This window comes from Oncorhynchus keta, chromosome 24 (genome assembly GCF_023373465.1).
Source record: "Oncorhynchus keta strain PuntledgeMale-10-30-2019 chromosome 24, Oket_V2, whole genome shotgun sequence".
Lineage (NCBI taxonomy): Eukaryota > Metazoa > Chordata > Actinopteri > Salmoniformes > Salmonidae > Oncorhynchus > Oncorhynchus keta.
This window is the reverse complement of record NC_068444.1, coordinates 31,620,309-31,692,397: the sequence shown is the minus strand read 5'-3', so window position 1 is coordinate 31,692,397 and position 72,089 is coordinate 31,620,309. Positions and strand designations below refer to the sequence as shown.

Here is a 72,089-nt window from a genome sequence, read left to right as displayed (position 1 = left end):
TAGTGAGTGGCTGCTGCCTTCCAGGGTTTCTATGGCAGAATAGAGAGGTGAAATTGAAGAGGTGGAAAGTTCAACCAACAGCCTCTGGTTGTTTTCACAATCAAACACTGCTGACATGAAATTGGATTATTAAAAAATATATAAAAAAGCATATCCAAACACTCACATATCTGATCCCTTGGGCTCCCTGATTCCTTGGCTGGATACCTCTAAGAAAACCCTGTCTTACTCGCTCATCTTTCTCTCTTTTTCAACCTCTCTTCTGCCTGTCTCTCTCCCTCCCTCACTGTCACTCTCCACACAGTTGAAAACAGTCCAGACCCTCTTTACCCTCTTCATCACTCTCCTTCTCTTTCTCTACCCACTCCAACACACATTTGCAGTCCTTTCCTTGGGCCCCAGTACCTCTAAAACCATCCCGGACCCTCTGTACCCTCTCCTTCACTCACACACACACACACACACAGTACCTCTAAAACCATCCCAGGCCCTCTGTACCCTCTCTTTCACACACACACACACACACATACACACACACACACACACACACACACACACACACACACACACACACACACACACACACAGTACCTCTAAAACCATCCCAGACCCTCTGTACCCTCTCCTTCACACACACACACACACACACACACACACACACACACACACACAGTACATCTAAACCAGTCCAGACAGTGCGGAGACTACTGTTACTAGGGCATCTGGTTAGCTCTGGAAAACTACTCCACATTTATTTACCATTAGCCGTAATTGAAGGGTAAACCGAGCACTTTTCTCTGTTTATGTATCTTTGTCCTGACAAAGCTTGAAGCACTACCATTTCATTTGGCTAACTTTTACTGGGGGAGATAAATTAGATTTTTTTGTTGTCTAATGTTCCCATACATTGTTGCCTATAGAGTTGAAACAGAGACACTATGTTAACTAATGAGAAAGATAATGCATGATGTAAAAAATAACACACACACACACAAACACACTTGCACGCACACGCAGAAGAAGGAATACATCATTTCCTGATGACAGAGAAAGCTGGGAGGTGGTGTCCCTCTGAGCCCCCCCAGAACTCCGACCAGCTCCGACATCAGAAAACTACGGGATAATGAAGAAAGGGACAAACTTCCCTCGAAAACTGGGAAGTGCTCCTTAAGCAGGAGAAGTCGATGCTTTTAAAGGGAAATCCAAAATAACCTGCGTGTGAACGGTCAGCCATGAGGCAAAAGTTACGACTTCGAGATTCCAAATTACACTTCAATATGTCAAATTCAGACGGTGATAAAATGTGTGTGAAGAGAGCTGCAGTTTAACTCCAAAATGTGTTCCGTTGGAGCAGGCTGAAGGGCGGCCTGACGGGTCTGCTAAGGAAATCAGCACCAGTAATGGCCAGATCCCCTGGGCTGGATTGGAGCTTTCTTTGAAACCACTGGCAATACCACCAAATACACTCTCTCTCCCTCTCTCTCCTTTCCACTCACACTAAATAATTTGCCCTGGTGGGTCTTGTCTTTTCTACAACTTCTCCAGCCTGGTCCCAGATCAGTATGTGCTTTAGCCAACATATCTAACTGTTGTTATAATGACAGATCTGTACTTATCTGGGACTAGGCTACAACTTCTCCTCTGCAAGTCAGAACCAGAACAGCCGCAGTAGCCTAATACGTGTAAGGCTAAGTAAGTGCCAACTTGTCTGTCTGCTGCCTTCTTGACACAGATCTCTCTTGATGAACAGTTTTTTAATCTCATCTGGATCACCTGGATGAATAACTCAAAAAGTGATAGCTTATCCTATCATTCTGCCACCCTTCTTTTCAATGGAAGGGAGCATGTCTATCAGAGAGTTCTCCGAGCAGTTAACCACTCAATCACTGTACTGCCTGAGGCCACAGAGCTGTACAACGCCTGTTATTGGCTCTGAGAGAATCACAATAAAAACACACAACATCTCTATCTTCTCTCTACAGTAAAACAATGCGCTGGAATAAAAACTGACACCGAGAGAAAGTATCATTACAACAAGCTGGTACTGTCTGGCCCTTTCTCCCCCCCACTCTCTCCCTTTCTCCAGAGACGTATCATTATATAGTGAGTACTATTCGCTGGCGGTTGAAGTAATAACTACGTTCAGAATCCCTTATCATGCACAAATTTGCCCTTGCAGACACATCCCATCCATGCCATTTGTCACGTGGCGAAGCTCAATGGAAACCAGATCGACTAACAACACAATGAACGACTGTCAACGTCAGAAAAAGTTGTGTACACAACACATGGCAAAGAGAGAGAAACAGAGGGAAGATGGTCAGAGATGCAGACAGAGATAGAAAGAGAGGGAGAAAGGACAACAGACAGAGAATTGGGTGAAGGAAAGGGGGACTTAGAGAAAACAGACATTTAGTAAATGGAGACTTACAGCTCTGTATTTAGTGGCCACCTCATTCTTGTCCTTCCCGAGTTGTGTGTTCTGTTCCTCCAGCTCTTGGACCCTGGCTAGCAGACGGTCGCTCTGCTCTATAGCCCTCCTCAGCTCCTCTCTCTCCCTCATCCCTGCCTCCTGGGTCTGAGTCTGAGCTTGAGTACACTGCTGCAGCGACAGAGACCCAACCTGCAGCAATACACACACACACAGACAACGCTCCTTTAGCTGGCTGGCTGGCTCTCACTGCTGTCTGGAGTCTGGACTGCTCCCCCATCCTACACACACACACACACACACACACACACACAAACACACCTCTCTCACTCTCCAGATGGGGCCTTCTCCTGGCCCACTCTCTTTAAAACAATATAAAATGTCCTCCTGTGGGCTGCGGCTGCTGCTCCCCTGCTGAACCAAAGACCTCTGGACTCAGAAAGGAAAGCAAATACCTCAATACTGCTGCTGCTGTCGTCGCAGTGTCATCTAACAGCTCTGATATTGACAGGTGAGAAAGAGGAGAGAGCTGGGCTTATGGAAACGTACACAGAGCTATAGTGTGCGGAGAGAGATAACATCTGTTCATGTTATCATACTTTAACATGTACGTGGAGGAGAATCCATCAGAATAGAGCACAGTGATTCTTAAATCGTAGCTAGATCCGTCAGACATTTACACGAACACCTGATTCTGTTGTCTGTCAATGAATCAATTAATATCGTCCCAGAGGGAATTTTACTGTAATTCTCTGGAAACCCTTCCAGACCATTCCATATATTGTCCTATACAATATCTCCCGCTGATCCTGTCACTGTAGGAGTTTCATCCTCACGTACAGTACTGTGCATTCCAGGAAGTGAGCTGTACCTGGCACGCAAGGGTCAGAGGTTAGAGGTCAGACAGCTGGTGAGCTGCTTAGTGGAGACAGATGGAGATGACAGAATGGTAATGATATCTTTACATGTTTACCAAGTACCAGCCCTTTCTTTGTCCATGCGTCTCTCTCATCAGCACCATACAGCCTCTGACCGTAACACATCCCCTACACCAGTCCATGGGTTTTCTTTAGCTAAACAGTCCTCTATCAAAGGTTGAGCCCCCTGACAAGTTATCACAAACAGACAATAACACTCTCAGTGGAATGCAGCCTGCCATGAGAAAATTGGGCCTGCTTCTCTAAATCAAATGTGTTTTCTTTCAAATACTTTAGGTGCACTTGATTGAGCTTGGCAACTTGCCCAGAACAACAGAGCCAATGGAATTGTCCCAAAAGTGCACATCAGGCGACCTGGCACACCAGACAATTAAGCTAAATCAAGTTATTGAAAGAAAACAAATAGTATTTTGACCTGCAGGTCTGAGTCCCTGGAACGTTTCAAAGGGAATCGAGGTGAATCTGAGGGAACAACCAGAGGTTTAGGAACTAGCTCTCTCAGTCCAGTGTATAGTCAGCTCAAGTGCCCTCTCTGCTAGAGAGTCTTACAGCCAACCGAAGTACAGTGGCAGAGAAGGCGTAGTGCGGTCACCAGGTTCGCCATCTCATTCATCTGCACTGCTCAGGGAAGGGAAATGCCACTCTTGGAGGACGGTAAATGCATGCAGGCTTTTGTTCAAGTACAACGCTAATACATGTGATTTAAAGTCATCTGATATACTGTCAAACTAAAGGCTAGATGGGTTATTTGAATCAGGTGTGCTGGGTGCACACACTGCAGCCCACTGTTTAAAGTGCATATTGGCACAGTGGTCTAAGGCACTGCATTTCAGTGCAAGAGGCGTCACTACAGCCCCTGGTTTGAATCACATCCGGTTGTGATTGGGAGTCCAATAGGGCTGCGCACAACTGGCCGAGCATTGTCCGGGTTTGTCCGGTGTAGGCCGTCATTGTCAATAAGAATTTGTTCTTAACTGACTTGCCTAGTTAAATAAAAAATGTATTGTACTGGTGACTGAACCAGCCTAAAACTGTGTTTCAAAAAGTAGTGCACTAGGGAATAGGGTGCCACTTGGGATGTACATCATGCCTGATATTGTATTTGTGTGATAAACTAAGCCAGACGATCAATGCGTTCTCGTGCATACTTGATCTCTGGAACACAACTTCATATGAAGGTACAGAAACGTCCATATTTGAAGTATTCTACATGGCACTGAAGTGTACTTGGCATGTAACCTTGGCCTACATGCTGTCCAGAACAATGAGAAGTCTCGCAGCAATCATTTAGACTTTTACTGTGCACCAGGGCAAATCAATCTTCTCTTATTTTCTCTCTTTAGCTAACAAGAATCTACAAGCAATTCTGGCTCGAGTACAAAAGCGTAAATTTGTAGTTTCCTTGTGTGGAAAAACAGATGTGAACAAATTTTCCACAGCTCGATCTAAAGAAGTTTGAAAAGGAAAGCTGTGTAAAACACACACACACACACACACACACACACACACACACACACACACACACACACACACACACACACACACACACACACACACACACACACACACACACACACACACACACACACACACACACAGAGCAAAAGAAAACCTGTCGCAGCTTGAGCCAAGGTATCTGTGTCACTGGAAAAGAGCTGTCATTAGCCCAACTCTAACCCTAACCTCAACAAAGGGTTTACCTCTTCAAACTCATGTACAGTTAGTCAACTAACAATGACAGGGAAACATTAAGTGTCTGTGGGCATTTGCCTTGTTGTCCAAATATGATTTAAGATGTGTGTTTTTAACCAACATTGAGGATATACACACTGAGACACACCTGAACTTCCCTCGGCTACAGTCAGGTGAATAGACCGTATTTTACTTGTCAGGGCTGGATTTATCGTCGCACTTAACATCATTCTGCACATTAGCTCCATAGCCCTCAGTACTGCTAAGCACGGGGAAGATATTTAAAGTGATACATCAATGGTTCACCTTTCACATAATCACAGTGCTAAGCTATATAAGCATTGGGTATTGTCTGTGTGAATAAGGCAGCTAACCCTGATGAACCTCTGTCTTTGTTAATGTACATCCCCTCCTGCTTGATGAATGGGACTTATTGTGGAGCAGAGCGTTTGTGTTTTGACTTGAGCAGGGAGGATGTTTGTCCAATCAGAAAATGTCGAAACACATATACAGGAGCATGCATTCACACACATATGTACACATAGGCACGCAGGCACACACACCTGCATTTATGCGATTCGTGCACATTGTTATTTTTCAGTGAACTGATCTTTCCATTTTATCTAGATCTGTAAATAGGCCTAACAAAGAAAGAGAAAGGGAGAATCCTGAAGATACCTTTATTTTTCTCTCCCTCTCTGAACTTCACACTCGCTTTTTTCAAGGACAGAGTGGCAGATCCCCAAGTAAAGTCCCTCTTATTAACACCGTTTCTGCACTGTTAGTCATTTTATCAGTAACTTATTGTATCAATCAACAGTATGATAAAAGTGTTTGGCCAGTAACCGAAAGGTTGCTGGTTGAAATCCCAGAGCTGGCAAGGTGGGAAAATCTGCTGTTCTGCTCTTGAGCAAGGCAGTTGACTGCTCCCCGGACGTGGATTAAGGCAGCCCCCTTGCACCTCTCTGATTCAGGGAGGTTGGGTTAAATGCGGAAGACACATTTCGGTTGAATGCATTGTTGTCCAACTGTAGGAACAATTCTAGTACTGGGAAACCAATGATATCTCAACTCCAAGATACTGCAAAGCCCTTAAATGCCTGGAATGTACAGTACTTTCACTGCATTGACCTGAGGGTATCTGTACTGTACCACCCACTGGTTTCTCATCAGTCTGTGTAAAATAATACTAAGCCCTACAATCTTAATCTACACGGTTTCACTTCATAATAAGAAGGTTGTGATGATTTTAAGCAACAACTATTAACATAACTCTGGCCCACTACAACACATATAAAGCTAGGCTATTTCCTTAAACACGCACAGTACTACTCTAAACAATGCCAGGTGGTTGAACTGCAGCCCAGCCCAATCTGAAGCAGATTGGTCTGGCCTCTACCTGAACTCCAGTAGGTCCAGGTCATGGAGGTAAGCACACAGACTCTTTGATCACCCGACCACTACACATGCAGGCCTACATCTACAGGTGCTGCGTTTGATCTCTGGGTGCATGTACTGCTATTGGATTGCAATTAGATCAATGCCATGATTGTTTTCATATGATTCGATTTCATAAGCCAAGACCCGAGAGAGAATATCTTCAGTACAGCTGTTTTGGGATGCTGAGGAATTCCAACACAGAAACAGAGCGACAGCAGTCAAACTAGAGCTCCTGGTGATTTAATAATATGCCGCGTTCATGAAACACACCCATTATCATCTGGAAAATCAAAACACTGTAAAAGAACTCTACCTTTCAATTAGTTTATTTCATTACAAGGTGTCTGGTATGTGTACACTATACCATACCTGACCCATACACACTGTGCTGTAATGTCTTGACCCATAATAAACAATATTATCAAGCTGTGAAAATCACACTGCTTTTGATGACTTCAAAAGCTGTGTGTGTGTGTGTGTGTGTGTGTGTGTGTGTGTGTGTGTGTGTGTGTGTGTGTGAGAGATCCCACATGGTCTGCAATGGAGAGAGACAGGCTGATGTCACAGGCTCGTTGATCATACAGAGATATCATCCATCTCAGATCTGACTCACACACTGCTGTACCATCCAATCTGAAGTACCACTCACTCTCAGTATAACTAAACACGCAAGCCTGACGGAAATCTCTAGTATATTACATATTTCAGAGAACTTTGAGACCAATATTGATTTTCAACAATTCAACCAAACTATCCCCTGAAAATGCTTCCTGTTTCCTCAACACAAGACCCCATGTCTTCTGCCTGGCTGATTGACAGTCTGTTTTGCATTCCTTTGCTGCATTGGTGTGAGTCTCTCCAGACAGACAACATTATCACTGCCTGTCAAAGCCATAAACACTCTCTCAAAGTTAACTAACCACTAGGGAAGACTGTTACTCTTCCCTGCTGAAGAGGCAGCAAGTAAAACAACAAATTCCTCCTCTCATTCAGTCACTGATGTATAAGTTCACTCACTCCCTCCCCCTGCAGGAAGAGTAGAGACCAACACTAGACCCCCTAACTCAGGGGGTAGGCCTCCTGCGGAACAGAGGAGGGGCTGTAACCAATTTAACAAGCATGGAGAAAGAGAGAGAGAGAGACAGAAAGCACCAGACACAGAGAAGTGGATCCAAAGAGAAGGAGGAGAGGTGGTTCTTACGTGTGCCAGTGGCTTGCTGTGGATGGCGATGATGGGTTTGTACTGACGGAAGTCTGTCTGGATGACACACACTCTCTTCTCCATCCTCACATCTCTGTCTGGGAGCTACACCCCATCCTGTCTTCACCCACCGGCCTCTGGGGAGCAAGTGTGTGTGCTCGCCGGTGCTCTGGGGAGTGTGTGTGTGTGTGTGTGTGTGTGTATGTGTGCTCACTGCAGACCTGCTACCTGACCCTGAGAAGAACAGATCTGTCTGGAGAAAGGGAGGAAGGGGGAGGGAGAGAGAGAGGAGGGATCTGACGTGCAAAAAGAAAACAGAAACGAGCTTCAACATTCCCCCCAAACACCTCCCTCCCTCTCCTCCCCTTCTCCTCCCTCCACACCCTCTTTAAAGCTCCACCACCCACTGACAGGGGCACAACACACAGAGACCGTCTGCCCCCACCTCCCCTCCCCGGAGGAAAGCTCTATGTTAACCCCCGATACACTGCACCACTAAGGTAAAAATTCACAGAAAGGGGATTCAGTGAGCCTGAACCTGCTAAAAAGATAGAACATTCTTTATTTGTTTGCTTCTATCCAGTGTACCGTGTCAGTGTAATTAGTCAAAAGGTAATGACAGCAATGTTTTCTGTAACAGAGCTCACTACTTTGAGTACTCTGTAATTCTGAGCAAAGTACTCAGTGCAGCCAAACTGAAAATGCTGAGGCAGAATTCCCTTAATCCTCCGTGAAATCGAAATACCTGCGGATTTTCATTATAATCAAACCAAACACTGACAGAAAAACATGTTTTATTATAGCTTTACTGATCAAACACACAGGAAATATTGTACATGTATTAGAAAAGTACAAATTTGAGTAGCTACACTACTTATAAATAGTTGATTAACCCTTTAACTGTCACAGCAAGAAATAATTATCAGAACAATTCTTGTTCTGCAAAATATGTGTATTTAGCCTCAATATAAGATATAAATTAATAATGTTTGCTTGCAGCCGGTTGAGTTGCCCAATTAGAGTAAACAAATTTTGTATTGGAATTTGCAGACCTTTTTAACTCATCTAAAAAAGTATACATTAATTTACATTATGTCTGCTTCATTTACTTATAATGGAAGTTAGGCCTAGTTAAATGAGGACTGATATCAAATATTAATAAAATATGAACATTTGCGTCAAAATATGAATACCAGTAAAATTACATCTACAGAATATTGTGAAACATATTGAAGATAACAGGCAGACAGTAGATAATGATATGAATTTAAAGGATTTTTGTATTTGCACAGACAAAAAATTCCCATAACAATACTGTTCTGTTGTCCATTATCACTAACAATGACTTAATAGCATTCTAATGGGTACCTCAACTGCTTGGTAAAGCATATTTTTCAAGAGTTCTTAAATGTCTAAAACAACAACATAGTAGTAATTTAATCATTCTTAAATTATGTTTTTAGGGGTCAACAACATTTCACAACCTTGTCATTTCCCATTTTATACACAATTAGTAAAACAATGTGTGGTAAATTAGGTTTGGGTTTTGCTCACATTCACTTCCTGGTTTTTAACCATCATTGAATGGGTGTTACAGAATATATAGGAGTCTGATAATGAAAACCACATGATCATTTTACTAAATGGCATTGGTTGAGATGGTAAAATATGCCAAACAAAATGAATGTTTCATTTAATTTAAAATTGGTTGTCAAAATTAGTTGAGCTGCCTGTTGAAGGGTTAACGTTTATTACTTGAAAGCTACTCTTAAGCGTTACCAACATCCATCGGTATTTCCCCACATTCATCCGATCTGTCTGTAGTCATTAAATTCTCTCTATACAAACACTTCCTACAGTACCTGACATAACCTGTCCTTTCCAGGTTAAGCTCTTTAGAACTCACATCTGACAGGACTTTTCTCCTGCAGACAACATCCCAACATCTCTACAGGCAGGGAAAGAGATAGGGATGCCGTGCGTGACATTACATGTTTACTTCGTAGGTGGAAGAAATGACAGGGAGGATGATTGGTTTGTTTCATCTTGGGGCATGCAGAAGACAGGTCATTTCACTTTTTAATCACCATGACAGTCGAAGATATTAATTTCCCCAGCATTATCTGACAAAGAAGATCGCATGACAGTACATTTCAGAGTTTTCCACAGGCACCAGGTTGAAGCAGATGGAGTTGAAGAATTTGACCTCGGTGGGGAGTACCACTCTGAACGTCAAGTTCAGTTTACTGTACCATTTTACCTGGATGACTTTGTTAAAAAATCAAGGCTTTTTCTGCACAAGGTCAAACTGTACCAACATTCCTGTTATGAAAACCTCTGCGACACCATTCAATCAAGCCCACAGTTTGGTATTTGCTGTAAGCTGTAGCTGTTTTCCCATAAAGGTGAAAAAAAGGAGTAACACCAGTTTGTTTTTTACCTTTATTTAACTAGGCAAGTCAGTTAAGAAAACGTTCTTATTTACAATGACGGCCTACACCGGCCAAACCCGGACGACGCTGGGCCAATTGTGAGCCGCCCTATGGGACTCGCAATCACGGCTGGGTGTGATACAGCCTGGATTTGAACCAGGGTGTCTGTAGGGACGCCTCTAGTGCTGAGATGCAGTGCCTTAGGTAGACTGCTTCCACTCAGGTAGACTACTTCCAGTTGTCAGAATAAGAGTTGTGTATCCTGGCAGCCAACAGATGATAGTTTGATTGAATTCTAACGCATTAGCTTCCCAGCCTTTATACCAACCCTTTCTTTAATAAATGTACTAAATCCATCTCCCAGTCTCCTAAGTCTCCTCACCTTAGGCCTCTCAACCCTAGCCTCTGTGATAGAGCCAGTGAGATGCCAGTGGAATAATTGTTCCTCCTCCTCCTCCAAGGCTCTTGTACGGCTTATCATCAAGGTTGTGTTCTGGCTCGGGGCCACATCTCAGTGAATGGGGTTTTTGTTTGGCGTGAAACACATTAAATGATAACAGCATGGGCTGTGTGTGTGTATTATAGTCTCTTTTGGGACACTGTCATAGTGGGGGGGTTGGGGGTCAGGAGGAGGAATGATAAAAGAAATCTCACAGCTTCGGTAAAACTTGGGCAGCAGGTAGCCTAGTGGTTAGGGCATTGGACCAGTAACCGAAAGGTTGCTGGATCGAATCCTCAAGCTTGACAAGGTAAAAATCTGTCGTTCAGCCCCTGAACAAGGCAATTTAACCCACTGTTCCCTGGTAGGATGTCATTGTAAAAAAAAAGTTCTTTACTGACTTGCCTAGTTAAATGAAGGTAAAATAAAAAACACAAACGTGTAAAAACAATTATTTGTCTGCAAAAGAGGGGGGTGGATGTTTCACTCTGCATACATGTTCATGAGACAATTACAACTGATATGTGATATGCTTGTCAATACAGTTTGAGTAATCAAATCAGCTTCGAGTCCCAAAAACTGTTGAGGAATCACCTGCAGGTCTTCAGGAGAGACACAGCTAATAAAGAAAGTCTTGGATGGTTTGATCCATGGTCATAATGCACCACATTGATTATCCTCATAGGAAGATGCTATCAAACCACCTTATATGAAGCAGAGCCCTAATGACAGGCTTTTACCTGGTAATTGCTATAATCTTACTGCCTAGTATGTGGGTGTAATGATAGGGCCCAAAGCACGGTGCACTGTGTGATGCCATCTCTACTGCCCCAGTTAAAAGTTGCTCGTAGGCACAGATCTAGGATCAGCCTACCTTCCTTAGATCCAAACCTTTTTGGGAGTGAAAATCTAAAACGGACCTAGGATAAATTTCTAAGGGGAAACTTGGACCTGCTCTATCGTGCTCTAGCATGATCATAGCATCAGGTCTGCGGGTGCATGACACACATTTTTGGAATCTGATTAATTGTGGGTTGGTGCCGTGGTAACATCTTGCCTCATACTGTACTGTCACCCAGTACATCCTTCAAATAAATCATAACTCTGCAGAGAAGGGGCCCCCTCGTTTCAGTGTCATCATCCCATCTACGTATACCTTATGACATTTCACATATGTTGTGGTCTGAATCACAAGAGTATTGAGGGGATCCTCATTGCAGTTTATTAGACTAAGTGGTTGTGTTTAGGTGACAGATTTTAAGCCATGAATGAATGAAAAGCGAGGAGAAAAAAAGCACACCAAGATGCACTGAGAGGATTTGAAAGCAGGCTTACTAAAATACATGGTCATCACATGAGTACCAATCTGTAAGCACACATACTGCCCCAAAGCCTCACCACTGAACTGTATGATGAGTTATAGTATGTTGACATTGTGTCAGCTATGATTTGTGACTGACATTTTTTTCAGGATTCTACAGTACCAGCATAAAAACTGTTTCTAATTTACAGTATGTGCTAGCTGTGGTTAACCCTGAGGTCTGAAAGAGAATCATGCATCACGAAACATTTGTTATTTCATGTCTAGAAGATTAAATACCTTACTACTGGCTTCTCGTTAACGTCATAGTGCAAGCGGGAACTATCTCCATAAATCACGTAAGGGCAGTCTGGTGTTAAGGTGCCGGGATATACTACAGTATATACATGCTTTATTAATCCGTGGAGGAGCGCATAACAAGAGAAGACCCGAGATGGTGGGGACTGTAGTTCATGTATAAGATCATACTGTAGGATCTTATACAAGTCACGAGATCTAATCCTTTTTAAAAGGAAAGTAAAAGAGAGCCACTCCAGGTCCATGTGAGACACTCCAGAATATTGTGCCCCAACAATTAACGAAATATATGATAGCCTACTGTTCAATATTGCAAGTCTTTGCTAGGTAAAGCCCTGCCTTATCTCAGTCACCATAGCAGCACCCACCCGTAGCACACATTCCAGCAGGAATATTGCACTGGTCATCCCCAAAGTCAACACTTACTTTGGCCACCTTTCCTTCCAGTTCTCTACTGGCAATGACTCAAACAAATTGCAAAAAAAAATCTTATATCTCCCTCTCTAACTTTAAGCATCTGCTGTCTGAGCAGCTAACCGATCACTGTACCTGTACACAGCCAATCTTTAAATATCACACCCAACTACCTCATCCCCATATTATTACTTACCCTCTTGCACCCCAGTATCTCTACTTGCACATCCATCACTCCCGTATTAATGCTAAATTGTAACTATTTTCACCTCTATGGCCTATTTATTGCCTACCTCCCTACATTTGCACACACTGTACATAGATTTTGATATTTTCTTTTGTGTTATTGACTGTATGTTTGTTTGTGTAACTCTGTTGTTGTCTTTGTCGCACTGCTTTGCTTTATCTTGGCCAGGTCGCAGTTGTAAATGAGAACTTGTTCAACTTGCCTTTCAACTTGCCTACCCGGTTAAATAAAAGGTGAAATATTTATTTTTTATTTAAAAAAATTGTAATTTATCAGTATCAGTTGAGGAGAATTTAGAATGAAACAATAAGCATTTATGGCTTTTCTAAGCCCATTTTAGCTTGTTCCCACAGTGTGACAGTCTCTGAACCTTTTTGTTGTTGATGATTTGACATACTATACCATGTCTCAAACTCATTCCACACAAGGCTTAGTCTCTGCATGATTTTGCTCCTCCCTGTTTGTTTGTTTGTTTGTTTGTATTAACCTTTATTTAACTAGGCAAGTCAGTTAAGAGCAAATTCTTATTTTACAATGACGGCCTACCCTGGTCAAACACACACGCTGGGCCAATTGTGTGCCGCCCGGGATCGAACCAAGGTCTGTTGTGATGCCTCTAGCACTGAAATGCAGTGCCTTAGACCGCTGTGCCACTTGGGAGCCCTTGTACTTGTTTGATGAATTAAGGTCACTGATTAGCAAGTAAATCTCCTCACCTGGTTGTCTAAGTCTTAATTAAAAGAAAAAACTAAAAACCAGCAGACACTAGGCCCTCCAAGGAATGAGTTTGACACCCCTAAACTAGACATTTCAGTCAAGTCAAGCTGCTTACTGGGCTATGAGGCATTCAGATCCTGCACTCTAGTGGTCAATCTGTAGTCAGGTACATTCTAGATGTTCTCTATTGTAGATGCACTGTAGAGGCAAACAACTTGATTAAATTTGAGCTTATTCCATTTATTATTGTAACAAAGTTGTAGAGTGGATTGCACCAGCAAATGATGCACAATACTATTCAATAGTATAACCTCAACTCTGCACTTTAATACTATCATAACACATCGCATAAGTCCATCTATGAACTCAAACGTGAGATGTGCATACTACATAATATATATTAGGAAAGATCGTACTAATTACAAGGTACTGAAGGTGGCTGGCTATTCTCCTCGATATACAACAATGTTCTTGTCAGTCTCGTGAATCTTGACCTCGTAGAGAAGATTGGCTGGTAGCTGCTTGACCATGTTGTCCCAGATATATACAGCCACGTTTTCTGTTGTGCTGTACAGCAGACAAAAAAATTAAAAATAAAACTTTCAACCATGGAATCTCTGAATCACGTGCTCCGAACTGAAAATCCACCCGTTACTCATAAACATAAGGCTACGGTCCAGTAGAGGAGCACACACCTGACAACATTAGCAAAGTAGGGGACGTCCTTATCCAGGTTTTTATGGTCCAACGGAATCATGATGACTTCCTGTATCATAATTATACATGAGTTTGTAAATAACACAATAATTAATTAATGCACATTTTCCTTATTCTCTAAAATGTGCTATAAATGTGAAATGAATGAAGAAATTAATAGTCTAGCAGCCTACGCTATCAAAGCATAGCCTTCGCTTCAAATCAAAAAAGTAAAGTCCAGGATTGGATTGGAAGAAAGGGAGGGTCTCACCTCAATGTGTTGCTTCAGATCTGTAATGTTCATCACCATGCCTGTGTGACGATCGATCTGGAGATGGACAAAGAGAAGCTCTGTGACGGTCTGTGTGTCTCCAACATCCATTACCAAGGAGGCAGACTGCTTTCATATCATGAGAGTGTCTCGTGATTTACTGGTGTGTTTCTACCACTAGCAATTATGAGAATGTTTTGTAAGTCGTGTTTTTATGAATATGTTACGACGCAAAGTCTCAGGTGGGACTTACCTTTCCCCGTACCGTCACCTCTACTACAAAAATAAAAACACAACAGAGCCTTCGATAAACATTGGTTTAGACCCAGTTTGGAGTTATGGAACAGGACAGCTATGTAACCTATAGGCCAACTGTGAATCTGACAACAGAATTGGTCCTACGTGCATGGTTTGGATGAGACCTTGACCAATGACTGACCTTTATAGTTGTGTCCATGGCCATTGGGATTGTTGCACTTCCCAAATATCCTCTTGTTTACCTCATCACTCAACGTCGGGCTGGAGAGACAACACAATACATGAGGTTTCAATTCAACAAATATATAACAAAAACCTTTAACAATTTAAAGAAGTTGATGGCTTCGCTGTCTCTACAATAGAACTACAAATCCCATGATCTTCCGGGATTGACGCAACAGGTTATGCTTGATTCCAGTTTCGTTTCGTGGCGTTAACTCTCCCTTCTATCAAATATAACGTCTCACTAGAAACACAATCATACCAAATTGCTTTCCATCTTGCACTCCTCTCGCAGCCTCTGCAACAGTTTCTAGATGGCAACCCTGCATTAAGCTGCCTATTGCGTCGTCGTTTACAACAACAACAAAAAGATAGAAAAGGATTGCACTGGTACCTGTGCAATCGATGGCACGCGCTGAAACTCTGGACTCGTGTGATGTATCCAATGCGCTCTGCTACTTCGTTTCTTGAATCGGCTTGTGCCATTGCAATGACAGATGAACAGAAGTAAACAATGTAATTAATAGTCGTCGCAGATGCCGTTAAATAGGTTATGCTGGGCGTGTGGAGAATCGAGTCCACGCCCCCTAGACTTTTCAGGTCATTCAACGCTCAGCGACAATAGAGTACCACGGTATGAGTTATACTACCCATAAAACCTAGCAGTCAAACAGGGAAATGGTTCCAATAGGTTTTCCTTCATACATTCTTCCCATAGGCATTTTTTATAAAAAATATAAAAACATTTTTTTAAACAAACTAAGAGCTGTGTTTCGTGTAGGCTTACCCTGGCGTGACATGTTGATAACCGTGTAAATCTCTAGGCCAAGGAGACAATACAAGGATGTCAATATATTCGCCTGTATTTACCCGCAAAAAAATTCCAGCCATTACCGAGAGGCCATCTTCCTTAATTAAGCGGCCACCAACCTCCTGTGCACAATACCTGTTAGCAAAGGTGTCAGCTAGAGATGACGTGCAGGAGCTTGCAGGGATTTGTAGTCTTGCATGATGCCAATTAGCGTTTTCGAAATCGAGTGTAAATACAGCCGACTATATTGATCAAAGTCACCATATCCGAGAGAGATTTACATGGTTATCAAAACGTCAAGTCAGGGTAAGTCTACCCGAAACACAGCCCTTATTAAGTGTTTCTAAAAAATCCCTATGGGAACAATTAATGGTGTAAACCCCATTGGAACTACTCTGTTTGACGCTAGGTTTTATGAGTATTGTGGGGCTCTAAACCAACTAATATTTTGCATGCAGCACAAACCATGACATCACTTTGTATGGTAATGAGAGAACCTTCAAAATAAAAGCCCACCTTTCAAAACATTGAAGTGTGGATAACGCATAATACCCGAAGTCCCTCCGACTCACACGGAGGAAGACATTGTAATGAACTTGTCAAACACATGCTCATCTGCCTTAGGTAAGGGACTGTCATTTGTCCCAACGGCACAGGGCAATGACTGTAATACCGTTATAGACTTCCAAAGTTTTTCCGCAGCTTGAGATTGACTGAATTCTTTGGTAATGGGGTTTGCTCCCTATGCACCTGCCAATGTAAATACACTGAATGAGACAAGTAACCAGACAGGACAGAGTGTTAATGCTCTTCCCATTGATAACCAGAATGACAATGCACTTGACTCTCGCTCGGAGGACATGATACGGGGAAAATACACATTAAGAGAAAAAGCACATGTATACCTCCCAAAAGAAATACCTCTATTGTAAAATACTGTCACCTAGTTGAGAAAGATGCACATAATCTCCTGGCTAAGAAACAAGAACTCAAGGTATTCCGCAATCTGTCGAAAGCAGAGAAAGTATCCCTTATGGAACTCAAGAATGACTCCACTATCATTATAAAGCCTGCCAACGAAGGAAGTGCAATAGTGATGTAAAATGCTGCAGACTATGGAAAGAAAATTCTCAGAGATGATTCATTTTGCAAAGACTCCCTGGGGATCCTACTAATCAATTCAAGTCTCTGATCCATGATGAACTGTTTTAAGTTTTTGAATGAAGAGGAAATTACAAAGACAGAATATTGCATATATGAAAGTTGACTGCCCAACCACACCTGTCATTTACACTCTCCCCGAAATTAAAAAGACGCCAGCTATACCAGGCTGGCCTATTGTGAGTAGCAACTGATCTCTGACAGAACATTTCAACCTTTGTAGACCATTTTGTGAAGCCCTGGGTGAGCTCTCTCCCCACGTACACCAGAGACCCTTGGTTTTATCTCCTTAAACAACAACATTTTTTGTTGTTGTTGTACTTTTGATGTTACCATCCTATATTCTACCTCAATGAACATCCCTTAATGCTCTACCCAGTACCAATTGTATTGTGGACTGGCTGAACTGGTACTAACCTCCAAGAATTTTCTCATGACACAGGACTGAAGGTATGACACAGGACTGATGGTAACGCTCACCTTGTCTTCTCCGGACAAGCTTTTTTCCAAACAATCGGAAAGGGGATTCATCAGAGAAAATTACTTTACCCCAGTCCTCAGCAGTCCAATCCCTGTACCTTTTGCAGAATATCAGTCTGTCCCTGATGTTTTTCCTGGAGAGAAGTGGCTTCTTTGCTGACCTTTTGACACCAGGCCATCCTCCAAAAGTCTTCGCCTCACTGTGCGTGCAGATGCACTCACACCTGCCTGCTGCCATTCCTGAGCAAGCTCTGTACTGGTGGTGCCCTGATCCTGCAACTGAATCAACTGTAAGAGTCTGTCCTGGAGCTTGCCGGACTTTCTTGGGTGCCCTGAAGCCTTCTTCACAACAATTGAACAGCTCTCCTTGAAGTTCTTGATGATCCGATAAATGGTTGATTTAGGTGCAATCTTACTGGCAGCAATATCCTTGCCTATGAAGCCCTTTTTGTGTAAAGCAATGACGACGGCACATGTTTCCTTGCAGGTAACCATGGCTGACAGAGAACGAACAATGATTCCAAGAACCACCCCCTTTTTGAAGCATCCAGTCTGTTATTCAAACTCAATCAGCATGAGTGATCTCCAGCCTTGTCCTCGTCAACACTCACACCTGTGTTAACGAAAGAATCACTGACGTGATGTCAGTTGGTCCTTTTGTGGCAGGGCTGAAATGCAGTGGAAATGTTTTTGGGGGATTCAGTTCACTTGCATGACAAAGAGGGACTTTGCAATTAATTGCAATTCATCTCATCACTCTTCATCTTCTGCATTCTTTGGGAAGCACTTGCATTATAGAGTATACGTTTTCCACTGCTGCAGCTTTTCTGCCTTCTCCCTCTCTTTGCTTGAAATGTTCCTCTTTTTTAGGATACTACCAGCAAGGGACATCTCATGTGTGTTTTGTTGTAGTTTTGTCCTTTGTTTAATATTTCCTAATATTTTGTAGGGTCTTTTATTCTTCATGCTGGTTCTCCAACATAGTCGTTTCACTTTTTCTTTTCAGAGAGGATGGGACTCGTTCATCTACTTATTGCATCTTATGCTAGCATGTATGACACTCTTTTGGGGGGACATTATACAACTTTGAACCTGTAAAATTCCAAATAGAATTTGATTGTAAATACAACACACAAAATCCTATCAAATGCATTAAAAATATATATTTTTAAACTGTCTAACAATGTGTTCAGGCAGGCTATGTAAAATAATAATAATATAGATTCATAAATAAATGAGGACAAGTAGGCCTGTGGAAAATTAAAAAATGTTTTCAGGTTTTCCCTAAAGAAATCACACTTATAGAAAAACTACAAAATTGGATGTTCTAAATCCACAGTAATGCTTAAACTACACCAGTAGACCACTTTTGAGTAAAACGTTGTGTTGTTGTTGTTTTCTGTAATTCCTCTTTAATTCCACTTTACGCCTCTCAATGGACCGTTGTGTTTCGCTAAAATGTTTCTTTATGCTACTAGACATGTGATGAGAGTGTTTGCAAAACAAACAAACACCCACACGATTGATACAAACCAACATGATATCATTCTCCCAGGCATAGGCTTTCTTTGCATTCAACATTTAATTCGGACAGTTTTTTGGGAAAGACTTTAGAAATGCATTTTTTGTACAAAGCACACTCACTCACTGTCCCATCACTCATAAACTTTCACTCATAAACTAGACACGATCTCTGCTCAATGTAACAAATCAGCCGTAAGTCAAACAGAAAACTACAGCTGTCATTGTAATCTTACCTCAGGAATAAATTTAGTCTATTTATCTTGACCCCCCCCCCCCTTACAACATAGACGTACAAAAAAAATCAACCCTCTAGATCAACGTTAATTCCCGCACGTTGGCTGTTGTTTAATCGCGTGCGGTGTCACATGAGCTCTTCATCACTTGACTGACATTCATAAAATCCTTTCCTGAATCAGCTGATGTAGCGCAACAATGTCCCATCCTACTAAACAGCTAACATCAAATGTAAATCAAACAACTACAGTATTATGGATAATTATTGAAGAACTCTGACAGTATGGATTTTGGTTTTATTAATCATGTTAAAGTTACTCTTTAATTTTGCAACAGACATTATTTTGAATATGTGTTCCCATGAAAACTATTTTCACACCTTTCACACTAATATGAAACCTGGTCTCAGAGTATTTTATATGATTTCGACAGCAATATCCAGGAATTTCACAGGATCAAGTTCAATGTTTAATTCAAATGTTAAATGCTTAGTATATGATTTAAAGACAAATGTCACATGACAAAGTTGTGAAGCATTAAAAAGGGTTTAAACATTGGTTTTGATTCAACTCATGAATTACATTCAATGTATCTATGTTTCCCTTTTATATTGTAATGTATTCACGTGAAAACAAATGGCAAATTATTATTAATGACTCTGTAACAGCTCCAAACAGTTGCCCACTACAATACATAATTACTGGTACCCTAGTTTATAGAAAGACCCATGTCCACCTATGGTGTTTACATGTTGACATGTCCCTGTGGTCTGTCCAGGGAAACCCCACAGAAGCCTTAAGACCTGTATCAGTGAGCACCGCAACAATATACAGACCATTGAGACAAAAAAATCCTGTTGCTGTTCATTTTGCACAAGCTGGACATTCTATTAGCTCGATGAGATACATTGGAATAGAAATGGTCCAGATGTCATGCAGGGGAGGGGACATTGAGAGGAAACTTCTTCAAAGGGAGTCTTTATCCACAGGCTCAACACACTGTCTCCGCTTGGTCTTAATGAGGAGTTTGACTTGAAACCGTTTCTATAGTTCTAAAATACTGTTTTTTTACCATCATTTAATATTGTGTGTATTTATATATATATTACTGTAAATATCTATCACATTCCTCATGTTTGGTTATATACAGTATTTTGACATATTGAATATTGATATTGTGTACCGATATTATATATTTTTACTTCCTGTATCAGGTGATGTCACTGAGGACTGCCCCTACATATATAGTACCTTCCACCACCGCCTGATGAAGACCTAAGGGCTGAAAAGTTGTCACAATAAACTATGCATATTTGGTTAGTACAGACCCTACTGAGTATTTTCCTCCCCACTTTAGCTGAGAGAGGCAGAAAAGTTTTCTCTCTACAAGCCAATATAACGTATATCCCATGTACAGTCTTTTACAGTGTATTGCATTGGGGGCTATATGGGCGACAGCAGGCCGTGCTACATGGTCCCCCTAAAAAACACACAATATTTGGTTAGTAGAAACCCCCCGGAGTATTTTCCACCCCACTTTGGCTGAGACGGGAATATATATTTTGTCTTCTCTACAACCTAATATGTATCCCATATACAGTGTATTGCATTGCAGTGAAGTGAGAAGGTGGAGTAAGGAGTCACCACCACTCTGTATTAAACCAGTTGCTCAGCACAAGAGACCAATCTATGTTTTGCAGACTCTATTGAGTAATTCCAAAAACATATATTTGTATTTTATTATAAGTATATTTCTTTAAAGCGGCAATATATAACTTTTTGGGTGACCCTACCAAATTCACATAGAAATGTGAGTTATAGAGCAGTCATTCTGTTTGAAAGCGTTTTTATTTTTAAATTCTTATTTTCAATTACGGCCTGGGAACAGTGGGTTAACTGCCTGTTCAGAACAACAGATTTGTACCTTGTCAGCTGGGGGGTTTGAACTCACAACCTTCCGGTTACTAGTCCAACGCTCTAACCACGAGGCTACTCTGCCGCCCCGTTTCTAGTAAGCAATGGATCTGTTCTATGTGTATTGTCTCTTATCTTATCTTTCCTTTCTTAAATTTTGTTTTTGCGTCTTTTACTTTCGTTTTTGTACACCCGCTTCAAACAGCTGAAAATACAATAGTTTTGCTAATGGAAAATATATTTCACAGCGGTTTAGATGGTACAATGATGGGACTTGTATTTTTTTTACCAAAAGAATCTGCGATTACCTGCCAGCGTAATATCCTCATGCTCGGAGAAAGGTAATACAATAACATTGGTTCACATCTGGGCGGTAACAGCGCACATACCCCCAGAAAAATAGTATTAATTCCGAGTCTTTTTGGTGAGCCGGCTCATTTGGCTCTGTTCAGATAAAAAAAAAGCCAGCTCATTTGGCTCACAAACGGCTCTTCGTTCAAAATGCTTAAAAATCAAACTAGAACAATAAATAAAATAAAAAATATTTCCAATGTAATGCCCAAAAGGTAGGCTACCATTATGTAAAATCGGTGGTCATGCGTGGTCAAATACATTTTTACCTGGTCCCAAAAATATTTTATGCACTGAAAAAAATCAGCGTTGACCTGATTGACACACTATCCCCACTATCTCTTGTTTCTGCAGTACGAATTCACCCTCTTTTAGATAATTATTTTGTTACTTATCTGCAGAAAAACTTTTTGAGCTCAAAAATCATTAGTAGCAGTATGCAAATCAGGGAGCCAAATAGCCGGCTCTTTCACCGATGCAATTCGGTTCCCTACGTTCACTAAAAAGACCCCGTCGCGAACGACCCATCACCATCACCACAATCATCAACTTGCCATTATAAAGCGCAATCAATGAATAGGCTATGGCTGTATTTTTAACGGTAAAGTCAAATATTCTATAATGTACAACAACAATGAATGCACGGGGCGCAAAATCTTTTAATCGTATGGGTATCATCATTAGAGATGCTCTTGTTTTCACCATCTACTCTCAATCTCAATATTTTTACTGCGTTCCTTCCCTTGAGATAAACTATAGATGGTTCCATCTATAGTGGATTTTGAAGTGGATTTAACAAGTGACATCAATAAGGGATTATAGCTTTCACCTGGATTCACCTGGTCAGTCTGTCATGGAAAGAGCAGGTGTTCTTAATGTTTTGTGCACTGTGTATATTTTACCTATTATGTCCTTGAAAGTTATTAATATTCTTGAATGTTAAAAAAAATGCTGGTAGTAAACTTGTACATTTTTTAAGTCACCGGTCACATTCCATCTCTTTGCAACCCTTTTAGCTATAAATATGTTTCTCTTGTTGTGTTTTCATGTAGGCCTATTGTTACATTTAATCAATCATTTGTCAAATATATTGTATTGGATACTGAGCACATCTGCAATTTTTCTAGATGATGACAACATTGCAGCTTCCCCCAGCACCAGACAACCTGGTGTAACTTTGGACTCTAACCTCTCATTTGAAGCACACATCCGCAGCATCAGATTAAATCGAATCGAAATGTATTTGTCACATGCTTTATAAAGAACAGGTTAGACTAACAGTGAAATGCTTAATTACGGGCCCTTCCCAACATTGCAGATAGAAAGAAAATAAAGAAATAATATAAAAGTAATAACACGTAACTTAGCAATATACACGGGGTACCAGTCGATGTGAAGGGTTACAAGGTAATTGAGGTAGATGTGCACATACTGTATAACTAGGCTTAAGGTGACTAGGCAACAGGATAGATAATAAACAGTAGCAGCGACTGTTTTTTTGCACTAACTTTTATTTAATTTTACTCATCACATAAGCATGTGAGCATGTGATGAGTAAAATAAAAGTTAGTGCAAAAGGGGTCAATGCAGATAGTCCGGGTAGTTAAATATTGAACTATTTAGCAGTCTTATGGCTTGGAGGTAGAAGCTGTTCAGGATCCTGTTGGTTCCAGACTTGGTGCATTGGTACTGCTTGCTGTGCGGTACCGGAGAGAACAATCTGTGACTTCTATAAAGTGTCCTTTTTCCAACTGTGTAACATCGCTCGGATCAGTTCGTTCTTGTCCACTGTGGAGTCAGAAGCTTATGCATGCCCTGGTAACATCTTGGCCTATTCAATATAGGATCCAATTGAATGCGCCTACATACAGTGCCTTCAGAAAGTATTACAGCCTGAATTTAAAATGGATTACATTAACATTTTATCCCTGACCTACACACAATACCCCATAATGACAAAGTGGAATCATGTTTTTCAAAATGCTTACAAATGAATTAAAAGCTGAAATGTCTTGACTCAATAAGTATTCAAACCCCTTTGTTATGGCAAGCCTAAATAAGTTCAGGAGTAAACATTTGCTTAACGAGTCACTTGCATGGACTCACTCTGTGTGCAATAATAGTGTTTAACATGATTTTTGAATGACTACCTCATTAAAAACAAAACAAAAAAGCAGACATTGAATATCCCTTTGAGCATGGTTGCCAGAGAGGAAGGAAACCGCTCAGGGATTTCACCATGAGGGTGACTTTAAAACAGTTACAGAGTTGAATGACTGTGATAGGAGAAAACTGAGAATGGATCAACAAAATGGTAGTTACTCCATAATACTGACCTAATTGACAGAGTGAAAAGAAAGCCTGTACAGAATAAAACATATTCTAAACATGCATCAAGTTTGCAACAAGGCACTAAAGTAATACTGTAAAAAATGTGGCAAAGCAATTCACTTTTTGTCCTGAATACAAAATGTTATGTTTGAGGAAAATCCAATATAACACATTACCGAGTAGCACTGTCCATATTTTCAAGCATAGTGGTGGCTGCATCATGTTATGGCAATGCTTGTAATTGTTAAGGACTAGGGAGTTTTTCAGGATAAAAAATAAACGGAATGGAGTTAAGCACTGGAAAAATCCTAGAGGAAAACCTGGTGGCAGGTAGCCTAGCAGTTAAAAGCATCGGGCCAGTAACCGATCGCTGGTTTGAAATCCCTGAGTTGACAAGCTGAAAAAAATCTGTTGACATGCCCTTGAGCAAGGTACTTAAACCTAATTGCTCCTGTCAGTCAATCTGGATAAGAGTGTCTGCTAAATGACTGCTAAATGATTAAAATATACATAAATATACAGTGCCTTGCGAAAGTATTCGCCCCCCTTGAACTTTGCGACCTTTTGCCACATTTCAGGCTTCAAACATAAAGATATAAAACTGTATTTTTTTGTGAAGAATCAAGAATAAGTGGGACACAATCATGAAGTGGAACGACATTTATTGGATATTTCAAACTTTTTTAATAAATCAAAAACTGAAAAATTGGGCGTGCAAAATTATTCAGCCCCTTTACTTTCAGTGCAGCAAACTCTCTCCAGAAGTTCAGTGAAGATCTCTGAATGATCCAATGTTGACCTAAATGACTAATGATGATAAATCCAATCCACCTGTGTGTAATCAAGTCTCCGTATAAATGCACCTGCACTGTGATAGTCTCAGAGGTCCGTTAAAAGCGAAGAGAGCATCATGAAGAACAAGGAACACACCAGGCAGGTCCGAGATACTGTTGTGAAGAAGTTTAAAGCCGGATTTGGATACAAAAAGATTTCCCAAGCTTTAAACATCCCAAGGAGCACTGTGCAAGTGATAATATTGAAATGGAAGGAGTATCAGACCACTGCAAATCTACCAAGACCTGGCCGTCCCTCTAAACTTTCAGCTCATACAAGGAGAAGACTGATCAGAGATGCAGCCAAGAGGCCCATGATCACTCTGGATGAACTGCAGAGATCTACAGCTGAGGTGGGAGACTCTGTCCATAGGACAACAATCAGTCGTATATTGCACAAATCTGGCCTTTATGGAAGAGTGGCAAGAAGAAAGCCATTTCTTAAATATATTCATAAAAAGTGTTGTTTAAAGTTTGCCACGAGACACACCAAACATGTGGAAGATGAAACCAAAATGGAACTTTTTGGCAACAATGCAAAACGTTATGTTTGGCGTAAAAGCAACACAGCTCATCACCCTGAACACACCATCCCCACTGTCAAACATGGTGGTGGCAGCATCATGGTTTGGGCCTGCTTTTCTTCAGCAGGGACAGGAAAGATGGTTAAAATTGATGGGAAGATGGATGGAGCCAAATACAGGACCATTCTGGAAGAAAACCTGATGGAGTCTTCAAAAGACCTGAGACTGGGACGGAGATTTGTCTTCCAACAAGACAATGATCCAAAACATAAAGCAAAATCTACAATGGAATGGGTCAAAAATAAACATATCCAGGTGTTAGAATGGCCAAGTCAAAGTTCAGACCTGAATCCAATCGAGAATCTGTGGAAAGAACTGAAAACTGCTGTTCACAAATGCTCTCCATCCAACCTCACTGAGCTCGAGCTGTTTTGCAAGGAGGAATGGGAAAAAATGTCAGTCTCTCGATGTGCAAAACTGATAGAGACATACCCCAAGCGACTTACAGCTGTAATCGCAGCAAAAGGTGGCCCTACAAAGTATTAACTTAAGGGGGCTGAATAATTTTGCACGCCCAATTTTTCAGTTTTTGATTTGTTAAAAAAGTTTGAAATATCCAATAAATGTCGTTCCACTTAACATTTAACATTTAACATTTAAGTCATTTAGCAGACGCTCTTATCCAGAGCGACTTACAAATTGGTGCATTCACCTTATGACATCCAGTGGAACAGCCACTTTACAATAGTGCATCTAAATCTTTTAAGGGGGGTGAGAAGGATTACTTTATCCTATCCTAGGTATTCCTTAAAGAGGTGGGGTTTCAGGTGTCTCCGGAAGGTGGTGATTGACTCCGCTGTCCTGGCGTCGTGAGGGAGTGTGTTCCAACATTGGGGAGCCAGGGCAGCGAACAGTTTTGACTGGGCTGAGCGGGAACTGTACTTCCTCAGTGGTAGGGAGGCGAGCAGGCCAGAGGTGGATGAATGCAGTGCCCTTGTTTGGGTGTAGGGCCTGATCAGAGCCTGGAGGTACTGAGGTGCCGTTCCCCTCACAGCTCCGAAGGCAAGCACCATGGTCTTGTAGCGGATGCGAGCTTCAACTGGAAGCCAGTGGAGAGAGCGGAGGAGCGGGGTGACGTGAGAGAACTTGGGAAGGTTGAACACCAGACGGGCTGCGGCGTTCTGGATGAGTTGTAGGGGTTTAATGGCACAGGCAGGGAGCCCAGCCAACAGCGAGTTGCAGTAATCCAGACGAGAGATGACAAGTGCCTGGATTAGGACCTGCGCCGCTTCCTGTGTGAGGCAGGGTCGTACTCTGCGGATGTTGTAGAGCATGAACCTACAGGAACGGGCCACCGCCTTGATGTTAGTTGAGAACGACAGGGTGTTGTCCAGGATCACGCCAAGGTTCTTAGCGCTCTGGGAGGAGGACACAATGGAGTTGTCAACCGTGATGGCGAGATCATGGAACGGGCAGTCCTTCCCGGGAGGAAGAGCAGCTCCGTCTTGCCGAGGTTCAGCTTGAGGTGGTGATCCGTCATCCACACTGATATGTCTGCCAGACATGCAGAGATGCGATTCGCCACCTGGTCATCAGAAGGGGGAAAGGAGAAGATTAATTGTGTGTCGTCTGCATAGCAATGATAGGAGAGACCATGTGAGGTTATGACAGAGCCAAGTGACTTGGTGTATAGCGAGAATAGGAGAGGGCCTAGAACAGAGCCCTGGGGGACACCAGTGGTGAGAGCGCGTGGTGAGGAGACAGATTCTCGCCACGCCACCTGGTAGGAGCGACCTGTCAGGTAGGACGCAATCCAAGCGTGGGCCGCGCCGGAGATGCCCAACTCGGAGAGGGTGGAGAGGAGGATCTGATGGTTCACAGTATCGAAGGCAGCCGATAGGTCTAGAAGGATGAGAGCAGAGGAGAGAGAGTTAGCTTTAGCAGTGCGGAGCGCCTCCGTGATACAGAGAAGAGCAGTCTCAGTTGAATGACTAGTCTTGAAACCTGACTGATTTGGATCAAGAAGGTCATTCTGAGAGAGATAGCGGGAGAGCTGGCCAAGGACGGCACGTTCAAGAGTTTTGGAGAGAAAAGAAAGAAGGGATACTGGTCTGTAGTTGTTGACATCGGAGGGATCGAGTGTAGGTTTTTTCAGAAGGGGTGCAACTCTCGCTCTCTTGAAGACGGAAGGGACGTAGCCAGCGGTCAGGGATGAGTTGATGAGCGAGGTGAGGTAAGGGAGAAGGTCTCCGGAAATGGTCTGGAGAAGAGAGGAGGGGATAGGGTCGAGCGGGCAGGTTGTTCACTTCATGATTGTGTCCCACTTGTTGTTGATTCTTCAGAAAAAAATACAGTTTTATATCTTTATGTTTGAAGCCTGAAATGTGGCAAAAGGTCGCAAAGTTCAAGGGGGCCGAATGTCTCTATCAGTTTTACACAGCGAGAGACTGAATTTTTTCCCCATTCCTCCTAGCCCATAACTTGGTACGCCCAGAGAAGGGCCCTAAAGGCGGTTACGCCCACTTCTGACACGAGGGTATAAAACCTGTGAGTGAAGAATTTCCAGATTAGACTACGTGACCCAAGCTGCAGCCGAGGTCTAAAAAGTCAACGAACCCAAAATGCAACGCAAGTTTGAAGACAAAAAATATTTTTCTACCCATGAGTAGCTGTGAGTAGCTGTGTCTAAGCCGGTGAATTCAAGTCGAACCACCTAGCCTCCATCTCCCATTGAATCGTGGTATCTACACTGTTTAATTCCTCAGCTGTGAGCTCTGAACTACAGAGCTGTCTGTCCTCGGAAGAGCCCTACCAGAACAAGGGCAAGGGAACAGACTCCTAAGCCAAAAGGACACTGATATCGTGAGGATGACCAGAGAGGTGCGCCGGAGAAGTGCGTCATTGAGCAGCCTGAACGATCCACGCAGAGAATCCACAGAGACCTTCCCCACGTAATTACATCATTATATTCTGACCCATAAGAGTGGCAGTTTGGGGCAAGGCTAGGGTTAGAATATGCATAGCTGACAAATTCACCCAAATGTAATGTGTACTTTCTCTTTTTCTCTCTCTTTTAAATCTCCATTTTGGGTAACATGCGCCATAGTGTGTTGGCCCGTTATACTAAGTTATATTCAATAGCCTAGAATGTGTTTTTGTGTATGTGTATCTTTTATCATCATTTTAGCTTTCTGGTAAATAAATACTCAACTAAGATTGGTGTGGTACGAACTCATTGGTGAGGCCCGGGTCCGTGCAGATTCCCGGATTATACGACGTTCAGAACGAGATTGTAGAGGTAACTGATTAATTAGCGGCTGTTGTAAAATCGATATTCGGATATTCTTTGAGTTAATTTGGGAAATAGAAACTCAATAAAAACCTATTTTCCCATGGTGCCCCAGGTTAATTAGTTCATAATTGCTTAATTCAGTTAATGACGCAATTAGAAACTTTTAATCATTCGATGAGCAACAGTTGTCACATTAACTAATACAACGTCACAACACCTTTTTGCCCATAACTTAATTTAAGGTGCTCCAAAGTTTTTTTTACTATCATTCTCTATATAATTGATCTTGGTTTCATAGTCTAGTTTCTAAGCACACTAATTACCTTATATTTTTTTCCATTGTAAGGAAAGAGTATTTTTCCACTGACTTACGTTAGCTGTTGTGAAAGACTAAACAGATGTGTTGGAAACATGAGTTGGTCAAGGCTGGAGGCAAAAATGCTGACCGGACCCTGCATTTTAGCCTGTTTAAATTATTGTTCAATGAGATACATTAAATATACCACAAAAATATGGTTTTGTTTAATTCAGCGCCCTAGGAAATGGTTGTTGTTTTGAAGCTAATTTCCTGCAATTCTACATCATGTAACATGACTCATGACATCTTATGTATCATGAGTCAAGTATCAGTGTAGATAAACCTCTTTTTCAGAAAGTGATTCGCTCAATTGATAGCAACATAGTCACACATTAGGCACTCTCCATCACACCAAACCAGTCCCATCGCCACCCTTACACTGGGCAGCCACTCCATCCCACTGTCCTCCTCTGTCTCCGACCTTAGAGTGTTGCTAGACCCCCTCCCTCACTTTCTTCGACCACCTAAAATCTGTCTGCGAAAAATTATTATTTCACCTGAAAAACATCACCCGGCTTCTTCCTACTCTCTCCAAACCTTCTCTGGAAAAGCTGTTAAACTCCCTCGTCACCTCACGACTCGATTACTATAATGCCCTCCTTGGTGGTCGCCCTTCTAAAAGCTTCCACAGGCTGCAGCTTGTGCAGAACTGCCAGTGTCCTCAAAGAAACCTGGTGATCTGCCCACATCAGCCTTATTCTAGCCTCTCTCCACTGGCTGCCCAACCAATTCAGAATCAACTTCAAAATCATCCTGTTAGTCTTCAAAACCCTAGCCTTTGGTCCCCAATACCTCAGTGAACTCCTCAGCCCCAAACAGTCTTCACGGTCACTCATGGCCGAGCATTCTGCTGCCACGGCTTCCGGCTCTGGAACAAGCCCCCCATCTCTGCATGTTCAGACCACCACGGTCTTAAAATCTGAGCTCAATAATCACTTCTTCAAACTGGCTTTAACTTAATCTGATCTATGATGTGGTGTCTGTTGTTGGTCTTGTACATTAGTTTCAAGTTCTATTGTTTTGTCCTTGTCGCCTCTCTTCTTAGTTTGTGTATCTTGTATAGTACTAGACTGCTAGCTATCTTTAGCCCTCTTATTAAAGATTTTTTATTTAAATGGTTGCTCTCAACATGAATAGCTTTGTGATTTACATTTGTAAATTAAAAGTGCTCTGCAAATGTAAGTTATTATTATTACTTCTGTAAGGATGAGAATGGGATATTCATAATTGATTAGAAAGGCCTCACGTGTGTATAAATTCCTGTCTATCACGTGAACTAATTGGGATGGTGGTTGCCTGACCCAGAATAAAGTCACTTCCTGTTGAGCTCCTTATGCTGTCTCATGTCCACGTCCTGTCTTATAGCTGATGTTACACTCCCTCAATCCTCCAAACAGCGTGTTACACTTCAAAATATATGTTATTCCTCAACTTAAGAAGGTCGTAACTCAGCTTCTGAATTTCGTAGACGAACCAAAGACATCCGAAGATAAGTGCATTGGAGTCGCGTCTTTCTCGTGGAATTCACTGCTTGTTTCTAGCCTTGCGGGGGCACGAAGTACCCCTTGTTCAGAAAAAGGTCAAAAAGCATTGGTATAGATTGCTTAATATTATCAGGATCCATTTTTTTGCCTTCACATTTTTAAGCTAACACTTTTTGCCCTTTGTGCTGGGTACCCCTGCATACCCCCTCAATTTGAGCATTGACTATATTACTTGCACATGTGTGCCATCTGAAAACCTTGTCCATGTGGTATTTTTTTACTTTTTTATTTAATAGGCAAGTCAGTTAAGAACAAATTCTTATTTACAATGACAGCTTACTGGGAAACAGTGGGTTAACTGCCTTGTTCAGGGGCAGAACATACCTTTTTATTATTTAGTCATCAGTATCAGATATTTGTTTCAAACACAAACAGTAATACAAGATTTCTTTAATGTACCACTATACACTTTTAGATATGACAAATACATAATACCCACATCATGCACATGAACTCTAACACGTATCCTTCAGACTGTCCTCTTCAATATGAACAATTTCTGACAACAAAAAATGTACAATTAACCTGTTAATGCTCTATTGTGTTTATATACCTGCAGGAAGTACCTTTATGTGATAACGTTTATTTGAGTAATTTGATTGTTTTTCCGATAAAAAGTATGTACATAAATATACACCGAGTGTACAAAGCATTAGGAACACCTTCCTAATATTGAGTTGCACCCCCTCTTTGCCCTGAGAACAGCCTCCATTTGTCTAGGACTCTACAAGGTGTTGAAAGTGTTCCAAAGTGATGCCGGCCCATGTTGACTCCAATGCTTCCCACAGTTGTGTCAAGTTGGGGAGTGGACCATTCTTGATACACACTGTTGAGAGTGAAACACCAAGCAGCGGTGCAGTTCTTGACTCAAACCGGTGCGCCTGGCACCTACTACCATACCCCGTTCTAAGGCACTTAAATATTTAGTCTTGCCCATTCACCCTCTGAATGGCACACATACACAATCCATGTCTCAATTGTGTCATTGTTTAAAAATCCTTCTTTAACCTGTCTCATCCCCTTCATCTAAGCTGATTGAAGTGGATTTAACAAGTGACATCCATAAGGGATCATAGCTTTCATCTGGATTCACCTGGTCAGTCTGTCATGGAAAGAGCATGTTTTGTACACTCAGTGTATGTAATTATGATTTTTCATAAAACTCATATTTTTTTTATAGTGGAACATTACTCACATCCACGTAAACAAAACGATACACAAAGGTACCATACAAAGAATCTGTACAAAGATACAACAACACCAATCTCATTGTCTATCCAAGCAAGGACAAGTATCACGTCCTCGCTCCTCGCCTCGTTCTCAAACCCAATTGGATGAGAAAACCAGGGTTCTCCCCTTTGACCTTCTCCTCAAATGGGTTTTGAGAAGGAGGCGAGCAGAGAAGACGCAAGGAGTACGCAATTGAGATTCTCCCCATCTGTCAGGAAACAAGGCACCTTAACAATTCATAACAGTCCGGAAAGGGAGGTAGCAGGGTTTGGGAGTAACTGATTACAAAAAAACAGCTAAAATATTGTAATCAGATTACAGATACTTTTGAGAAACTAGATGACTACTTCTTGAATTACTTTTAAATTCAGAAAGGATGTTTGTTTCGGTTTTCTCAATGACAATCAATTCTGTATTGAAAAAAGGGGCAAGTTCGTTCCACCTGAGTGTGGCTGACCACAAATCAGAGGCCACTATGATGACACACCAAATGTGTTTGATGGATCCTTTTTGTCTCTTCTGGATCCTTTTTGCCTCTTCCTGGGAAAGTAATCCAAAAGTAACTGAAAGTATTCAGATTGTGTTACTGAGTTTGGGTAATCCAAAAGTTACACTACTGACTACAATTTTGGACAGGTAACTGTAACAGATTATATTTACAAAGTAACCTAACCAACCAGGACAGGGAGTGTCCACAAGATGGAGGAGGTTAGAACTCGCTCTCCTCCAGGATCTCCTCCATGGTCTCTCCCAGCGTCATCTCGCCATCGCTACTTGACAGGCTCTTCCTGGTGTGGAACTCCAATCTTCCCGTGTCTCTCTCCCTATCTCGCCACCCTGCCATCTCCCCTCCTTCCACCTCTCGTCGCCCTCCTTGCCCCTGCAAGGCCACCTGCAGCAAGTGGGAGTGTGTGGCAGGCCCACCCCCCTCCTCGTATGATACGCTCTGCTGGGAGCCATGGGGGCGTCGGCCTCTAGAGCACTTCCACAGATGTTTGAGGGGCTCGCCCCGGAAGTCGATGCAGGGCGTGACCTGGAAGTGGTTTGTGAACAGGAAGAGCTGCCATCGCTTTTTCAGCTCTGTCTGGACCTGGAGATAACAGATTTTTGTTTATGTTTTTATTTGTATTTATTTATTATTTCATATTACGATTAGAACGATTTGTTAAGCTAACACTTAGGCTATAGTAAATTGAACAGCTAGTTTGTGGATAGTTACCTCTACGTTGGCGAAGCAGTACAGCACAGAAACCAAGAATCCCTGAGAGAGAGGTATGACACATAAGGATTGTATTCAAGGTAGCAAACTCTACCGGGCCATTTGCATTTATTATCAAGACAAATTATTTTCCTCTAAATGCAGTTCTTAATGGGATCAGGATGTTTTCCTTTCTTTACTCAACAGGAACAATTAAACATTTGTTATGTTCTTGTGGAAGGTGGCCATTTTGTTATCAGCTCTTACCTGGAAGGAGCTAAGAGTGAGGTTAATGAAGTTCCTGGCATAGCGGCTGCTTCCCTCCACACTCTCGTCTATCAGTATAGTGAAAACTACCTCGTGGATCCCCAGTAGAGGGATCAGGACTATCGTGGCCCTGGCCAAGCTAACAGAGAAAAGGAAAGGAGTTTTGGCATTCAGACTGTACTGGGGTTCAAATAAATAGTTGCTCGAGGGTGCTGGCTACTACTGTCAAAGATCAGAGTAAACCTTTAGAGTGACCGTACTCTACCTGTATCTGTAGTCTGTGAATTTCACTTGGTCTGCCTTTAACTTTGAGAGCAGCAACATTAGTATTTTGATGAATATGTAGAAAATGACCTGCAACACAAATCAAGTATATTATTCTTCTGTAAAACAGTAGGAGATGCTTATGTTTTTAGGCTGGTGTGTAAAAAGTAAACTGTGTCTTTAAGAGGAGAAACCCTATCTTATTGGGATCAGTGCACCCTAACCATTCTGCCCTACATGACATGCTTGTGACTGCTTCTGACACCCACTGCTCTGGCTGACGTCTATGTCACATGGTCTCAACTATTGATCTTAGACATCCCAAAATCGGTGTGAAATCAGTGAAGAATCCCAGGAAATCTCACAAGAGCTGATGCCCCCAGTGTGTCAGTCTTGTGCACTTTTGGCATACACTGTGGAGTCATATGGTTTGATAGACGATTTATCGTTGTGTCACGTTCTTAGATATCAGTGGAGCATTATTTGAGTGGTGATACAGGAGGTTGCTATAGGTTGTATATTGTAGGTTGCTACTCACCAGCACAGATAAAGTGATGGGTCCCCTTATTATCCACCAGATCCATCTATTCTCATTGTTCCAGCACCTTAGGACAGGAGAGATTCAAGTGAGATTTGGGCCTACAGCATCAGCTTGTATCATAGACTATTGGGTATTTACAGTACTGATTGGTTACTTTATGCGAACAGACAGAAATATGACCAGAAGTCTTGAAATGAGTGGTGTTAATTCTCCCAAAATACTTACCCTTTATTTTCATATAAAACTTTGCTCACTGTCCATGGCACCACAAACACGAATGGAGTACCTTTTTGCAAGAGCAAAAGTATTTTGTTGCCATGAGTTGTCAATCTATCTTCATTAGAGCCTTACCCTATCCAATGAACATGTGCCTTTCAAACATTAGAGCCTTACACCCCAACCAATCAGAATGTGTCTCTTAAACATTAGCGCCTTACCTCAGCCAATTAACATGTATCTTATAAACATTTAGAACCATACCCCAGCCAATGAGCATGTATCTCTTGAGCAGCCGTCTCTTGGTGAGGACGTCGGTGAAGAGGAGGGTCTGGAGGAAGATTGCTTCTACCAGGAGCCAGAAGTAGTTACAGGCTACAAAATACTCCATGGACACCCGGGAGGCCTTACATACCACCGTTATCTACAGGAAGAGGAGATATTAGATTAAATATGATATATGACATTGCCTTATTTATCCTTGATGAATAAATGTACTTTACATCATAGTCTCTTGTGACAGACGTTAACGTAAGAGCACACCTGAGATTTGGTTCTGGGTGCCCGAGATTTCTTCTATCATAAGAAATAAGTATCCTGAAGGCCAGCATGGTTGAAAATGTAATGTTTTTATAGATTTTTTTTTAACAAACTCTACAGGACATGAGTACCACTGAGTTGGAGTATGAGTTCCACCCTTGGTCGTCACTGGGTAGCTTGGTGTACATGACATGTAACACGATCTCCTTTATGAAGACGGCCATGGCTCTCAACATGAAGGACACAAACAGATTCATGTGGATGTAGTTCCTCGTACAGTGGAGCTTCCTGGAAGAGACAGAGGTTGGCATTGACTCAAACCCACCACTGCCTATTTAGTGTGGAAATTAATTTTGTGATTATGCGACTAAGATGAATGCTCAGTACATAGGCAATCCATTGTGGTTTATAGTGATCGATAACATAATCTGTAATCTTGTTATTCTGCTTCCCCTGGTATCTGTTTTATATTTTATTATCAATTAATGACATTGAATCAATGCCATGACTAAGGAGTATGTCATTGCTTTGCAGTTGTGTCATCAGCCTACAACTTTTAGAATTCATCATGATCATCATTAACATGTGCCTAACCCCCTGACCCCTGTGCTCTGGCCCCTTGACACTAACCTGAGAATGCCCATGAGCAGAGTGGCCAGAGAAAGGGAGGAGAGAGACAGAGAGTAGCCGATGATGGAGATGACCCTAAGGGCTGCATGGCGAAACCACTCATCCTCCTGAAAGACACAGACATGGGGAAAAAAAGAAGTGAAAAATAGGCAATTGACCTTTACCTCTGAAATTCACTTAGAAATTAAAATTTCACTGATACAATGAAAGCAATACGTGGTTATAACATCTACTGAAAAGACAGAAATGCCAAAAGATCAGTGTTGCCGTTTATACACTATTCAGAACCACATTCCTGTAAAGCTTAGAGAGGATCTCCTGTTAACTACTGTTGAAGTAATATGGCTACAGGTTCATCTGCCTCACCTAAAGCCCATTCTGGTAGGAAGCCGCTATATACCACCAAGTGCTAACAGTCAGTTTCTGGATAATGTGTTAAATGGTTGATAATGTACACAACCGGTCAAATGTTTTAGAACACCTACTCATTCAAGGGCTTTTCTTTTTTTTTGTACTATTTTCTACATTGTAGAATAATAGTGAAGACATCAAAACTATGAAATAACACATGGAATCATGTAGTAAACAAAAAAGTGTTCAACAAATCAAGCTATATTTTCTATTTGAGATTCTTCAAATAGCCACACTTTGCCTTGATGACAGCTTTAAACAATCTTGGCATTCTCTCGACCAGCTTCATGAGGTAGTCACCTGGAATGCATTTCACTCAACAGGTGTGCCGTCTTAAAAGTTAATTTGTGGAATTTATTTCCTTCTTAATGCGTTTTAGCCAATGAGTTGTGTTGTGGCAAGGTAGGGGGGTATATAGTAGATAGCCCTATTTGGTAAAATACCAAGTCCATATTATGGCAAGAACAGCTCAAATAATCAAAGAGAAATGACAGTCCATCATTACTTTAAGACATGAAGGTGAGTCAATTCTGAAAATGTCAAGAACTTTGAAAGTTTCTTCAAGTGCAGTTTCAAAAACTATCAAGTGGTATGATGAAACTGGCTCTCATGAGGACCGCCACATGAATGGAAGACCCAGAGTTACCTCTGCTGCAGAGGATAAGTTCAAGAGTTACCAGCCTCAGAAATTAAAGCCCAAATAAATGCTTCACAGAGGTCAAGTAATAGATACATCTCAACATAAACTGTTCAGAGGAGACTGTGTGAATCAGACCTTCATGGTCGAATTGCTGCAAAGAAACCCCTACTAAAGGACACCAATAATAAGAAGAGACTTGCTTGGGCCAAGAAACACAAGCAATGGACATTAGACCAGTGGAAATTTGTCCTATGGTCTGGAATCCAAATTGGAGGATTTTGGTTCCAACCACCGTGTCTTTATGGTGGTGTGGGAGTGCTTTGCTGGTGACACTGTCTGTGATTTATTTAGAATTCAAGGCACACTTAACCAGCATGGCTACCACAGCAATCTGCAACATTATGTCAGTACCACTAAGCCCAAACCAGATGGAATATCATTTGTTTTTCAACAGGACAATGACCCAACACACTTCCAGGCTATTTTACCAAGAAGGAGAGTGATGGAGTGCTGCATCAGATGACCTGGCCTCCGCAATCCCCCGACCTCAACCAAATTGAGATGGTTTTGGATGAGTCGGACCGCAGAGTGAAGGAAAAGCAGCCAACAAGTGCTCCGCAATTCCTTCAAGACTGTTGGAAAAGCATTCCAGGTGAAGCTGGTTGAGAGAATGCCAAGAGGGTGCATAGCTGTCATCAAGGCAAAGTGTGGCTATTTGAAGAATCTCAAATAGAAAATATTGTTTGATTTGTTTAACACTTTCTTGGTTACTACATGATTCCATATGTGTTATTTCATAGTTTTGATATCTTCACTATCATTCTACAATGTAGAAAATAGTAAAAATAAAGAGAATCCCTTGAATAAGTAGGTGTTCTAAAACTTTTGACCCGTAATGTATGTGATATAAACAGAGAGGTATATTTTCTGGGTGATTTAAATATTGACTGGCTTTCATCAGGCTGTCCACTCAAGAGAAATCTTCTAACTGTAACTAGTGCTTGCAACCTGTATCGGGTTATCAGTCAACCTACCAGGATTACAAATAAGCACATAAATGAAATCATCAACATATATTGATCACATCTTTACTAATGCTGCAGAAATTTGCTGCTTTAAAGCAGTGTCTAAATCCATAGGATGTAGTGATCACAATACTGTAGCCATATCTAGGAAAACCAAAGTTCCAAAGTCTGGGCCTAGTATAATTTATAAGAGGTCATACAATATGTTTTGTAGTGATTTCTATATTGTTGATGTAAAGAATATTTGTTGGTCCATGGTGTGTAATGAGGAGCAAACAGACGTTGCACTTGACACATTTATGAAATTGCTTATCCCAGTTACTAATAAGCATGCACCCATTAAGAAAATGACTGCAACAACTGTTAAAACCCTGTGGATTGATGAGGAATTTAAAAATTGTATGGTATAGAGCAGGGGTGTCAAACTCATTTCGCATCGTGGGCCACATACGGCCTAGGGAGATGTCAAGTGGGCCGGACCATTAAAATTATACCATACTCTGCTATAAATAACCAAAATATCATGTCTTTCCTTTGTTTTGGTGTAAAGAAGCACAAGAACATTAGGAAAATATTGAAATTTAATGAACTATCCTTTTACAAAACATTTCATGAAACACCTCATATTTCCTTACAAATATTTATTTATATAATTCCAACACCGGTTTTCCTTTTTCTCCATGAACTGTCCGATTTCCTCTCGTAGATCAAAGAAATGCCTCAGCACAGCGCCTCGGCTTAACCATCTCACTTCAGTGTGGTATGGCAGGCTGTGGGTAATGTTGCTGTCGCTGAGAAGTTTGTCAAACTGACGATGGTTCAGACCTCTGGACCGGATGAAATTTACAGTGCGAACAACCACCTCCATGACGTGGTCCATTTTCAGCGACTTGCAACACAATGCCTCCTGGTGCAAAATACAGTGAAATGTCCAGAAACGATCTCCTCCATTAAGGGCTTGTACTTTGTCTTTGAACTTTGTCGCGACACCTGCTTTCTTTCCGACCATGGATGGCGCGCCGTCTGTAGCCAGGCTGACAGCGCGGGACCAGTCCACTCCAACTCTGTCCAATGCAGCAACGACAGAGCCGAAAATGTCCTCGGCTGTTGTGGTGTCCATCATTGGCACCAACTCAAGAAACTCTTCAGTAACAGTCAATGTCTCATCAACTCCTCGAATAAATATGGCCAGTTGGGCCACGTCTGTGATGTCAGTGCTCTCGTCAATTGCCACGGAAAATGCAATAAATGACTTGACTCTCTGTTTCAATTGACTGTCTAAATCTGCCGATAGTTCCGAAATCCTCTCTGCTATAGTATTCCTCGTCAGGCTAATATTGGCAAAAGCTTGTCGCTTCTCGGGACATACAAGTTCAGCCGCCTTCATCATGCATCGTTTAACAAAGTCACCGTCGGAATACGGCTTCGATGCTAATGCTATTTCGCTAGCAATTAGGTAGCTGGCTTTTACCGCTGCTTCACTGACTTCTCGGCTCTGGATGAAAGTTGACTGCTGTTTCCTCAGACCCGCCAGCAATTCGTTCTATACTATAGAGGGATGAGGCAAAAGGAATGTCAAATAAGTCTGGCTGCACAACAGATTGGCAAATATACTGCAAATTGAGAAATCATGTGACTGACTAAATTGGATATAAAGAAGAAACTAGACCATGAAACAAAGATCAATTATATAGAGAATGATAGTAAAAACTTTGGAGCACCTTAAATTAATTTATTGGGCAAAAAGGCAAACTCGGCTCCATCATTCATTGAATCAGATGGCTCATTCATCACAAAACCCACTAATATTTCCAACTACTTTAATGATTTTTTCATTGGCAAAATTAGCAAACTTAAGCATGGCATGCCAGCAACAAACGCTGACACTACACATCCAAGTATAACTGATCAAATTATGAAAGACAAGCACTGTAATTTTGAATTCCGTAAAGTGAGTGTGGAAGAAGTGAAAAAATGATTGTTGTCTATCTACACTGACAAGCCACCGAGGTCTGACAACTTTGATGGAAAATTACTGAGGATAATAGAGGGCAATATTGCTATTTGCATATCTTCAATCTAAGCCTACTAGAAAGTGTGTTCCCTCAGGCCTTGAGGGAAGCAAAAGTAATTCCGCTACCCAAGAATAGTAAAGCCCCCTTTATTGGTTGAAAAAGTCAACCAATCAGCCTGTTACCAACCCTGAGTAAACTTTTGGAAAAAATGACCAGATACCTGTTTGACCAGTTTGACCAGATAAAATGCTATTTTGCTGTAAACAAATTGGCAACAGACTTTCTGTACCCTTATATTTAAAGACATTCAACAAGCACAGTACCTACACAAATAACTGATGATTGGCTGAGAGAAATTGATGATAAAAAGATTGTAAATGTTGTTTTGTTAGACTTCAGTGAGGCTTTTGACATTATAGATCTTAGTCTGCTGCTGGAAAAACGTATTTGTTATGGCTTTACACTCCCTGCTATATTGTGGATAAATAGTTACATATCTAACATAACAAAGAGGGTGTTATTTAATGGAAGCCTCTCCAACATAATCCAGGTAGAACCAGGAATTCCCCAGGGCAGCTGTTTAGGCCCCCTACTTTTTTCAATCTTTACTAACGATATGCCACTGGCTTTGAGTAAAGCCAGGGTGTCTATGTATGCAGATGACTCAACACTATACACATCAGCTACTACAGTGACAGAAATGACAGCAAAACCGGCTGGGTGTGAGCGCCATCGTGCGCCATCGTGCATACATTTATTTTGTCCCCCCACACCAAACGCGATCATGACACACAGGTTAAAATATCAAAACAATTTAGCTAGCTTGCTGTTGCTAGATAATTTGTCCTGGGATATAAACATTGAGTTGTTATTTTACCTGAAATGTACAAGGTTCTCTACTCCGACAATTAATCCACATATTAAACAGTCAACCGAATCGTTTCTAGTCATCTCTCCTCTTTCCAGGCCTTTTCATCTTTGAACTTATGTGGTGATTGGCTTCTAAACTTTCATAGAATTACTACACCGACCGGCAACACAGTTTGTCTTTCAATCACCCACGTGGGTATAACCAATGGCACATGGGTACCCACTTCTATAAACCAATGAGGAGATGGGAGAGGCAGGACTTGCAGTGCGATCTGTGTCAGAAATATAAAGGAGTTCTATTTTAGCCCTTGGCAACGCAGACGCTCGTTGACGTGATGCGAGCAGTGTGGTCAGCCTATTAGTCCTAAATATTTAAAAAACTAAAAGCATTGTATTTGAGACAAATCATTCACTAAACCCTACACCACAACTAAATAGTGTAATGAATTATGTGGAATTTGAGCAAGTTGATGTGACTAAACAGCTTGGAGAAACCCTGGATTATAAACTTTCAGCGTCAAAACATGTTGATACAACAGTAGTTAAAAACTTCTTAGGGATAGCCCACTTTTTTTTCAATAACTTGAAGTATGAGCAAACTACATGACATTTAGTGTGAAGTTACCCAGGTACATTTGGTCAAATCATGAAGGAGACGTTTACATTCATATTACATTTTTCTGCAAGAATATCATCAAATCTGTATACTTGGACCTTGATTTAGTTTTTCCAGTATTAGTAGCCATATTATAAGTTAAACATTTGCAAATAACCAATTTTCATAACTTTATAACTCTCCATATTCTTTTAATTTTTGTCCAAAAGGAAAAGGCTGGCTGTCGCACAAGGTTAACAGCTACATTTTGCGACAGATACGGGGACAGATTCCCGGATACTCCCATAAAGCCCAGCTCATTGGCTATCTAGCTAGCTTTGTTTGGTGCTTATTTAGTTAAGCAACAAACAAAGTTAGAGACGATCAAGTGAAGCATCATCAGCGTGCCATGAAGGCGTCGCTCTCTGACCAAATTTGGTGTCCTATAGGATATACTACATCCTTATGATGTAGTGGAGTCTGGTTACGTTCTAGGATCTCTGAGGAATACATATGAACGTGATTTGACTGTTTGAAACAATGTTTAGGGTTAGATTTTCAAAGACTCCTTTCTTTTTCTTTTTCTTTTATTTCACCTTTATTTAACCAGGTAGGCTAGTTGAGAACAAGTTCTCATTTGCAACTGCGACGTGGCCAAGATAAAGATAAATTGAACGAGTGGAAATACAAAATCGATCGTGGATGCCATATGGACCTTTTTAGGATATGAAAAATGATTTTATCGAACAACACAACACTATGTTATCTCTGGGACCCTTTGGATGATAAATCAGAGCAAGATTTCAGAATGTAAGTACACATTTCACCTTCAGAGGTGAATTTATCAAACCTATTGCGGTGAAAAAAGTGTTTTGTTGTTAGGAGCTCTACTCAAGCAATAGCATGGCATTTTTTTTATCAGTAATAGCTACTGTAAGTTGGACTATGCAGTTATATTAACAAGAATTTACGCTTTCAGCCGATGTTAGACACTTATATGTACCGACATTTGTTGTTTCTCTAAAATCTGTGATCGTGACAAGGGGCTGCATGATTTACAACTATCCCTCCTACAGGCCCTAGATTTGTTGCACCTAGACTACTGTTCAGTTGTGTGGTCAGGTACCACATAGAGGGACTAAGTTAAATTGCAATTGGCTCAGAACAGGGCAGTGTGGCTGTACATAGAGAGCTAACATTAATGATATGCATGGCAATCTCTCATGGCTTAAAGTGGAGGAAAGATTGACTTCATCACTACTTGTTTTTGTAAGAGGTGTTGAAAAGCTGAATGCACCGAACTGTCTGTTTAAACACCTAGCACACAGCTCGGACACCCATGCATACCACACAAGACCACCAGAGGTCTCTTCACAATCCCCAAGTCCAGAACAGACTATGGGAGGTGCACAGTACTACATAGAGCCATGACATACTCATCTTATATGTATATACTGTACTCGATACCATCTACTGTATCTTGCCTATGCCGCTCTGTACCATCACTCATTCATATATCTTTATGTACATATTCTTTTCCCCCTTACACTTGTGTGTATAAGGTAGTAGTTTTGGAATTGTTAGTTAGATTACTTGTTGGTTATTACTGCATTGTCGGAACTAGAAGCACAAGCATTTCACTACACTCGCATTAACATCTGCTAACCATGTGTATGTGACAAATAAAATTTGATTTGATTTGACTACATGGAACTCTATTCCACATCAGGTAACTGATGCAAACAGTAGATTCAGATTTAAAAACAGAAAGAAATACACCTTATGGAACAGCAGGGACTGTGAAGAGACACACACACAGGTACAGACACACGCATACGCACATGGGTGCTGAAACATGCACTCTACACACACTTACATTGTAATACTGTTGTATAGTGGTATCATACATGTTGTGTTGTGGATATGTGGTGGTGTGACAGTGTTACATGATGCACTGTTTTATCTTTTGTTTTATGTGTAATATAAGTGTCTTAATTTGTCTGCAACCCAGAAAGAGTAGCTGCTACCTTGGCAGCAGCTAACGGGGATCCCTAATAAAATACAACTGGGGTATGATTTATTGTTGACGTTTCAGTTGCAAGGCCTTTTCCAAATGCAAGGCAAGTTTCCACTTTGTTTCCTCTCATAGCCTTTTCCTCACCTCGGGTTTAAAGAAGTCTTGGTCATCACATTCTGTCTTCTCTCGCCAGACATCCGTCGAATTCTCCTGGAGTCGCCAGGACCCATTGGACAGACACTCCATGTACACTCTCCTGGAGTCATCTGGGTCAGGAAGAGAAGAGGAATGACTAGATCGGTTATGGAGAGATTTGCTCATGTTCCAACCATGTTGGAAGTCACATTTAACTGTGCTTCTAATTGCGTGTGGTACTATATGAAATGTTATGATGTTGTGCCATCACATGACTTTATAGATATAGAATGCATGGATAGGTGTGATATTTATTTATTCATACGGGACAATGCACATAAATCAACATCAATATTACAATAATGAAACAGCCATGTAAATGTGCCGGGGTTAGCCAAAAGCTCATTTGCACCTGTAGTCCCTGGGCATGTACGGGTCTTTTCACAGCCACAATATAAATACTCACTGAAACAATACAAAATATATCATTCTAACAACAACAACACTATCATCAACTGTCGTCTTACATATGAGGAATCACAGATAACTCATGTGTACAGGTTTGGATAGATTTGAGCCATGTTTTCAATTTTCAATGTAAAAATACAGTGCAGCTTCTCAAGTCCATGGGCATTGCATTCCAGTGTATTGTAGCTCTAACAGAGAAGGCCGATTGACTGATTTTACTGTGTGGAAAAGGGACAACGCAATTCCCTCTAGTTTACTGCTCTGTTATCCTGGAGGTGCTTTCCTTGAACATGATATGCCGGCATAGGGGTGGAGGGGCAAGACCATGCAGGATCTTAAAGACAAGGCTTGCATCTACATACTGCGTAAAGCTATACAGACTAAATAAATGATGTATGTAAATTATATGACAATGGTGGTAACTGTTTGGTTTGTTATCAAGTGATTCAATTGCTTTCAGAATAGTAGCTCCCGCCTGTGACCAGCATGTGAGGCAATATCTCAAATGTGAGAAGAATATAGCATGCATATATAGTTTTATAAACCTAAAGTTGGATAATCCAAACTTGACTGTGTTAAGCACCGTCTTCACATGTTTCTTAAATGTCAAGTTGGAGTCCAAAATTACGCAGAGAAACCTGAAATTAGACAACTTTCAGACGCTCCTCATTAACAAGAACAGCTTGTTGGGAAGAATCAATGGATTTCATAGAGAAGTACATAGAAACAGTCTTTAAATGCAGGCAAGAATTAGTCATCCATGTAGAAACATGTACCAAAGCTTCAGTTAACTTGTTAACAACTAGTTGTCTATTTTTGAGTGCTGTATCGTCCCCATACATCTGCATGTTAACTTGTGGGCAAACAAGTGGGAGATCATTTATATAGAGAGTAAACAGAAGGGGGCCTAATATTGACCCTTGAAGGACCCCGAAGTGTCCCCCCCCCCAAAAAAGTGGACACATTTAAGGGAGTATAGTTCGGATAGGAGGACCTCATGATTCACAGTATCAAAGGCCTTTTTAAGATCCAAAAAGACTGACTTCACCACCTATGTCCAGTTAATGTTTAATGCACTCCAAAAAAGAACAGTTGGCTGTTTCGGTAGAATGGTTAGTTCTGAATCCAAATTGCATTTGATGGATTGATTTAGCCCGAATGAAGCCTCCAGACTCACCCTTTGTAATCCAGGGAAGGTAGGAAGGACAGGGCACTGACACGTTACCGGGGGCTGAGTGGGGCCAACACACAAACACGTCAACCATCCCGTTACAGTAGATTCCTGACAGGACAAACAAGTGTAGAGTAAGAGACAAACAGAAAAGTACATCAATAATAAAGTTCTATTGCTTAATTAACAGGAAATGGATTTCCATATAGATCAATTGCTGCCCTGACAATCTGGCTGCAATTAAATGACAATACACATTGTAGCGGAAGAATGGCACAATGATACATGGAACTGGCCATTGCCAAAAACAAACTGCTCACCAGTTTCTGAGAAGATGCTTTCTGATAAAATCCTGGTGCAGTTCTCCCTATATTCATTCCGTTTAGAGATCAACTCTTCAAGTTTCATCTTCGTGGCGTCAGTTAATGGGGGATCCTAATAAAATCAAATTAATCACAGAGCCCACCACCTTTCATGTGAAATAAGACAGTTATAAAGAGAGGAATATTTTATGATAAACTATACATTTTTACCACCCCCAACAAGGTGCCAAGAAGACTGAAGGGAATGTGGTTTTAGTGAGAGTCCACAAGATGGCAGTATTTGAGTAGAATTCCTGTTGAGCTATCTAACTACCCAGCCTCCATCTTTGTTAGCCTAGGGCTCAATTCAATCCGTATTGCCGAAGTTCAGCACTGTAGTACAATTGAAATGTAAAGGTCATTTACGATTGAGCCGACATATGCAAGGCTAACCTTGAATGCAGTCTCCGCAGACGCGGGAACATTGTCTTAAATTTTAAATCGTGCTATAGTGTTAAACTTCGGCGATACAGATTGAATCGAGATCCTAATGTCATGTAGTCTAAACTAATAGAAGTAAATGCACCTGTTTCATTTACTCTGAGAAGAGAAATCTAAATGTGAGATTTGACCAGCAGTTACTCAGTTAGGCTGCGTTTACACAGGCAGCCCAATTATGATCTTTGGACAATTATTTGCATATCTGATATCTATCTGGTCTTTCCCTAATGTGTAAACATCAAAAATAACTACAGGGAATCTATTCTTTTGACTTCCAGTTCATACAGTACCACCTCCATATGGCTGCGTTTACACAGGCAGCGCAATTCTGATTTTTTCAGAATTAGGCTTCCTGTGTAATCTGAATCCTGATACAAACCCGATCCTCCATATGCAACCTCTGTCTGGACGCTCAGATGAGATTTTTTTGCTCTTAAGTAGTTTGATGCTGCGTTCATAACCAAGTGGAAAGGTGGTCATTAACAGTTGTGAATTTGTAAATACCAGTTGGATCCATTCATGTGCTTTGAACTAATTGAGAAACGCTGATTGGCTAATGGCCAACAAGCTGTAAGTACAGACATCATGATTGTAAACCAATTATAGCGTTCAAAAAACAGAAGAGATTTTATAAATAATGTTTAGTTTTTACATCTAACTGCAGAAAATGCTGTTATCGAGGTAATTTCCTTAGTAGGTGATGTCAGAGCTCAGCATGTGGGACAAGTCGGAGCTCAGGGATGATAGACGAGTTTCCAACTAGTAATTACGAGGGGCATTCAAGTGGATTTTTCCCAGTTGTATGTGGTAAATACCACCTTCCCACTTGGCTATGAATGCATCATTATTGCACACTATTGCGCATGCCCTGTTTTTACCATGACAACCACCCCAACATTACAGTAGCAGTGATGGGAAATGAGCATTTACATCTGTTTGCTACTTCAGAGGCTACATCAATGTGAATGCGCAAATATGATTTTGGTCACATGTAAAACTGTGTGAACAGTCCAAAAAATTTCTGAAGTATAAAGAAAATCTGATTTGGGTTCTTAGGGTGGCTGTGTAAACACAACCTTATGCCAAATCATGATCTTGGTCCAAAATGTAAAGTGACTGTCCAGTGTTTCCAGATTTCTATGAAATATGACTTATACAGTGCCTTGCGAATGTATTCGGCCCCCCTGAACTTTGCGACCTTTTGCCACATTTCAGGCTTCACACATAAAGATATAAAACTGTATTTTTTTGTGAAGAATCAACAACAAGTGGGACACAATCGTGAAGTGGAACGACATTTGTTGGATATTTCAAACTTTTTTAACAAATCAAAAACTGAAAAATTGGGCGTGCAAAATTATTCAGCCCCTTTACTTTCAGTGCAGCAAACTCTCTCCAGAAGTTCAGTGAGGATCTCTGAATGATCCAATGTTGACCTAAATGACTAATGATGATAAATACAATCCACCTGTGTGTAATCAAGGGTCCGTATAAATGCACCTGCACTGTGATAGTCTCATAGGTCCGTTAAAAGCGCAGAGAGCATCATGAAGAACAAGGAAGACACCAGGCAGGTCCGAGATACTGTTGTGAAGAAGTTTAAAGCCGGATTTGGATACAAAAAGATTTCCCAAGCTTTAAACATCCCAAGGAAGGAGTATCAGACCACTGCAAATCTACCAAGACCTGGCCGTCCCTCTAAAATTTCAGCTCATACAAGGAGAAGACTGATCAGAGATGCAGCCAAGAGGCCCATGATCACTCTGGATGAACTGCAGAGATCTACAGCTGAGGTGGGAGACTCTGTCCATAGGACAAGAATCAGTCGTATATTGCACAAATAAAAAGTGTTGTTTAAAGTTTGCCACAAGCCACACCAAACATGTGGAAGAAGGTGTTCTGGTCAGATGAAACCAAAATTGAACTTTTTGGCAACAATGCAAAATGTTATGTTTGGCGTAAAAGTAACACAGCTCATCACCCTGAACACACCATCCCCACTGTCAAACATGGTGGTGGCAGCATCATGGTTTGGGCCTGCTTTTCTTCAGCAGGGACAGGGAAGATGGTTAAAATTGATGGGAAGATGGATGGAGCCAAATACAGGACCATTCTGGAAGAAAACCTGATGGAGTCTGCAAAAGACCTGAGACTGGGACGGAGATTTGTCTTCCAACAAGACAGTGATCCAAAACATAAAGCAAAATCTACAATGGAATGGTTCAAAAATAAACATATCCAGGTGTTAGAATGGCCAAGTCAAAGTCCAGACCTGAATCCAATCGAGAATCTGTGGAAAGAACTGAAAACTGCTGTTCACAAATGCTCTCCATCCAACCTCACTGAGCTCGAGCTGTTTTGCAAGGAGGAATGGGAAAAAAATGTCAGTCTCTCGATGTGCAAAACTGATAGAGACATACCCCAAGCGACTTACAGCTGTAATCGCAGCAAAAGGTGGCGCTACAAAGGGGGCTGAATAATTTTGCACACACAATTTTTCAGTTTTTGATTTGTTAAAAAAGTTATAAGTTATATGAAATATCCAATAAATGTCGGTCCACTTCATGATTGTGTCCCACTTGTTGTTGATTCTTCACAAAAAAATACAGGTTTATATCTTTATGTTTGAAGCCTGAAATGTGGCAAAAGGTCGCAAAGTTCAAGGGGGCCGAATACTTTCGCAAGGCACTGTACATTTTCCTTACAAATCTTTCTAATGAAGTATGTTAAAAAGCAGCTTTTCTGTGTTGCAATTGTGTGAGCCTACCCCAACAACAAAATGGTTAATGGTGTTGGCCTATACCAGTCGGAAAAAAGATTAACGCAAGTAGACCGCTGATTGGCCAGCTCAAGATTACGTTATGCTCTATGAGGAAATAGCAAGCATTTTTTTAAATGGTCTGTTTGAGATACAAGTTTGAGGTGGGGTTTTTGAAGTGTTTTTTTCTCCAATTTATTATTTGGCCACAAATACGAGTATCAACAACCTTATTTGGATATGAGTTAACAGAATATTAACTTTGAAAGGTAACTGGGCAGATACTTTAAAATATCTTACCACATGATTTGGCAATGTTCTAGTGACAGACCAACCCTTCTCTTCTTTTTGTAAAGTAAACAGAGAATCAAGGTTTTCCCATTTAGAATCTGTTATTCCACAGGTGGTGTGCAGTACCATAGATATATAATCCAATGGATTCTATTTCTATGTGGGGTACTCTTTCTCTGACCAACATTTCCTGCCTTGCCTTCACACTCCAATAGGGATACATACTGTATATCTATTTGAAATGTGTAACCTCCCTGTGCCTGTCCATTCTATTCCCCCTCCATCACCACCTGTTCCAATGTGATCTGTCCTATCCTAGGAGCGCCCTGACTTTCTACCGCTTCAATTAACCCCTTCTGTCTCTTTTCATCAGGTTTTCTGGACAGCAGCTATCACAGAGGAGTGTGTGTGTGTGTGTGTGTGTGTGTGTGTGTGTGTGTGTGTGTGTGTGTGTGTGTGTGTGTGTGTGTGTGTGTGTGTGTGTGTGTGTGTGTGTGTGTGTGTGTGTGTGTGTGTGTGTGTGTGTGTGTGTGTGTGTTGTCTGTCTGTTAGATCTCTCACTACTATCTGGGATGAAAAGAAGGTACAGGGGATCTCCTCTACTTTAAGAGAAAACACTTTAAAAATCCACTGAGCCACTTAAGGGATTCTGAGCTTAACTCAGTTACATATTTGGAGAGAGTGCTCATTTCATTGAGGGCCTGGGAATAAAATCAGAGAGATCTCTACTGAGATCATGTTTATCATATAGTATGTAGCTACTATTGAGTAAAGAGATGTATTTACAGTAAGTACACAAGGTAATACTGAAGGTATTGAGTTTTAGTTTTATGTACTTTTCTGTTCTATATTTTTTTACAAAGATAGAATCATACTTTGGAAATGTGTCAGTGTATTTTATGTGCTGTATACTGTATGTCCGTTTTTGGCTGTTCTGGTACATAATATTTATGTCTGGAGTGATATGCACAGCCGTATGTGTGCCATGCCATGCAACCCAGTACATTATCATATAGCCTTGTTGCTAAGCAACTCCAAAGTTCATTCATATCCCAGTCGCATAAAAATAAATAAAGATTTCAAACCATAAATTCAAGGCTCACTGTGTCAGTGAGATAGATAATGGTTTAACAGTTCAACGGTAGCAACTCATCCTCTCAATCAGATTAAGGAGAACTGGAATCTGGAGCAAATTATGTTTCTCGGTTGTGAGGTTGGAATATTTGTGAGATTACTTCAATTCACTTTTTTAACAGAGTATTTGTTTTTTCATATTTTACTGAATATTATATATGTACTATAGGTGTTCAAATAAATGCTAAAAAAAAAACAACAACAACGTTTTTAGTTTTTACTGGCACTCCTGACAAGAAACAAGTAGGAAAAGTTGTAAAGGAAATATCAAATGGCTCCAAATCTGGTTAAGAATCAATATTCTGGAGAAATTTAATTCAGATTAGTACATGCACATGTGTGTGCTCTGCTTGTGTGTGTATGTGTGTGCATATGGCTGCAGGTACCCAAGCGGTTTAGAGAGAGGAGCCAACAACCGGAGAGTTGCCAGCCAGTTTGAGTCCCGGGTCTGACAGGAAAATATCTGGTGGGAAGTCAGCTGGCAACCGGAGGGTTGCTATTATCAAGTCCTAGATGCCGTTGTACCTTGAGCAAGTCACTTAACCTGTATGTGTGTCTTTCGGGGGCGTTGGGATAAAGCAGATTTTGGTTGGACTTTGTGCTGACAAATAAAGTGATCTTAATATTAATGTGTGTGTGTGTGTGTGTGTGTGTGTGTGTGTGTGTGTGTGTGTGTGTGTGTGTGTGTGTGTGTGTGTGTGTGTGTGTGTGTGTGTGTGTGTGTGTGTGTGTGTGTGTGTGTGTGTGTGCGTGCGCGCGGCTCACCATCTTACCTGCAGACTGGAGAGGAGCAGTAGGAGTAAAGGAGAGAGTGTGGTACTCCCCAGGGCCCACCCCCCTCTGTGCCAGGCTGGTCGTAGCATGGGTATGGCACTTTGTTTACATACAAGCTGGATGGCTCCTCATCGACCCGCCTGCCATCGATGTTCTCTTCACACTCATTCTTGTCTTACCTCTCAGCATCCACACCACACGGAACCAACACATGGACAAGCCTCTTCTCTAAAGTGTCCAGTCCTTTCACCAATGTGGTTTTCCAGGTAAAGATTGATTTGAGACTTGTGAACGTTTTATGTGCTTGGTTAAGCTGCCTTACTCACGGTGTAGGCGGCTCTCAGTGTTTGGCTTCTGAGCTGATTTTTGAAAGGCAGTGTCTTCTCTCTTCAATGTAGGCTCGCCTCAAAACAGTGGGTTTTTCGGGTAAAGATGATTTGTGATTGGTTTAGGTACATTTTTATAGTTGCCTGGTAGAGATGGAGCCCGCTTCTTCTTAGGATTGTTGTTTCACTTCTTTTAGGCGTGGGTTGATATTCTAAAGGTAAATTCTTCCTGTAACTAATGTTTTGGGAATAAATAGTGTTCTTCTCTTGGTTGACAGGTGTTTAGTAAAGATATCCAGGCACTTATTCTAGTTGTGTATTATTTTGGAGCAATGTTCCCCATCTCATTGAGGCTTTAAACTGAGACACTCCTTTTAAATTGTGATCAGTTTGATAAAGTTTCCTCCGGCATCTCCACTAGTTTTAGTATTTTATAAAGTTGTCATCTGTCCTAGTTGACAAGCATGGGTTAACTTGTCCTTTGTCCCTCACCTAGTTGATGGGGATTAGCAAAGTCATCATTGTCTTCTTAGTATTTGGTAAAGTTGTCTTTGGCTCGTCTGCCTGTCGCTGTGTGTTTGGTTAAGTTGTCTTCGTCTCAGGCTCATTCTCAAGGGTTCTGTTGTCTGTCCTCTCTGATGTCCTGAACGCGACTGAAAGCGTCTGTGGATCCTCACCCATCAGTCTGCCTCCCCTTTTCTCCGCCCGGCCTTGTCCCAGCCAATCAAGATAAGACAAGGGAGAGCTATTTTACTGTAGTGACTTTATAGTCCAGGAGGGGAACGCACACACAAGCAGAAAGTATACACACACAAGCACGCACACACGCACACACGCACACACGCACACACGCACACACACACACCGTAAGGTGTGCAGTGTTGATCCAAGACTGGGGCTAAAGGTTCAGTGGCAGTTTTATGTGGGTGGTTCTCCCAAAGTAAGAGGGCCTCATCAACAGTATTTGACACTAATGGGATCTCTGTGTGGTCTAATGGATCTACAAACGCACCACAGGAGCTGCAGGGGCCATGACCAAACACACAGGATGGATCATAAGCCAGAGAAACATGTTGTACTACTGTTCATTCCTTGTGCAGATGGTGCAGCCCAAAACAAATACATTACTGTTAAATCAAATCAAACTTTTCCTAAGTGTACTCATGTATAAGTAACAATAAATAGCACTTTATAAACAACGAGGGGGGTTTAAACTATGTTTGGAAGTAAACTACATTCCTTAGACATTTAGAAAGAAAGAAAAGCTAATCAATTGCTAAACTTATTTCACTATGACATCACAGTGTAAATAATGTGCCATATGAGGGGGGTTGAGTCTGGTGTTGTTGACACCATTATTTACCGCATTGTTTACATGTTGACATAATAGGGAAATAGCATTATGGAAGAGAAAAGCGGACCTTTGTAACGAGGAACAAGAGGAAAGGTATAAACACCTGTAATAAAAGGGAAACATTATGTAGAGGAAGATAAGATAGGTGGAGGAAGATATGACTCAGCCTATGTAGACAATTCTCCCAGTCCCCACTGATCAATGGTTCTTTGTAGGACTGTCAGTGTGGGGAGGGCCTGAGGTGCCAGTCTGTCGGGGTTAACTCGGTTCTAGTTTAATATTAAAGCCCTACTATAGCTCTGCGGGGCCAGCTTTGTTTGTCACAGAGTCACAGTGTCCTTTGTTTTGCTACTGGGCCTTCCATAACTGTAAGAGAACAAAATATCAGGGGGTTGTTATGGTTAGGGTTAGGGTTGAGTCGAGGTGTGGACATGAAGCTAAGGTTGGGATAAGAGTTGAGGCTAGGATTAGGATGTGGACGGCCAGGGTTAGTTATTTATGTGCACATCTAGTATTTCTCAGGTGCGAGACACAAGAACATAATCGCGCAGGTCATGCTATAAAACACCTGGAGAATGCCATATGCCTGGCCTCACCACATCAACCCACAACTATTTATCCTCACAGTGTTGTGCACTTCACAGGTGGAGGATTGAAGGAGTTAGTTAGTTATGCTTCCGATTGACAGCCGTAACCTAACGTCAGCTATTATTTACATTTTAAAACAGGCTTACATCCACTTTGTGAGATAATTCGCTCCTGAGAGTAAGGATATCTAGTGTAAGGAAAGGGCAATTACAGTATAGTACATCCCATTGCACTAATGTAGAGAGGTCACTGACCTTCACAAGAGCAGGGTGTAGTAAAAACCCATGTTAGTGTGGGTACATCATTCAGCCAGCAATGAAATAAATGCACAGTATCCATTGGTGCGAGTTTTGCTCTTCTGATGGACTGTACATCCATCTGATCATTCTATAGATCATCATTTGATAGTATGGTATATTAAGATGGAAGACACACCTGTCACATTTTTGTGAAATGGGAGGAAGTTAACCAGCATGGCTGGTTTGTTTACATGAAGAGCTAACCTTAGTAATACATCAGCTGGTACGTAATTGTGTTTTCATTACAGAATGATCTAGTGCTCTGATAAATACAGGGGGCAGATTTGACAGTGAATCCATCCAGGTGACTCTCTATGGTATAGGGACTACGAAGATGCAGGAATTAAGGCTCCGCTGTGACCCAGCCATGGCATCATTTGTGACTGTGTGATATACAAAATATCAAACTGAAATTAGTTTATTTTACTCTTGGTTCCATAAGCATGGCTGTAAAAAGTCCTGATACAGTCATATGTCAGCATTATCTTCACTAACAATAAAAAGCTTAAGAGTGTTTAGACGAGAATTAAAATATATAGAGAAATTCTCTCAGGTACAGGACAACATAAATGTAATAAAAGCAATTTCATGGAGACATGGCCTTAGGACAGCCCTGGTATTGCTACCCCATGCCAGGGATCCTCTGTGTGTGGGGGTGTGTATTTGTGTGTGTGGGTGTGTATTTGTGTGTGTGGGTGTGTATTTGTGTGTGTGTGTGTGTGTGTCGAAGCTGGACTTGGTCCGAGACGAGAGTGAAGAGGCTGTCAAGGAGCTAATGTGATGGTTCAAGTGTGCCCATTTGAAACACAGATAATAGTAAGACGCTCGCCAACTGAACTGAAGCTTCTCCCGCTAAGAGAACTGTCTGTTTTGTCACTCGTCTGTGATGTGTGCTTCACAATAAAGTTACGGATGGCTGCTTTGGCAAGTCCTACAGTCCCATTCGGACCGACTTTAGTTTCATTGTTTTGGAAGCTGAGACGGTAGCTTTAACTGTCTCATTTAGTTTTCACACTATACTGATGAACATTTTATTCATCAGATCAGAGTTTGCACACAGCAGCTTATAATGGGAGACAGTCAATGAAGTATTTGTGTCTTTTCACTCATTAAATAGAGATATTACAGTTATGATCAGTCTGGGTTTGTTTCCTGCGAGCTTGGCTTTGACTCTGCCAGTATTTTAGCTTCGTCTACTCTCAGCCATAACAGTGAACTTGGCCTGAACCGTGAAGATGGCAGTATTTACTTTGTTGTGGTTTTATGACATGTTTGCGCATCACGGAATCACTGTACCATTCTCTCCCATTGTCATGAGAGCTTCTCGTGAGCACTGGAGAAGCTAATCTAAACAAAGGATTCCAGACCCATTTTGTTGTCTCGTGTCTTAAAACGGGCCTGGAGTAGATTTTAAGTGCATTCCCATGATCTTTTACTTGAGGTCAACATGTATAGATAAAAAGACAAAATACATAGCTAAGAAGTACTTTCCCAAGTATCTTTAGTCTCTTACGAAATGTCCTTTTTGTTTAGTCTTTTTCACTGTTAGCCCAAAACATTTTCAGCTGATTTGTAGTCAGAACGCCAACATGGTGAGTTTTAGAAATACATTACAGCAGGGCCCTTTCAACAACAACGACTCAGATACGCTAAACAACAGTATATCTGCGAGCAAAGCAGGCCAATGAGGTACTAAGACAATTGTGAGAGTGAACTAATTGATAAATATATTTTTAGATAAAGCTGTGCTTGTTTTCGACATGGCAATAACACTGTGAAAACGGATGTCCGAACCCTTCTGCTTCAGTATGGATCCAATATGGGTCAGAGGTATTGGATTTCAGATTTTTCAACCAAGGGGAATGACAAATCAAAACAGGCAGCTCTTTCTGGGGGGACTATTTGACTTGTTGTGTTTTCTTTCTGCATCACAAGCAAATATAATCCTGAGCTACTGAAAAATGTCCTGATCGCAGGTCTCTGAGACATTCTGTACAGTGTAAGAATCCTACAACACTGGCATCAGGCAAATACAACCACATACAGTGCCTTCAGAAAGTATTCAGACACCTTGACTTTTCCAAATGTTGTTATGTTACAGCCTTATTCTAAAATGGATAAAAAATATAAAAAATCCTCAGCAATCTACACACAATAACCCATAATGAAAACAGGTTTTTAGAAATGATTGAAAACAGGTTTTTAGAAACGTTTGCACATTTATTAAAAATAATAAACCATGAGAAACAAGATTTTCTGGTCTGATGAAACCAAGATTGAACTCTTTGGCCTGAATGCCAAGCTTCACGTCTGGAGGAAACCTGGCACCATTCCTACGGTGAAGCATGGTGGTGGCAGCATCATGCTGTGTGGATGTTTTTCAGCAGCAGGGACAGGGAGACTAGTCAGGATCGAGACAAAGATGGACGGAGCAAAGTACAGAGAGATCCTTGATGAATACCTGCTACAGAGCACTCAGGATCTCAGACTGGGGCAAAGGTTCACCTTCCTACAGGACAACAACACTAAGCACACAGCCAAGACAACGCAGGAGTGGCTTCGTGACAAGTCTCTGAATGTCCTTGAGTGGCCCAACCAGAGCCCAGACTTGAACCTGATCCAACATTTCTGGAGAGACCTGAAAATAGCTGTGCGGCAACGCTCCCCATCCAACCTGACAGAGCTTGAGAGGATCTGCAGAGAAGATTGGGAGAAACTCCCTAAATACAGGTGTGCCAAGCTTATAGCTTCATACCCAAGAAGACTGTAATATCTGCCAAAGGTGCTTCAATAAAGAACAGAGAAACGGGTCTGAATACTTATGTAAATGTCACATTTCTGTTTTTTTAATATAAAAAAGCGAACATTTCTAAAAACCTGTTTTTGCTTTGTCGTTATGGGGTATTGTGTGTAGATTGATGAGGGGGGAAAAAACAATTTAATCCATTTTTGAATAAGGCTGTAACCTAACAATATGTGTAAAAAGTCAAGGGGTCTGAATACTTTCTGAAGGCACTATACATAGTTATTATTTTGAATGTGTTAATGTTTATGACCACAGAGAGAATGCTTGACAAAGGTAGATGGTGCCAATGTTAGTTGTTATTGGACAATGAAAAAGACAGTAGCCTACTGTAAACCTGTGTTAACATTTTACAACAACCATACAATTACAAAATGTACTGTACACAAAGATGAAAACAAACTGATAATGAAGACTCATTCAGGAAAAGTGCAGTGTTTAAAAATTGCACATTATGCACAAAATCACAATTTTCTATAAACAAATGAATGGTGTTATAATTTGTACTGGCGACCTACATTTCCATGAATCATTTTACATAAAACCCAAGCTCAAAGTGAAAGTTTTCTGGACACCAACCAAAACAGGCAAGAATCCAGTTTTACAGACATGCAGGTCTCCTCAGCCCCACTCTTCAGGTCCATCACCGGCATGTAAAAGTGTCAGCGTTGTGACACCGCTGGGGTAAACAGCACTCTGTGTGAGGAGAGGCCTGGGCCGGCGCGCATGAAATTTGTTTACCACTTGCTGTAAATGGGTTAGAATGTGTTTAGCACTCAGGACAGGTGATATGTTGGAAGTTAAACAGGTTGCTGTGTGGATACATAAACTGTTTGGTTCTGTGCTGGCTACTGGGAGTGTGGCGTGAGAAAGACTGAGCAGGAGTTGTCCAACCTACCTCCCCGCCCCCAGTAAGGGATTCTATAGCGTGCGCGTGTGTGTGTGTGTGTGTGCGGGTGTGTGTGCAGAGTGTTTACATTCTTCCCTAGGCAGAGAGTGATGGCAGGGCCCCAGGTGGCGGGCTTATGAGCGCAGGACTCATACCAGAAAAAACAAACAGGCAAAGAGAAAATGAAAGAGAGGAAGAGAGAGGCATAGAAAAAGAGAGAAACTTAGAGAGAAACAGACAGAGACAACGAGAGAGAGAGAGCAAGAGAGAGAGAGAGAGAGTGAGTGAGAGAGAGCCTGGAGCTTGGGGAAGCTGCTAGAACATCAAAAGACAAACAAAAAAAATAACAATATGGGGATGAGGTAGTTGGATGGGCAGATGGGCTATATACAGGTGCAATGATCTATAAAATGCCCTGACAGCTGATGCTTAAAGTTAGTGAGGCAGATATGAGTCTCCAGCTTCAGTGATTTTTGCAATTCGTTCCAGTCATTGGCAGCCGAAAACTGGAAGGAAAGGCAGCCAAAGTAGGAATTGGCTTTGGAGGTGACCAGTGAAATATACCTGCTGGAGCACGTGCTACGGGTGGGTGCTGCTATGGTGACCAGTGTTCTGGGATAAGGCAGGGCTTTATCTAGCAAAGACTTATAGATGACCTAGAGCCATTGGGTTTGGCAACCAATATGAAGCGAGGGCCAGCCAATGAGAGCATACAGGTCGCAGTGGTGGGTAGTATATGGGGCTTTGGTGACAAAACGGATGGCACTGTGATATACTGCATCTAATTTTCTGAGTAGTGTAATATTTGTGTTGTGGAGAAATGACCAGGCAGGAGACGGGAGTACAGTTAGTTTGGTTTAGTCAAAACCCCTCGTGCTTTACAGTTCGCGGCACCCCAGTGCGCATGTGCATTTCCTATTAGGTGTAGTAATGTAACACTGCCTTAATGCATTACTGCTTAGTAACAGCACAGTAACTAATATAAACAGATGTAGATCCCAGATACTACAAGTAGAGTGTTGGAGGCTATTTTGTTAATGACATTGCCGAAGTCGAGGATCGGTAGGATAGTCAGTTTTACAAGGGTATGTTTGGCAGCATGAGTGAAGGATGCTTTGTTGTGAAATAGGAAGCCAATTCTAGATTTCCTTTTGGATTGGAAATGCTTAATGTCAGTCTGGAAGGAGAGTTTGCAGTCTAACCAGACACTGAGGTATTTGTAGTTATCCACATATTCTAAGTCCAGAGTAGTGATGCTAGACGGGCGGGCAGGTGTGGGCAGTGATCGGTTGAAGAGCATGCATTTCGTTTTACTGGCATTGAAGCTCGTCTGGAGGTTAGTTCACACAGTGTCCAAAGAAGGGCCAGAAGTATACAAAATGGTGTCATCTGCATAGAGGTGGATCAGAGAATCACAATCCGCAAGAGCGACATCATTGATGTATACAGAGAAGAGAGTCGGCCCGAGAATTGAACCCTGTGGCACCCCCATAGAGACTGCCAGAGGTCCAGACAACAGGCCCTCCGATTTGACACATTGAACTCTGGCTGAGAAGTAGTTTGTGAACCAGGCGAGGCAGTCATTTGAGAAAAACCAAGGCTGTTGAGTCTGCCAATAAGAATGCGGTGATTGACAGGCCTTGGCCTTGTCGATGAATACTGATGCACAGTATTGTCTTTTATCGATGACGGTTATGATATCGTTTAGGACCTTGAGCGCGGCTGAGGTGCACCCATGACCAGCTCGGAAACCAGATTGCATAGTGGAGAAGGTACGGTGGGTTTCGAAATGGTCGGTGATCTGTTTGTTAACTTGGCTTTCGAAGACCTTAGAAAGGCAGGGTAGGATAGATATAGGTCTGTAACAGTTTGGATCTCGAGTGTCTCCCCCTTTGAAGAGGGGGATGACCGCGGCAGCTTTCCAATCTTTGGGGATCTCAGACGATACGAAAGAGAGGTGAACAGCCTAGTAATAGGAGTTGCAACAATTGGGGCGGATCATTTTAGAAAGAGAGGGTCCAGATTGTCTAGCCCATCGGTTTTGTAGGGGTCCAGATTTTGCAGTTCTTTCAGAACACCTGCTATCTGGATTTGGGTGAAGGAGAGATGGGGGAGGCTTGGGCAAGTTGCGGTGGGGGGTGCAGAGCTGTTGACCGGGGTAGGTAACCAGGTGGAAAGCATGGCCAGCCGTAGAACATTGCTTATTGAAATTCTCAATTATCGTAGATTTATCGGTGGTGACATTGTTTCCTAGCCTCAGTGCTACTAGCATGCGAGCTGACAAAACCATTCCAATGTTTCTGCAACTGTACCCTCCCCATTGTAAACAACGTTTGAAATATGTTCTACCCTCTTGTGGCTTTGAGTCAGTGACTCTTATCACAGAGTGGAAATATACATTTGTGCATGGTTTACATGGTATAGAGTATACAGAGTATACATATACATGGTTTGGATTACTTTCTGTGCATACACAACTTTGATAAATGAGGCCCCTGGTCTGGATGGGTCATCAGCGGATACAGAAACTGACTATCATGATGTAGTAGCTCTCTTTTCACTCTGATATTTGTGGTATTTGTTGTGTTGCTTTTGTGTGCTTTTCAGGAAATAGAAATCTAGTTCTTGCTGTGGTTTTGCAGTGTTAAAAAAAGTTTTTTGATGGAGACCTTGGAGGTGACAGACTACATCAACAGGGTCATCCTTGGACATAGTTATTTTAGGACAATCCACACTGAGAACATAGCCAGGGCATACTGAAAGAAATGTTCTTAAAGGGAAACGTCACTGCTAAACATTATTTGGGGTGTTTCCAGTCTCCCTACATTAGGTTGGCGTCAATTAAACTCATTTTCAACCACTCCATAAATTTCTTGTTAACAAACTATAGTTTTGGCAAGTCAGTTAGGAAATCTACTTTGTGCATGACACAAGTAATTTTTCCAACAATTGTTTACAGACAGATTATTTCACTATATCACAATTCCAGTGGTTCAGAAGTTTACTAAGTTGACCGTGCCTTTAAAAAGCTTGGAACATTCCAGAAAATGATGTCATGGCTTTAGAAGCTTCTGATGGGGTAAATGACATCATTTGAGTCAATTGGAGGTGTACCTGTAGATGTATTTCAAGGCCTACCTTCAAACTCAGTGCCTCTTTGCTTAACATCATGGGAAAATCAAAAGATATCAGCCAAACATTGTAGACCTCCACAAGTCTGGTTCATCCTTGAGCAATTTCCAAATGCCTGAATGTACCACGTTCATCTGTACAAACAATAGTACGCAAGTATAAACACCATGGGACCATGAAGCCGTCATACCGCTCAGGGAGGAGACGTGTTCTGTCTCCTAGAAATGAACGTACATTGGTGCGAAAAGTACAAATCAATCCCAGAACCACTGCAAAGGACCTTGTGATGATGCTGGAGGAAACAGGTACAAAGGTATCTATATATCTATAGTATCTATATCCACGGAGCGGCAGGGTAGCCTAGTGGTTAGAGCGTTGGACTAGTAACCGGAAGGTTGCAAGTTCAAACCCCTGAGCTGACAAGGTACAAATCTGTCGTTCTGCCCCTGAACAGGCAGTTAACCCACTGTTCCTAGGCCGTCATTGAAAATAAGAATTTGTTCTTAACTGACTTGCCTGGTTAAATAAAATTTAAAAAATGTAAAATAGTAAAACAAGTCCTATATCGACGTAACCTGAAAGGCCGCTCAGCAAGGAAGAGGCCACTGCTCCAAAACTGCCATAAAAAAGCCAGACTACGGTTTGCAACTGCACATGGGGACAAAGATCATACTTTTTGGAGAAATGTCCTCTAGTCTGACGAAACAAAAATAGAACTGTTTGGCCATAACGACCATCGTTATATTTGGAGGAAAAAGGGCTTGCAAGCTGAAGAACACCATCCCAACCGTGAAGCACGGTGGTGGCAGCATCATAATGTGGAAGTGCTTTTCTGCAGGAGGGACTGGTGCACTTCACAAAATAGATGGAATCATGAGGCAGGAATATTATGTGAATATATTGAAGCAACATCTCAAGACATCATTCATGAAGTTAAAGCTTGGTCGCAAATGGGTCTTCCAAATGGACAATAACCCCAAGCATGTGGCAAAATGGCTTAAAGACAACAAAGTCAAGGTATTGGAGTGGCCATCACAAAGCCCATAGAAAATTGGTGGGCAGAACTGAAAAAGCATGCGCGAGCAAGGAGGCCTACAAACATGACTCAGTTACACCAGCTCTGTCAGGAGGAATGGGCCAAATTTCAACCAACTTATTGTGGGAAACTTGTGGAAGGCTACCCGAAACGTTTGACCCAAGTTAAACAATTTAAAGGCAATGCTACCAAATACTGTGTGTATGTAAACTTCTGACCCACTGGGAATGTGATGAAAGAAATAAAAGCTGAAAGAAATCATTCTCTCTACTAAAAGCCAAGGCTTTCGACTCTGTCAATCACCATATTCTTATCGACAGACTCAGTAGCCTCGGTTTTTCTGATGACTGCCGTGCCTGGTTCACCAACTACTTTGCAGACAGAGTTCAGTGTGTCAAATCGGAGGGCATACTGTCCGGTCCTCTGGCAGTCTTTATGGGGGTGCCACAGGGTTCAATTCTCGGGCCGACTCTTTTCTCCGTATATATCAATGATGTTGCTCTTGCTGCGGGCGATTCCCTGATCCACCTCTATGCAGACGACACCATTCTATATACTTCCGTCCCGTCCTTGGACACTGTGCTATCTAACCTCCAAACGAGCTTCAATGCCATACAACACTCCTTCCGTGGCCTCCAACTGCTCTTAAACGCTAGTAAAACCAAATGCATGCTTTTGTACCGTTCACTGCCTGCACCCGCACGCCTGACTAGCATCACCACCCTGGATGGTTCCGACCTTGAATATGTGGACATCTATAAGTACCTAGGTGTCTGGCTAGACTGTAAACTCTCCTTCCAGACTCATATCAAACATCTCCAATCGAAAATCAAATCTAGAGTCGGCTTTCTATTCCGCAACAAAGCCTCCTTCACTCACCCTGCCAAAATGACCCTAGTAAAACTGACTATCCTACCGATCCTCGACTTCGGCGATGTCATCTACAAAATAGCTTCCAACACTCTACTCAGCAAACTGGATGCAGTTTATCACAGTGCCATCCGTTTTGTCACTAAAGCACCTTATACCACCCATCACTGCGACTTGTATGCTCTAGTCGGCTGGCCCTCGCTACATATTCGTCGCCAGACCCACTGGCTCCAGGTCATCTACAAGTCCATGCTAGGTAAAGCTCCGCCTTATCTCAGTTCACTGGTCACGTTGGCAACACCCACTCGCTCCAGCACGCGCTCCAGCAGGTGTATCTCACTGATCATCCCTAAAGCCAACACCTCATTTGGCCGCCTTTCGTTCCAGTTCTCTGCTGCCTGTGACTGGAACGACTTGCAAAAATCGCTGAAGTTGGAGACTTTTATCTCCCTCACCAACTTCAAACATCTGCTATCTGAGCAGCTAACCGATCGCTGCAGCTGTACATAGTCTATCGGTAAATAGCCCACCCATTTTTACCTACCTCATCCCCATACTGTTTTTATTTATTTACTTTTCTGTTCTTTTGCACACCAATATCTCTACCTGTACATGACCATCTGAACATTTATCACTCCACTGTTAATCTGCAAAATGGTAATTATTCGCCTACCTCCTCATGCCTTTTGCACACAATGTATATAGACTCTCTTTTTTTTCTACTGTGTTATTGACTTGTTAATTGTTTACTCCATGTGTAACTCTGTGTTGTCTGTTCACACTGCTATGCTTTATCTTGGCCAGGTCGCAGTTGCAAATGAGAACTTGTTCTCAACTAACCTACCTGGTTAAATAAAGGTGAAATAAAATTTAACATTCTTAAAATAAAGTGGTGATCCTAACTGACCTAAGACAGGGAATTGTTACTAGGATTAAATGTCAGGAATTGTGAAAATCTGAGTTTAAACGTATTTTGCTAAGGTGTATGTACATTTCTGACTTCAACTGTAATTATGAATTCAGACATGATTATGCACTATAGCTGTATTTTCTTTTGCGCTGGGAGAGTTCAACCAATGACGTCATCGGTGGATTTAGCCTGCTGTCTGATCTAAAAATGGAGTCATGTTTTTTGGCAATTGTTGTGGCCTTTATGTTTTTCCGATTACGCGAGCACGCTAGCAGCGAGTAGACATTGTAGTCCTTGTTCAATAGAGCCATTGGACTTGTCTCAACGATGTTCCTGTCTGCCAGGATATTGCAGGGTATTTAGGTTGACTAATTTTCCCTGGCTTTGCAAAAACTACATCCTGATGGAAGCGCTACTTCTTTGTCCAATTGTGTTCCCACCCTCGAAGACGGGCTCTTCAGAACGTCCTAGGTCAACTCGTGGTGGCAGCCAAGACCAACTGGATCAGGAGGGAAAATTACAAACATTTACATTACATTTACATTTAAGTCATTTAGCAGACGCTCTTATCCAGAGCGACTTACAAATTGGTGCATACACCTTATGACAACCAGTGGAACAGCCACTTGCATCTAAATCTTGTTGGGGGAGAAGGGGGGTGAGAAGGATTACTTACCCTTACTTACCCTATCCTAGGTATTCCTTGAAGAGGTGGGGTTTCAGGTGTCTCCGGAAGGTGGTGATTGACTCCGCTGTCCTGGCGTCGTGAGGGAGTTTGTTCCACCATTGGGGGGCCAGAGCAGCGAACAGTTTTGACTGGGCTGAGCGGGAACTGTACTTCCTCAGTGGTAGGGAGGCGAGCAGGCCAGAGGTGGATGAACGCAGTGCCCTTGTTTGGGTGTAGGGCCTGATCAGAGCCTGGAGGTACTGAGGTGCCGTTCCCCTCACAGCTCCTGTCAGTAGCTAGCTAGCAATATAAGCTCTCTTTTTACATAAGACAGTATTGTTCAGTACAGTACAATTTTGTTATCGATTAAACCATAACGGAGCTTGCTAGTACCATTACAAGCCAAGCTAGCCAGGTGTACCTAAAATGTACTGTAGTTTAACTTTATAGCTAGCTAGCTAACTAGCCTAGCTATTCTCAAAGCATCTCATTAGGAATAAAACTGGAGAAATGTTTTGATGATGATGACAAAGAGTAAAGGAATGACTTTGGCTTTATGACTCAAATAAGTCTTTGAGTAACTATACCCGTGCATTGTAGCTAGCTAGCTAACGTGTGTCTGATGTCTCATATTCTACACCATGCTGCTGCAGTAGGAATACAGGCAGTACACAACGATTGCCCATGAATGTCTAATAGCGCTTTTGTCTTACTCTCACAGACAATACTGCTTGGATACAAAGAAGTTAGTGACTCAGAACACCTCACAGCACCATCCAAACACACCACATGCAAGTATTCCCTTTGTAGAACTGTAAGTCCTTATTATAGGTGTTAGTAGTACATTTTTCTTCTGCTATAGAAATACAGTACCATTCAAAAGTTTGGACACATCTACTCATTCAAGGGTTTTTCTTTATTTTTACTATTTTCTACATTGTAGTGAAGACATCGGTACTATGAAATAACCCATCATGTAGTATCCAAAAAAGTTTAACAAATCAAAATATATTTGAGACTCCACCATTCGCCTTGATGACAGCTTTGCACACTTTTGGCATTCTCTCAACCAACTTCATGAGGTAGTTACCTGGAATGCATTTCAATTAACAGGTGTGCCTTCTTAAATGTTAATTTGTGGAATTTCATTCCTTAATGCGTTTGAACTCATCAGTTGTTTTGTGACAATGTAGGGTTGGTATACAGAAGATAGCCCTATTTGGTCAAAGACTAGTCCATATTATGGCAAGAACAGCTCAAATAAGCAAAGAGAAAAGACATGAAGATCAGTCAATGTGGAAAATGTCAATAATTTTGAAAGGTTCTTCAAGTGCAGTTGCAAAAACACATCAAACACTATGATGAAACTGGCTCTCATGAGGACCGCCACAGGAAAGGAAGACCCAGAGTTACCTCTGCTGCAGAGGATAAATTCATTCGAGTTACCAGCCTCAGAAATTGCAGCCCAAATAAATGCTTCACAGAGTTCAAGTAACAGACACATCTCAACATCAACTGTTCAGAGGAGACTGCATGAATCAGGCCTTCATGGTTGAATTGCTGCAAAGAAACTACTACTTAAGGACACCAATAAGAATAAGAGACTTGCTTGGGCCAAGAAACATGAGCAATGGACATTAGACAAGTGAAAATCTGCCCTTTGGTCAGATGAGTCTATATTTGACATTTTTGGTTCTAACCTCCGTGTCTTTGTGAGATGCAGAGTAGGTGAATGGATGATCTCCGCATGTGTGGTTCCCACCGTGAAGAATGGAGGAGGAGGTGTGATGGTGTAGGGGTTCTTTGCTGGTGACACTATTGGTGATTTAATTAGAATTCAATGCACACTTAACCAGCATGGTTACCACAGCATTCTGCAGTGATACGTCATCCCATCTGGTTCATGCTTAGTGGGACTAGCATTTGTTTTTCAACAGGACAATGACCAACACACCTTCAGGCTGTGTAAGAGCTATTTGACCACAAAGGAGAGTGATGGAGTGCTGCATCAGATGACCTGGCCTCCACAATCACCTGACCTCAACCCAATGGAGATGGTTTGGGATGAGTTGGACTGCAGAGTGAAGGAAACGCAGCCAACAAGTGCTCAGCATACAGTATGTGGGAACTCCTTCAAGACTGTTGGACAACCATTCCAGGTGAAGCTGGTTGAGAGAATGCCAAGAGTGTGTAAAGCTGTCATCAAGACAACAGATGGCTACTTTGAAGAATATAAAATATTAAATATAGTTTGATTTGTTTAACACTTTTTTGGTTACTACCTGATTCCATATGCGCTATTTCATAGTTTTGATGTCTTCACTATTATTCTACGATGTATAAAATAATACAAATAAAGAAACCCCTGAATTAGTAGATGTGTCCAATATTTCGATTGGTACTGTATATCATACATTGCCATAACTGTTCCTTTATACTGCTGTGTAAACTGACCACGGTCTCCAGAGCAAATAAACATGGTCTTGAATACAAGCCATGTGTACTTATTTGCTATATTGACAAAAAAAATCGACTATTTTATTAAAACATATTTACTTGTCTACAAATGAACATTTAAATGATACACCGACTCCCTGCATCATTTGTTTTAGCAATAGGATTGTTGCGAGGTTACCTTAATAGATTTCATGAATATCACAATGAATTGATCCAATGAAGCTAGAATCATTTAGTCACTTGTCAGTACACTTGTAAAAAAGGTTATATATATTTTTTTATCAAACACCATTATATCAAAATAAAATTTGATTGGTCGGTTATGACGTTTAAAAGGGGGAAATCCGTTTTGGATTTCCCCCAATTTTCCCCCCGCATTCAGTAGTGGGCGGCAATACACCGTTTCCTGTGTAAGTCCGTCCTAAAACACCACAGAAGAAGAAAAATAATCAGCTGATAGGATGCTATCCTCTTTTAACTGAAGAGGAAAATCAATGGAATAGCTTCACTTTCCAACGACCTGGCAATCCCATCAGTTGAGACTTCATGTCTGTTTTGAAATCATCTGGCTGAAAGTGCCTGCTTCAAACACTGACATTTTTATATTTCTCCACAGGAGAACAGGGGTGCATTCAGTTTGCTTGACCGTTTACTACATTGCGGAACGCTTTGTACTAAATGACACGTTTTCCCAATACATTCAATTCTATAATCGTCACGTCCTCTCTCCTCGCCTCCTTCTCAAAACCCATTGGTTGAGAAAGCCAGACGTCCCGCCCCTCTGACCTTCTCCTCCAATGGATTTTGAGGAGAGAGGAGCAACGACACGAGGAGTATGCAATTTAGAAAAGGGCTCAGTATTGGTGTTAATAACCAGAGTTGAACCAAAACCACACCCATCATTATCCTTTTTCCCAGAATTATTTATTTCAATATCTATGTTTTTGCATGTGCAATGATTGATAAATGAATATTATCCTACTCAAATATAAATAACATACATGTTTCTATTCCAATCTGTTAGTTGACTTATTGCATCCGTTACTCAAATGGTTCCTCCAGTTTAGGTTTTTAAGGTAGTCTCTTAGTTTCCAAACCCTGGCAGTCTGGCTGTATTCCAATAGGAGTTAAACTTCACTTTACATCCAGCATAATGTGACTTCAGGTCTGACGTGGCCGATAAACTATGAGTTTCAGGCCACTGTATTAGGGAGAACCAGTTCATCAAAAGAAGACCTTTTGAAATATGTATTGTCTTGTCTTAAAGAATTACATTTTTATCACAACATATTCACTTAGGATCTCACTTGATGAAGGCCACAGGACTGAAAATGAATTAATGCAACTACCATGTCTCTGTCACTAGCAACAGTCATAGGTGGTACTGATAACACTGCAGGGGCAGTATTGAGTAGTTTGGATGAAAGGTGCACAGAGGTGCCCAGAGTAAACGGCCTGCTCCTCAGTCCCAGTTGTTAATATATGCATATTATTATTATTATTGGATAGAAAACACTCTGACGTTTCTAAAACTGTTTGAATGATGTCTGTGAGTATAACATAACAAATATGGCAGGCAAAAACCTGAGAAGAAATCCAAACAGGAAGTGGGAAATCTGAGGTTGGTCGATTTTCAACCCTGCCCCTATTGAATACACAGTGGGATATTGGTTATGTTGCACTTCCTAATGCTTCCACTAGATGTCAACCGTCTTTAGAAACTTGAATGAGGCTTCTACTGTGATGTGGGGTGGATGAGAGCTCTTTGAGTCAGTGGTCTGGCAGAGCGCCAGGTCCTGGTCACACGCATTTCACATGATGGCGACCTGCGTTCCATGGCTTTTCTACAGACAATGGAATTCTCCGGTTGGAAAGTTATTGAAGATTTATGATAAAAACATCCTAAAGATTGATTCTATACTTAGTTTGAAATGTTTCTACTACCTGTAAAAAGAACTCACAAGAACTCACTACTGTATAATGGTCCAGGTTACAAAGTGGCTCAGTGACTCGTGTCTGCATCTAAATGTGAAAAAAACTGTTTGCATGTTCTTCACAAAGAGGGCAACAGATGCTACTGAACCAGATGTCTATGTGTCAGGGGAGAAGCTCCAGGTGGTATCTGATTTTAAGTACCGTGGCATCATACTTGATTCCAACCTCTCTTTTAAAAAGCATGTGAAAAAGGTAATTCAGATTTAACCAAATTTAACCTAGTTAATTTCCAATTTATACAAAATTGTTTGACTACAGAGGTAGCAAAACTGTACTTCAAATCTATGATACTCCCCCACTTAACATAGTACTTGACTAGTTGGGCCCAAGCTTGCTGTACAACATTAAAACCTATTCAGTCTGTCTACAAACAGGCTTTCAAAGTGCCTGATAGGAAGCCCAATAGCCATCATCACTGTTACATCCTCAGAAAACATGAGCTCTTGAGTTGGGAAAATCTTGTGCAATACACCGACGCATGTCTTGTATTCAAGATCCTAAATGGCCTGGCTCCCCCCCACTCAGTATTTTTGTTAAACAGAAAACCCAAACATATGGCAGCAGATCCACAAGGTCTGCCATGAGAGGTGACTGTATAGTTCCCTTAAGGAAAAGCACCTTTAGTAAATGTGCTTTCTCTGTGAGAGCTTCCCATGTCTGGAATACACTGCCATCAGACACACATAACTGCACCACCTATCACACTTTCACAAAATGTATGAATACACGGCTAAAGGTCAATCAGATTTGTGAACATAATCCCTAGCTGTGTATTGCCGCTTTCCATGTTGTCTGTTGTCTGTAGCTTGTGAGGTGTGGAAACACTTTTTTGCTTTTATGAATTTTGTCTTGCTGCTTTTTGTTCTATGTTGCTCTGTCAGTATGCCATGTCTTGCTTGTTCCATGTTACTCTGCGTGTGCTCACTGCTCAATGATTGTCCATATTGTAATTGTTTTTAATAACCTTCCCAGGGACTGCGGTTGAAAATTAGCCGGCTGGCTAAAATGTTGATTAAAGAATTACATTTTTATCACAACATATTCACTTAGGATCTCACTTGATGAAGACCACAGGACTGAAAATGAATGAATGCAACTACCATGTCTCTGTCACTAGCAACAGTTATAGGTGGTACTGATAACTATAAAATTCACTCGAAAGGCACCCTAGGAAAAATGCTAATAAGATTTTAAACCCTACTGCAGGGTTATTCAATCCCAGTTCATGGAGGGACGAAACATTTCTGGGTTAGGATTTGTGTATGTCTCTTCAACGAACCCTCCTATTTAAGGTTTTTCAGAGACCCTAAAATGGTTATCCTATGTCATCGCTCTCAAGAACCTTATGTGGTTCCAACTTGCACCATTATTTTTAAGAGTGTAGGGACACACTGAGTAAACACAAAATACAGGTGGGAGTGAAATAAAAACACCCAAACAAGATAAGTGTTTTTTTGTGTGTGTGTGTGTGTGTGTGTGTGTGTGGTGTTTCAGTTCCTGCCCCCTCCCCTAACATCACATGATGTAGGAGAGATCCAACCCAATGGGACAATAAGGCTATTTATTAGTGGTCTTTGTCCCAGTGGTCCTGAAAGTGTGTTATTGTGATGTGATAACGAGGCGATGACACTAGACTCACCTCTCTAACTCCCCTTAAACTGTTAATGTCCCACTGCCCTGGAGCTGAGCTGGGTTGGGGTTGCTGGGTGGAGGATGCTCTTTCCCCTCTTTCTCCTCCTGCTCCACTTCCTCCTCCTCTTCCTTCTATTAATTATCATCTTCTTCATCCTCCTCCTCTTCCTCCACTTCTTCTTCCTCTTCCTCCCCCTTATGGAAAATGAACCTATACCTCTGTGGGTAAATTCCTTTCAAAATCTAAAGAGTGAGATCATCCTATAGTAACCTTCAGCGGCTATAGACGTTTTGCTACTGTATTAGTACAACAAATTATCAACAAAACACTGATGCACAGATGATGCCAGAACATTTGTGTTATTTTTTTTTCTCAATTTCATGTCCAGTTTATCATGCTCATTCCAACAGTAGTCATAACATTTCCTTTTTTCGTGTTAGAGATGGACAGAGAGATTAGCCCTGGTTCCCTAACGCTGAAAGGAGGAATTTGTCTGTGAAGCGTTCAGTGACTTAGTAACACATTTACACTCTCCCGTACACACACGGAGCAGGTCCAGACACACACACATAGCACAGGGTTCCACACGCACACGCACACACACACACACGCGCACACACACACACACACACACACACACACACACACACACACACACACACACACACACACACACACACACACACACACACACACACACACACACACACACACACACACACACACACACACACACACACACACACACACACACACACACACACACACACCGAGCATGGCAGTATAAACAGTGAGCCAGCAGTGCTAAATAACAGCCGGCCAGACAAATTACTTTCACTTCCTACAATATCACAGGGCCTTATACACTGCTCGTCGAACATCTCATTCCAAAATCATGGGCATTAATATGGTGTTGGTCCCCCCTTTGCTGCTACAACAGCCACCACTCTTCTGAAAAGGCATTCCACTAGATGTTGGAACATTACTGTTTCATTCAGCCACAAGCGTATTAGTGAGGTCGGGCACTGGCGTAAGGTGATTAGGCCTTGATTGCAGTCGGCGTCGGAGTCGGAGTTGAGATCAGGGCTCTATGCAGGGCAGTCAAGTTCTTCCACACCAATCTCGACAAACCATTTCTGTATGGACCTCGCTTTGTGCATGGTGGCATTGTCATGCTGAAACAGGAAAGTGCCTTCCCCAAACTGTTGCCACAAAGTTGGAATCACAGAATCATCTAGAATGTCATTGTATGCTGTAGCATTAAGATTTCGCTTCACTGGAATTAAGGGGCCTAGCTAGAACCATGAAAAACAGCCCCAGACCTGTCATGTTCTGACCTTAGTTCCTTTGTTTTGTCTTTGTTTTAGTATGATCAGGGCATGAGTTGGGGTGGGCAGTCTATGTTTTGTTTCTATAATTTGGGATTTCTGTGTTTGGCCTGGTATGGTTCTCAATCAGAGGCAGCTGTCAATCATTTTCCCTGATTGAGAACCATACTTAGGTAGCTTGGTTTCACATTTGAGTTGTGGGTGATTATTTTCTGTAGTGTATGTTCACCATACAGAACTGTTTCGTTTATTGTGTTTTGTTGTTTTGTTCGAGTATTCGTTTTCATTAAAAGGCATAATGAATACTTACCAAGCTGCACCTTGGTCCTCCGATCCTTCCTACTACTCCTCCTCGTCAGATTCGTCCGTTGGACTGCCAGATGGTGATGATTCATCCCTCCAGAGAACGCATTTCCACTGCTCCAACTTTACACCACTCCAGCCGACACTTGGCATTGCGCATGGTGACCTTAGGCTTGTGTGCGGCTGCTCGGCCATGGAAACCCATTTCATGAAGCTCTCGACAAACAGTTCTTATGCTGACGTTGCTTCCAGAGGCCGTTTGGAACTCGTAGTGAGTGTTGCAACTGATGACAGACAATTTTTACATGCTACGCGCTTCAGCACTCAGCTGTCCCGTTCTGTGAGCTTGTGTGGCCTACCACTTTGCGGCTGAGCAGTTGTTGCTCCTTGATGTTTCCACTTTACAATAACAGCAGTTACAGCTCCAGCAGGCCAGACATTTGACGAACTGACTTGTTGGAAATGTGGCATCCTATGACAGTGCCACGTTGAAAGTTACTGAGCTCTTCAGTAAGGCCATTCTATGGAGATTGCATGGCTGTGTCCTCGATTTTATACACCTTTCATCACCGGGTGAGGCTGAAATGGCCTAATCCACTAATTTGAAGGGGTGTCCACATACATTTAAAGCATACACTGCATATACAAAGGTAAGTCTGTGTTAAATGTGTGTCTGCTAAAATACCATCTTGGGGAATATTACCACAGATAGAACAATGAGACAGATATTTCATGTGATGTATAAATGTGGAGCATCAACTCACTACCAAACTTTCCAAAACGTTTGATCTCAGTTCAGTTTTCTGTTCCCAAAACTAGAATCTGTTATGAACAGAGTGGGCTATAAATATGCAGATGCATGCTAGAACGGGCCAATAGGATCTTGCTAGCTTGTGCTGGGCTCTGCCCACCTCCTTGCTTGTTCTGCCCACTATGACTCATTTGTTCCCATTGGAAACAACAGGCTGCGTTCTATCTTTGTTTAGTTATACAAATCTTTGATATTACTGTAATATAAGGAATATATGATGTGAGCTAAGTGTGTACATATGTTTATATATGTAACATAGCTCTCAGACAATGTGTCTCTTTATCCCGATGATACGTGAATCTCTGAGAATTGTTGATTATAAT

The 72,089-nt window shown here is 41.6% G+C and overlaps 3 protein-coding genes across 6 annotated transcripts in view; all 3 read right to left on the bottom strand.

Annotated features, from left to right (window-relative positions):
- LOC118357390 (putative uncharacterized protein MYH16) overlaps window positions 1-7,926 on the bottom strand; it is a 53,375-nt gene extending 45,449 nt beyond the window's left edge. The window contains exons 1-2 of one of the 3 annotated variants that reach the window (XM_035734439.2): window positions 7,703-7,926; window positions 2,432-2,623 (exon numbers count right to left, since the gene is read on the bottom strand). In XM_035734439.2, the coding sequence (XP_035590332.1) occupies window positions 2,432-2,623; window positions 7,703-7,786 (276 nt within the window). In that variant the 5' untranslated portion in view covers window positions 7,787-7,926. Of the gene's footprint in view, window positions 1-2,431; window positions 2,624-2,752; window positions 2,840-7,702 lie in introns of those variants that run through there. The other 2 variants (XM_052478140.1, XM_035734441.2) reach the window with 2 other exon arrangements.
- A 5,862-nt stretch (window positions 7,927-13,788) lies between these two features.
- Window positions 13,789-16,257, bottom strand: pts (6-pyruvoyltetrahydropterin synthase). Of its 2 annotated transcripts, XM_035734438.2 has the most exons (7): window positions 15,804-16,253; window positions 15,411-15,492; window positions 14,976-15,055; window positions 14,790-14,812; window positions 14,537-14,593; window positions 14,265-14,335; window positions 13,789-14,136 (listed from the first exon to the last, which is right to left on the bottom strand). In XM_035734438.2, exons 1-7 carry the CDS (start codon window positions 15,814-15,816, stop codon window positions 14,013-14,015), a joined length of 450 nt encoding a protein of 149 aa, XP_035590331.1. In that variant the 5' UTR covers window positions 15,817-16,253; the 3' UTR covers window positions 13,789-14,012. The 2 variants fall into 2 exon arrangements, with proteins under 2 accessions (XP_035590331.1, XP_035590330.1); XM_035734437.2 differs by lacking the exon at window positions 15,411-15,492 and having other exon boundaries at window positions 15,804-16,257.
- A 14,490-nt stretch (window positions 16,258-30,747) lies between these two features.
- LOC118357388 (glucagon-like peptide 2 receptor) lies at window positions 30,748-51,429 on the bottom strand. The gene is made up of 13 exons (XM_035734436.2): window positions 50,365-51,429; window positions 44,926-45,040; window positions 44,612-44,716; window positions 42,976-43,097; window positions 35,259-35,365; window positions 34,760-34,916; window positions 34,353-34,512; window positions 34,098-34,158; window positions 33,870-33,936; window positions 33,333-33,421; window positions 33,068-33,206; window positions 32,822-32,863; window positions 30,748-32,692 (listed from the first exon to the last, which is right to left on the bottom strand). Exons 1-13 carry the CDS (start codon window positions 50,452-50,454, stop codon window positions 32,312-32,314), a joined length of 1,635 nt encoding a protein of 544 aa, XP_035590329.1. The 5' UTR covers window positions 50,455-51,429; the 3' UTR covers window positions 30,748-32,311.
- Window positions 51,430-72,089: the final 20,660 nt, after the last annotated feature.

Bases quoted from the DNA above. Each gene is read 5' to 3' on its own strand.
- pts (XM_035734437.2), bottom strand. From the start codon at position 15,907: ATGGCTGGAATTTTTTTGCGGGTAAATACAGGCGAATATATTGACATC. The intron at 14,813-14,975 runs GTCAGTCATTGG...TTATTTTTGTAG, and splicing joins CCATGGACACAACTATAAAG to TAGAGGTGACGGTACGGGGA. The intron at 14,137-14,264 runs GTGTGTGCTCCT...TCTGCTGTACAG, and splicing joins TACTTTGCTAATGTTGTCAG to CACAACAGAAAACGTGGCTG.
- LOC118357388 (XM_035734436.2), bottom strand. From the start codon at position 50,454: ATGCTACGACCAGCCTGGCACAGAGGGGGGTGGGCCCTGGGGAGTACC. The intron at 45,041-50,364 runs GTAAGATGGTGA...TGATTTTATTAG, and splicing joins TGCTCCTCTCCAGTCTGCAG to GATCCCCCATTAACTGACGC. The intron at 32,864-33,067 runs GTAAGAGCTGAT...CCTCTCTCTCAG, and splicing joins TCACTCTTAGCTCCTTCCAG to GGATTCTTGGTTTCTGTGCT.